Raw genomic sequence first — 72,089 nt, 5'->3', positions numbered from 1 at the left:
AGTAGAGATTTCTGTAGATAATAGTTATATTTCTATTTTTTTATTATTATTATTATTATTTTTAGGTGTGTGAGGCGAGTAGGCTACCTTTTATGCTGAGTTTCGGTTCATGGATGATAGCTTAATCTCCAGTTCAGGCGCTGGCTGCTATATTTAATTTTTAGGCTATTTATTAAATCCAGGAAATTGGATAATGAAATACTGATTAAAATTAAGATACAATTAATTCAAAACGAAATTCGTTTTAAAGAAAGGCTTTGTGCTTTCTGTTTGAGGTCTCTGTGAAAGTTTTAAAGCAGTCTTTTAGTGCCGCTTTCATAACGGTCGCGTCCGTAATGTCACATAACATTGTTTTTTCCTCATAAATGCGAACACGAAAAATAAACGACTTTTTTAAAAAAGACAACCATCCACAACTTTATAACACTCCAGCAAAGTAGCCTACCTCTTTTTGGTCAACATCCTCCTTTTTGTAGACGAAATAGGCTAGTCCCAAATAGCTGATTTTGACTTTTTTTGCGGCGGATCCTCTTCGTCGCGCATTTGTGAATGTTGGCTGTGAGCGGTGAGCGCGGCACAGCGAACCAGTCACTGTGCAGGCACGCGGAACGCGTATGTCACCCCAGCAAAAAGCCATACAACAATCTCGTGTTTATTGTGTGCTACTAACGTTACCCTTCACATCGCATGTTCCGGCGATGTGACTATCGCTCATTCGCACATCGCGATGTCGATGTTAAAACAGAATATCGTTCAGCCCTAATGTACAGTATACCCAGCTCTGATTTGACCTTTGACCTTAATATAAATGGCCTCATATCTTTGTGTGTCAGGGTGAATGATGCCCCAGTGAGAGGCTATGAGGAGGATGTGGGGAACAAGACCACTTTGCGTCTGTTTTATCCCGAATCCGCCTCCTTTAATCCGAATATCCACAATGACCCGGACACTCTGCTAGTCCTGGTTCCTTTCAAACAACAGGACCTCCGCTGGCTCAAAGAGATCCTATATGACGAGAAGAGGGTCAGTCCGTCTCACTTGTTTTTTTTTTTGTTTTTTTAAACCTGTGCCAGATTTCCCCCCGATTTCCCAGTAATCACGAGGAGCTGTTTTCTCTCTGTGCCTGATTTAGGTTCGAAAGGGTTTCTGGAAGCCTCCTCCCCAGATCTGGCTTGGCCGGACCAGTCAGATCCGTGTCCTGGACCCATATTTCCTTCGCCTAACAGCCAGCAAGCTTCTGCAAATTCCTTTGCAACCACGCCGACAACAGGTGAGGTCTGCACACATGGCCCGGCTCCAGGGAATGTTAAACACTCTTATCACTATGGAAACGCTCTTACTTTGGCAGAACAGATCTGGATATAATTTCAGATATGGAAATTGTGCCACTTGCATATTTGATAGTAATGAAACGATTGTAATGTGACTCAACAAACTTTAATGCATCATATATGGATTCTTGACATTAAGGTTACCCAAGGCAGAATTGCATGTGCCATGCTAATGAAAATATTAGATCGAGAGGGTCCAGTCGGTTGACATTTGGTGTATCCTGATACTTCGAAGTCTCCATTAGTGAGCAGAACACCAGCTCCCCTCTTATCTCATTTGTGAGAAAGAGGGCGTTTTTTCCCACATGGATTCACTCCCTTGAATAATGGGACATGTTACATGTGGAGTGTACTGTATGTAATGTTCATGAAGGGAGAATTGTAACACTTTTTTGTAACTGATGATTTTTGAAAGAAGTCTCTTATGCTGCATTTATTTCTTCAGAAAACGTGAAACATTACAATTGTCTGCCTTAAAGGGGTCATGCTCTGAGAAATCAGGTTTTGACATATAAGAGGTCATCATATTATAAGAATATCATGAAAGTTTCAGAACTGAAAACTTCCTTGTTATTCCAAAATCAGCTTTTATTGTTACCAGGCCCAGCGAACGACTCGTTCATGAATGCGCCTCTTTTTGACGTAATAAGGTAGTGAAAGACCAACTCTGCAGAAGAAAATCAACTTAGCCCAATGTGAATTGAAATCACAACAATGTGAATGTCTCAGTTGAACATTATTTATTCGTATTCGGTACATTTCACTGGATTTTTTGGTAAATCAGTCCCCAAAAAAGCGCAGGCTTTTACGATATGGACTCGACAGTATTGCCACAAGATGCGAGTAACCCTGTTCATTCTGATCTGTGACCAGTGATTTCTGATGTAATGATTCATGTAGATACAGTCAGATGTTCTTTATCCTGTCAGTAAATCAAACCAGTGACTAAACGGTCAACTTCACATTGTTTTTCTTAGTAGGGTGTAGGGGTGTCGCAATATACCGGTGTTGACGATAATCGTGATATTCAAAGCATGAAATATCGACATCGTGTTAATTTAGAGTGTGACAATATACCGGTATTGGCGATAACCACAATGTTTAAAATGAACAGGACTCTTATGATAACATGACACGCAAATACTCCAGCGCCAGTACCTGGCTGACCTCTCAGGTGGCTGTATTGCACCCGCTGACACCTATCAAATAAGAACGAAGTCGACGCAGCGCGCCCGCGCAGCTAATCTGAGAAGAATGTCGTCTGAGCGAGAGAGTGAAACACTCTGTCCACACCCGAAAAAATTAAGCTCACAACATCTCCTAAAGAAAAAATTCTCCTTAAAGGGGGTCGCAGACCGGACGAGAAGCGCACGTCTTTAAAATTCGAACGCATTATTCTCTATGAGTGTAGGCTACACACACCGGCGGCTCAAAATCCGTCCGCGACCATTTTCAGGTGAGATTCTCAATTCATTCAATTAACGGATGCTCTGAGGTAAAGTGTTCAGATCGCAGACTCAGCAACTATTGTATTTAATTGTACAGTACAGTCATAACATAGTAGGCTACAGACAGACATTATCTTCATTTCATAATGTCCTTAAACGTAACAATATTGCTGGCCATAAACTGAGAAAGTGCGCATCCGGTGTGCGATACTTCGAGTTGTCCTAGACGCGGCGCGGCGCTTCTCGTCCGGTGTGCCGCGTGTGCGATCCCCATAAACTCAATCTGCAGAATACCAACCTTTTTACCCATCTCCATGTCCATCACTCTGCGGATTATGCCATTTTACAGAGAGTAAATTGCGATTATTTTACTAGTCATGGAATGGGAAACGTGACATTAACCTGTTAACAGTTTCTGTGATCATATATCCCATTTCTCTACTCATTTTATTTTTGCATTTGTATTTGCACTTGATTTTTTTTGTTCAAATCTGCTATATGCATGACTTTGCGCCAGCGCAACATGTTTAAGAGCTTTTCAGTTCTTCAGGAAACATTCAGACAGTGTTTCGCTTCAGTTTGAAACCAGAAAAACTTCACATGCTTCCTTCACAAAAATTTGCCATAGATTGAGTATACAAGAAGTAATGCATGTGCCTTGTGTTTATCAGTATCCTTATGTTTGTTGTGTAAAAAAGAAAAACTATAATCAAAGTAAAAATAAAAGATTCTATAGATATCGCGATATATCGATATCGTGAAATCTTTTGGCCACAATAACCGTGGTGTGAAAAATCCAACATCGTGACAGCCCTAGTAGGGTGTAAATAATCTGTTATTATATATCTGTTAATATTATATATCTGTTAATAATCTCCGTTTACAATAGCTGTAGCTGTCAATCAAACAGCTCGTGTTTGTCACTGAGTTCTGGACTCGCGTCAAAACTCCCGTATTAATCAACAAATCTCTTATTTACATTGTGTTTGCACTGTTAGTTATGATGAAAGCATTCGTTAGAGTGCAGAAATCGAGTTGCGATGACGAGATCGCTGCATATATGTCTGTGATCGACTATGCTCATCACTGCAACCTTTCATGCCACAATCTAAATATAATGCCGTAGATCTAATTGAAATGCTATAATTATCACTTTTCTCGAGTAGTTAACATTGAGAGCTGTTGCAGTAAGAACGTGCTAAAAGGTTTCGAGAGAGTTCCAAATGTAATACTAGCAATTAGCCTTTCGCTGAGCCCCGCCCCCCTTAGTTACTGTTGCTACGTCCGACAAACAAATGGTCAAACACGACCAGCGCGACAGATTGCCATGACGGGAAGAGGTATATCCGTGCGTGTCAGTGACCATTTTTGGAGCAATACCTCCGCGATATCCTCCAGATCGAAGCAAAAAGGGTTACAGTATGCAGTGGAGGGATATATTCAAAATACAAAAATACGCAATGAAGGAGACACGACTACTACGTCTCTATCGAGGCTAATGCTTACCCGGTATTCATACACATCATTTGTGATATGACAAAGAACAAGGAAACAAGTGTTTAAAAGCATTGAAAGACACTCACTGTTGTGTTTTTGTGTGAAAGAAAAAACTGTCTCTGAAAATAAAAGTGCTGTCAGGATAGTTTTTCAGATCAGAAAAAAACAACAAAAAAAACCTTTAAGTAGCCATCGATACAACAGCCAGCAAGACGTATTTATGCTTCGTAATGTTCGACACATTTAACTGGGAGTGGGGCCGTCCACATTGTTTTATCCATTGTAGGCACCGCTCACGTTGTGTTTTCGGCTTTGGGAATGGAAAGAACACAACTCCTCCAGACAATCTCTCGGGGTATCTAGTGTCCGATTTACAAACGCCGTGGGCGCACGCTTCACCATCTTGCTAATGTTTGTCGGACCTGCTCACATAGTAACGGTTGCTATGATGTGTGATTGGACAATGGCCGTTTTGGGGGAGGGGCCAGCGAAAGGTCAATTTCATATGCAGAGCTGTTAGCCAATCACAGCAGTGGGCGTTTACACTGAAGCCTCACTGCAGACACGCCCCTTCAAACAGAGGGCTAGAATCAGGCTAGGAAAAATGGCTTTTATTTCTAAATTATGACAATATTTGATGTAAAAATCATACTAACATTATAAGTGCACCCCAGGAAACATTATGAAACAATAAAACAATGCAGTTCATGACACCTTTAACTCTTTCCCTGCCATTGACGCACATTTCTGGCTTTCCGTGTTTCCACTGTTATACGGTAGGGGGCGCTGTTAGTAACTAAAGGGGGCGGGTCTTTGCGAACGGTCAAATTGGCAAACGTTTACCTCACCAAAGCCAAGTTTCACTCAATGTGTGTTAATTTTGGATTCTGCTTGTTTCTTTTTGAGAGCCAAGATATTTGTTATGAAATGTGTGTATGGTCAGTTATCTGTGGTCGGAGACCTCAAGTATCCTGGTACATTTGTGTCTGTTTATTTCTGGTACATGTTATCAAAGTCTAGTGACAGCAGGGAAATACAAAAAACAAGCTCAGTGCTTTGCACCTCGTCCCAACCAAACTCTCTCTCTCTCTTTCGCTCTCTCTCTCTTTCTCTCTTTCGCTCTCTCTCTCTCTCTGTCTTTTTTTCGCTCTCTCGCTCTCTCTCTCTCTCTCTCTCTCTCTCTCTTTCGCTCTCTCTCTCTCTCTCTCTCTCTCTCGCTCTCTCTCTCTCTCTCGCTCTCTCGCTCTCTCTCTCTCTCTGTCTTTTTTTCGCTCTCTCTCTCTCTCTCTCTTTCGCTCTCTCTCTCTCTCTCTCTCTCGCTCTCTCTTGCTCTCTCTCTCTCTCTCTCTCTTTCGCTCTCTCTCTCTCTCTAAACACGTAGATCCTCTTTCCTCTCTGTGTACTTTTGTATTTTTTGGAGGCACACCCCTCTACATATGTCTGTCAGGCGGCCATTTATTGAGCTTGTTTGGAGGGCTGTGATCGGCCAGACACCGCAGACACACGTGCAACAGATGTACTTCTTTACGTTCCTCGGGCTGCTTAAGAAGGTTGTCCTCCCGTGATCCTCGCTGACAGGGACCCCCGCTAACTCTGGGCCGACAGCCAGAATCACAGAGACATCATGCTTGAGAGGGTGGCAAACAGAGCCGTACTGTCAATAAACATGGGGGAAACACACGTGCACATCCACGCTCGCTTCAGAAACAGAGAGTGATGTTTTTAGTCAAACATCAACATACTGCTGGCCAAACTAGTTCTTAACCTGGACACTTACTGTACTACCAACACACCGCAGTCTACAGACTCTCATCCTTGTGTCGAGACAGAGAGAGCTTTCAGCAGGAAATGTTAGCAGAACCGCTGACTTCTAAATTTAGAAGCAGAACAAGAAAATGGAAAATAACTATAACTAAATCATTAAGCTAGTCTGTTACTTTGTTACATGTGTTGTTTATTCAGGGTTCACAGTCATAGAAAACCATGCAAATACCAGTGCATTTATAAAAAATAGGCATTTATTGATAAAATCTTTAAAGGGTCAATTTAGTTTTTGTTGTTGTTTATTTTATGTTTAATAAAAAAATAAAAAAAATAAAAAATATCTAGAATCACAATAGAAGACAATCTAGCCCTGTTATTATTATTAATATTATAATTCAATCCATTGTCCAAACCACTAATCCTCTGTAGGGTCGTGGGTATTATTATTATTATTATTTATTATTATTATTATTATTATTACCATTTACAGGCACACAAATTATTTTTTACAGGGCACAAAAACAGTATATGGACATTAAAAAAAAAAAAAAATAATAATTTAAAATATAACCGAGTGATGCTAGTCCTGATTCTAATTTAATTCCAATTCTAATCCTAATTCATTTTTCTGAGCCATTTTGACTTTTAATCAACTGTTGTTTTGGTAATATATAGTAGATGTATGAAGTCAGTTCTTCTACAGTTATAGTTCATGAAGGTATTTCATCTGTGAACATATTCTACCATTTGACAAGCAATATTCTGTCTTTAATGTTGAATACATATATTGTTTTATCATTTAAATCTTATCAAGCTTGATATTTGTGAATGTTGTACATGAGTAACACAGAGCAAATGTTTACAGCCCCACTTGGAAAGGAAAGACCATTAACAAGAAGACGAAACTAGGAAGTCTCTTGTTTTAATTTGAACATGATGTGAAAATGGTGGCTGTTGTTGAAATGGAGGCTGAGATTTGCATCTTGAGGAGGAGATGTATACAAGCGTTTAGAGAGGATAATTTGTGTGGGACTGAACGGATCAGTAGCTACGGAAATCATGGAGCAATGCGGAAAAGCTAATGGCTTGGAAAAAGAGAGATAGATGCAACTTAAGCAGTCAGGGCTGGAAAAAGCCGAGATGCATTACTTTTCCACGTTCCACTAAGCAGAAATTTTCCAACATACAAAATGTGATTTCTGGCAAAAAAATTCACAGCAAATACATTTTAAGTGGTTTATTGCATTGTTCTTATTGCAGTATAGGTGTGTGTTTAACGTTTTTTACAATGCTTACAAAATGACGAGAAGTTTAAAACCTCATACGTTGACATACGTATGTCCTATTAAGGTTTGTGCAGGACACATCACAGAGCTCATTCTATTTTCAAAAATAGCCATTATGTCAGGTTTCTTGCTGGATGGTTGCAGGTGGACCTTAGTGGAGAGAGAGCATTTGATTGGACTCATTTGCATAGAAAAAATGGCTAAAATCGGTTATAGATTCACATAGATGACTTGGGCTAAAATCCAAGTGTTGAAGCATTCATAGGAAAGTTAAAGCTGTGTTCAGCCGCCCCCTGCAGGAGGACAAACACTATTAAACAGACATTATCTAAACAGCACTTCCTCTGTTTCTCCATCAGAAACCAATCCATCCCACCACTGGTATTCTGGCAATATTTGTGGCATTGAACTACTGTGACGTTGTGCACGTCGCTGGATTCGGATACCCAGAGTCCCGAAACCAGAAACAGCCCATCCACTATTATGGAAAAGAAACAATGAAGTCCATGAAGGTTGGTTCTTTTAAATAAAAAAAAAACTGGGCTTTATTTTGATAGTCCACTTCAGACATCCCACTACATGTCAACTAACTCTCACTAGAGTATTAATAGACTCTCTGCTTAATATCTGCTAACACTTTATTTTCATGCTCCTCAACAGACTATAAGTCACTTTGCAACTACATGTCAACTTGTTAGAGTATTAGTAGACTGTTAGGGTTCAGGTTAGTAGAATAAGTTGACATGTAGTTGCTAAGTTAACTATAGTCAGTAGAATATCTGTTGAGGAGCATCAAAATAAAGTGTTAAGGTGATGATACACAGGGAAACTTTTTGAGCGATGTTGCTGGGCAATCTTGCCGGTCGATTGTTTCTTGGGCACTTTCCCATTGAAAATGGGCAATAAATTTCCATCTGGATAATTTAGATCGGTCGTGGGCCCTGTGTCTCGTCTGGTTGCCCGTTGACGGCAACATTGCTCAAAAAGTTGCCCTATGTATCATCACCTTTAGAAGATATTAAGCATCAGTCTACTAATACTCTAATGACTGCTAGTTGACATGTAGTTGCAGAGTTGTGAAGTGGACTATCGAAAAAAAGTGTTACCAATTAATTAAAACAAATTGATGAATTAAAACTAATTCTATAAAAAAACATTGCTTTGCTTTACTGGATGTCCTTGTTGTTTCAGAATTCCTACCATGATCTCAGCCAAGAGGGTCAAGTTCTTAAGAGACTGGAAGACCAGGGGGCCATTTTATATCTTCATCCTCATTCTTGACACCCAACATGATGTATATGTTCACACGTAAGAACATACATGAGTGCATGTAAATACAACGCTACAAACAATATCTTCATCTTCGGACTTCACACAAGCCTGAATTATATCCAGCTCTCACCATGTGATTTCCACATTTTTGTCTGATTTTTTGAACAATGTTTTTTTTCTTTCGGGATTTTTTTTTCTTTCTTTTTTTTATATCACCACTAGATATTTTGTTAACCTCAAAAGTATTTAATAAAGTATTTTTCATTGGCAAGATTTAACGAAGAACAAATGGAGACTTGTGCTTATATCTCCTGCTTCTTGGATGTTTCTCCTTAGAAAAAGATCCTAGTGATCTCACATGCGTCTCCTATACGGCCTTCTTCTTCACATTCAATATCCGCAAAGGACAAGGTCAGATGAAGAACAGCAACCTTGGTTTCAGATAACCAAATCTGCACTTTGTACAGAAAGTCAATGGAGTTTGCAAGCTAATTTTTTTTACAGAATTTAGTGCAGTTTCAAAGTTAAATCGAACACTTATGAACTCGCTTAGAAGGGTGGATATCAGCTAAACTTTTAAAGTGAGTCTCTTTAATTTTGTGATTAATCGGATATTTCAATTTAGAGATTCTATATTTAAGATACAATTTTTAGTAACACTTTATTTTACAGTGACCTTGTTACATATGTTACTTACCACAGTAATAACAGCAAATTATGCATAATTACATGCAACTAACCCTCAACCAAACCCTAATCCTATAGTAAGTAAATGTAGTTAATTAATATTACACTGTAACAATGACACCTTAAAATAAAGTGTCACCCAATTTTCCTCTGAGCATAAGTGATTGTGAAGTCATCACCAGAAGATCTGTAGCAAAACCTCGCACGGCCTGAAGAGGGCGATTCATCTACGTGACAGTGTGAGCGAGGTCTGTTTACAGGGAGAGTGAAACAGGAGTCTGAATGCTTGCACTGAAGCACATCACATGTACATGATGGCCGTATGTTCACTTTCTGCTTTATGGATATTGTTTCTATTTGAAGTGAAGGGAGCTGCCTTTTTGTTTGAGTCGTATTCATTACTCAGAGCTTCACAGAGGAAGGAACATCTGGAGATTTGTCAGTGCTGAATACACAGACTGCAATGCCTCGTTTGGACTCGGCAGCCCAATACAGCAAACAATACCTAGTGAGAGGTGAACTTTTGGTGTCATTCAAATGAATGACGCAAACCACACACCATCGGCTTTCATAAATCAGACCCATAATTGGAGGTTGCATATGAAGGCATCACATGTACACACCAGAAACAAAGACTGTTCTAGAAGTTAAGACACTTACCTGTTATTTGCTGACAGGCAATCTCACAAGTCACAATAGTTCCATGGATAAATGCATCCAAAATGGCGGACAAATGGGAGAATAATGATTAATATACTATTTCATTCAATGTTGTATAGACAAAGAAATAGTCAGTACAATAATAAAGATGATATTTATACAAAATATGTGTGTGTGATGTTTGCTTTTATGCTTCTTAGAACTACACCGTTAGCTTAGCAACATGCTAACATGTCCAAACGGGAGCATGTCTATGTTCCCACAGCCCTATGTTCCCACAAATGGCCTACCCCTGACCCCACCCCTAAACCTACCCGTAACTGGGGTTTAGACAATTCGTAAAAAAAAAAAAAATCTTAGAAATGTGGGAACATAGGGCCGTGGGAACATAGGGCTGACCCCGTCCAAGCAATGTCCATTTGTTCTGAAATCATTCGAATCAGATCTGTTCAATCACAGATATGTATGTAGCCCAGCCCCTTTTTAGCACTGCGCTTGTTGTGTTCTGTCTTCTGTTTTGTATTTCCACAGCATGAAGGTAAGATCTTACGGATTTCTGAATGAACCGCTTGTTTTATAAACTTCACAGTCTACTGACATTTATTATGACATCTGCTTTAAACATTACAATGCTCATGATAACTTTTAGAAACTCTTCAATAAGTAAATCCACCATTCACCATGCAGCTAAATGCTCTTCGGCATAGAAATATACAGAGCGACCGCAAAAATGGAAGTTCAGAGACAATATTTCTTAACATGGCTGATCGCTTGTTTCTCTGGCACATTAGGTCCATGGGTAGATGCTACATTCGACCGCTTCAGACACGTCGACGGTCAGCATGTCGTCACTCACAGTATGGCTGTGTCTGAAATCGTCCCCTATACCTTTAAACGGCACTATTTGAGGGAACAGCCATTTGCAGTGGTGTCTGAAACCATAGTGGATGTTACCAAGTGCACTCAATCAATCCCACAATGCAAAGCAATAACAAGTTTACAATCGTATGTTCAGCGGCTAGAGAATACCCATAATGCACTGTGAGAGTCGCATGCTAAATTAATTCCTGCGTCTGAACAGAAGATGGCGCCTGCAGCTGAATCATGCATCCATTCATTTTCCAAACCGCTGGTCTACAGCGTAATATCATACAGGTATAAATTCCTTTTTTAACCGATTATTCAATTGCTTAATTGAGGTTTATACATAGATTCCATGCCAGAGTTATTAATCTTTTAATCTTACTACTGGAGCTGCCAGTTTGCTAAGTTTTCAATTATTATTTATTACCCAGACTGCAACGTCGGCCCACATCTGGATTCCATGTGTACCAGATGTGGGCCGGATCTGGGCCGACACTGTGTTGCTGTCTGGGTAAACAGTAAACACAGACTATGCAAAAGCGGCAGCACTTCATGCGCACTCAGCATCAGAATTCACTCACTTGTTTTCATTCACTCCTTCAAGTGGATTATATTAGTGGACTAATGAAGGGAATAGGGAATGAGAGTATAGCAGGTGATTTCGAACACAGCATAAGACTCGATTCCACAACATTGCGCAGCTTGGTTGTGAACCCGCCTGTGATTTAAAGCTACACTGTGTAGAATTTTCTCCCATCTAATGATGAAATTGTTTATGACTACCAACTGAATATTACTTTCTAGCCCCTCCCATTCCGAGGGCGTTTTAACTCCTACGGTGGCCGTATTATTTCAAATCTGCCGGCAGTCGCGAGTAATCTCCCCCTCGCATTCGTCACGGTGCCACTGAGTGTAAAAGCGTGAAAGGAGAAGCTTGAATTTCCAGGTATGTCCCTCTTTGGCGAATGTATTTTCAAGATGGAGGCGCAACATGGCTGCCGCCATTCGAGTGGCTCGCTCGTATGTATTATAAATGGCAGATTTTACGCTTACGAGAATACTTTATTAGTTGGTGGAAGTAATTACACATGAATGAGCACATATACTTTTAATAGAACAAAGTGCTTTTTGCTAAGAATCAACTTAAAAAGTTACACAGTGTAGCTTTAAATTCCCGAAGAAATGGGATAACCTTTCACAGGTGAGAATGTGTTGGTTTGTGTTTTTATGTATTAACTCAATACAACTACGGTTTATACTATGGTGCTTTTTAATGTTTTCACTTTTACTACAGTAACTGTTTAATGTTGTGTTAGCTGACGGTTAAGTCTTCTGTAGATGTAGATATTCATACATGTGTCTAAGTGTGGTTGTAGATGCTCAGTCAACTTGCTCTCGAAATGTTCACGGACCGGCTTTGACTGTTCCAGCATGGCGGACGGCTTAATGAATAGCGGCCCATAGAAACCGCTAATGAGGCTAGATGTATCTATGTGTTAAATTAATCTAGTAAAAACATTGGAACTATTAGTTTACACACTAGACTAAATTATACATTTACAAATCAGGCTTTTTTTTTTTGTAACTTTTGTACTTCAAATCTTAAAAGTATATTTATATAATACTAGGCAACAGTGGGTATAAAAAGTCTACACACCTCTGTTAAAATGTTAGAATGTCAAGTTCTTGTGATGTAAAAGAATGAGACAAAGATAAATCATGTCAGAACTTTTTTCACTTTTAATGTGACCTATAATGTGAACAATTCAATTGAAAAACAAACTGAAATCTTTGTTTTTACTAAAAATAAAAACCTTAAATGACCTGGTTATATAAGTGTGCACAGCCTCTTATAACTGGGGATGTGGCTGTGTTCAGAATTAACCAATCACATTCAAACTCATGTTAAATAGAAGTCATTACACACCTGCCATTATTTAAAGTGACTCTGATTAATCACAAATAAAGTTCAGCTGTTCAAGTAGGATTTTTTCTGACATTTCTTAGTTGCATCTCAGAGCAAAAGTCATGATCCGCAGAGAGCGTCCAAAGCATCAGAGGGATCTCACTGTTGAAAGATAAGAGTCAGGAGAAGGGTACACAATAATTTTCAAAGCATTAGGTATACCATGGATCACAGTGAAGACAGTCATCATCAAGTGGAGAAACATTACCAAGAACTGGTCATCCCTCCAAAATTGAGGAAAAGACGAGAAGAAAACTGGTCATGGAGGCTTCCAAGAGGCCTACAGCAACATTAAAGGAAGCGCAGGAGTTTCTGGCAAGTGCTGGCTGTGTGCTACATGTGACAACAGTCTCCTGTATTTTTCATATGAATGGGCTATGGGGTGGGGTGGCAAGACGGAAGCATTTTCTTACAAAGGAAAACATCCAAGCCCGGCTGAAGTTTGCAGAAACAAACATCAAGTCCCCCAAAAGCATGTGGGAAAATGTGTTATGGTCTGATGAAACCAAGGTTGAACTTTTTTTTTCTTTTCTCTCTTTGACCTAGCATTCACATAATACATTATAGACTTCTATAACTCAGTGTTAGGCTGCATAGATCAGGTCAGCTGGAACCGGGAACACTTCCCATAAATCCTGATGTACTCGTTACATCATGAGAAGAATGGCATCTATGCTAATTTTAGTGTCTTTGTTTTTCCCGAGGTTTTCCCGCAGCCTGCCGGATCCAGGCCGTATCCAGAGCTGATGAAGGACCTTCGCCTGGACCCGATGACAATGCAGTGCTGAAGTGCCAACTAGTCTCTCCCTATGGAGGATCCCTCTACCACTCTACAGATAAAGCGTTGTCGGGAAAATTCGTTTCGCGTACCTACCCCGAAGTGACAAAATAAAATTCTGTATCAAAATTTATAAGAAAAGACCAGTACTTTGTTTAGGCTTGGTTTGTAGGGAATTCCAAACCTGCGCACATATATTCAAACGCACATAATTATAGAACCAATTCTTAATGCGCATGTGAACGCCATCAGCGTTTCTCACAGGATCGCGTTTAAAGTCTGTGTAGAGAGAACGGTGTCGTCTTAGCGGCCCCTAATTTAATAACAATTGATCATTGTGACGGAAGCGAATCAATCAAAACTAACTTTAGATGGAAAATAACTTTATTAAAGAACCGCTATAAAGCCAAAACAATCTCTGTTACCTTAAATTATACGTTTATCTCTGTAAAGCTGCTTTGAAACAATCTACATTGTTAAAAGCACTATATAAATGAAGATGACTTAACTTGACTTGACTTGACTTTTTGGCCATAATTCCAAAAGATGTGTTTGGTGCAAAACCTTCAGGCGTCCGTTAGAAAGCTTAAGAGGAAGTTCACCTTTCAGCACGACAACGACCCAAAGCACACATCCAAATCCACAAAAGCATGGCTTCACCAGAAGAAGGTTAACGTTTTGAAATGTTCCAGCCAGAGCCCAGACCTGAATCCAGCTGAACATCTGTGGGGTGGTCTGAAGAGGGCAGTGCACAGGAGATGTCCTCGCAATCTGACAGAGTTGGAGTGATTTTACAAAGAAGAGTGGGCAAATATTGCCACGTCAAGATGTGCCATGCTAACAGACTCCTGCCCAAAAAGACTGAGTGTTGTAATGAAATCAAAAGGTGCTGCAACAAAGTATTAGTTTAAGAATGTGCACACTTATGCAACCAGGTTATTGTGAGTTTTTTATTTTTTATTCATGATCCGCAGAGAGCTTCCAAAGCATCAGAGGAATCTCATTGTTGAAAGATAAGAGTCAGGAGAAGGGTACAAAATAATTTTCAAAGCATTAGGTATACCATGGATCACAGTGAAGACAGTCATCATCAAGTGGAGAAACATTACCAAGAACTGGTCATCCCTCCAAAATTGATGAAAAGACGAGAAGAAAACTGGTCATGGAGGCTTCCAAGAGGCCTACAGCAACATTAAAGGAAGCGCAGGAGTTTCTGGCAAGTGCTGGCTGTGTGCTACATGTGACAACAGTCTCCTGTATTTTTCATATGAATGGGCTATGGGGTGGGGTGGCAAGACGGAAGCATTTTCTTACAAAGGAAAACATCCAAGCCCGGCTGAAGTTTGCAAAAACAAACATCAAGTCCCCCAAAAGCATGTGGGAAAATGTGTTATGGTCTGATGAAACCAAGGTTGAACTTTTTGGCCATAATTCCAAAAGGTGTGTTTGGCGCAAAAACAACACTGCACATCACCCAACGAACACCGCACCCACAGTGAAGCATGGTGGTGGCAGCATCATGCTCTGGGGCGGTTTTTCTTCAGCTGGAACCGGGGCATTAGTCAGGGTGGAGGGAATTATGAATGGTTCCAAACACCAGGCAATTTTGGCACAAAACCTTCAGGCGTCCGTTAGAAAGCTGAAGAGGAAGTTCACCTTTCAGCACGACAATGACCCAAAGCACACATCCAAATCCACAAAAGCATGGCTTCACCAGAAGAAGGTTAACGTTTTGAAATGTTCCAGCCAGAGCCCAGACCTGAATCCAGCTGAACATCTGTGGGGTGGTCTGAAGAGGGCAGTGCACAGGAGATGTCCTCGCAATCCGACAGAGTTGAAGCGATTTTACAAAGAAGAGTGGGCAAATATTGCCATGTCAGGATGAGTGTTGTAATGAAATCAAAAGGTGCTGCAACTAAGTATTAGTGTAAGAGTGTGCACACTTATGCAACCAGGTTATTGTGAGTTTTATTTTTCAATTGAATTGTTCACGTTATAGGTCACATTAAAGGTGGAACAAGTTCTGACATGATTTATCTTTGTCTCATTATTTTACATCACAAGAACCTGGCAATTTAACAGGGCTGTGTAGACTTTTTATATCAACTGTACTTGCATTTATTACAAGATTACTGTAAATAAAAAGGTAGGCCTACACTTTAACCATATTTCAAAGACAATATAATTACGAAATTACTGTACATGTAAAGTTCTAAAAACACAATTTTCTTTTCATTGTAAATGACACTCAATTAAGAATTTCCGAATACTTTCAGTTTATAATTAAGTATATAATTTCCTTATAAGTCCTCTTTTTAAAAGTATGATTATGATTATAGAAGGTGTGCCATCTCTTCTGGACGAGTCTGATTCGTGATGAGCAGTGAGACACTATGTTTTGGAGCAGAGCTAGTGTGCAATTGTAAGGACTATTAAGATGCACATGTTATTCTTCAGCCCTTTTGTCATCAAGTTCTTCTCCACATTCTCCTATATTTTAGTTCCACGTCTGTGCAGACACAAATTGCAGCTTCAGTTTCTCTCTGTAGGGAAGGATGGCCACTTGTGATTGTGAAGTAGTTAAGGGCACAACAGAGTCATTCAAGTGCGTCACTGGCCCTCTTCTTCACAGGCTGGAGTGTCTGAACAGCGGCGGATTCATTTCCCCTGCAGAATCAGTGCAGAACCACGATGCATTGCTTTGTCACACCTGATTGGTCATCCTAGTGTGTGTTATGCAACACGCAGTTACATAATCAAAGAATATCTGTTTATATGACAACCAAAAACAAGGTCAGTGCAAGTTATCCATGGGACACCTTGTCCAAACATGCCTGTAGGTGTGGGTATACGCATGTTTGTGTCAAAGATCTGACATAAAGATTGCAAGCTTGATGCCTCCATCAACGCTTACGATAAGAGTAGTTAGTAGCATATTTTCCCATTTAAAATTCAGGTAGAAATGACCCATCAGCTGGTAAATGGCAGATTTGTGTGGTATTTAAATGCGCCAGTAATCACTGTTGGTGCCTTGCATGAAAAGTGTATGCAAATGATAGTGGAGCTGGCGAAGTGGTTGCTCTTAAATCATTTTCTCCTGCAGTTTGATGCTGCATCATCGTGATGCTTGCGTGTAATTCTTGGCTCAGATAAGAGCTGCTGCTTTTTTCCATAATTGCAATGGCAAAATCAGCTCTCTTTACACACTTGAACTGTTTTCATGTGCCAACAAATCTGTTGCTTTTTTTGTTTGCCGACAGCGTTTGAATTCTGAAACTATTCTCTGAAAGCTAAGATATTATTGAGCACTGATAATGTGAACGCTGTGTTGTGCTCAGCGCACCCACACTCTCTTAAAAATTGTGCCAATCCTGAACTGGTCTTTCCTTCCCACACACTGTGAAGTGCAGGTAAGAGCGCACACACACTGATCGCACGCCACATTTTGGAGAAGAGGTAGCCTAGATATGGGGCGCTCTTTTTGTGCACATTCTGCTTCTGTTTGTTTTGATGTCTAAAGATGGAGACAACCATTTTTATAGCCTAGCTTAAGGTCAGATTAGTTGCAAATGCATTTACATTTAGTCATTTAACAGATTGGTTTATCCAAAGTGATTACAAATGAGCAATTGCCTTAACCATCATTTTCTATTCGATATCTGAGGGACCCCAGGGCCTTTTAATAGCTCAAAAACATCTGAAGCAATGTTTTGAAACTCCGGATATAATAGCCTAATATATCTTAATCTTAAACATATATATTTTTAAACTGTATACTTTCAGATAATATATGAAATAAAAGGCCACTTAAGTGTACTTGAAGAGAGTGCAGTTTCATGACTGTGTTTCTTAACACACTTAAGTACACTCACAAAAAGCACTTGCATTGTTAATAATGTCAAATTAAAAGTTTTAAAACGTTTTACAGCATTTTAAATCATTGTGTCTTTTGCTTTAAAGAACTAAAGCACATAAATTACTTGTTTGAGTTATGAAATTACATATAAAGATGTACTTAAGTCCTACATAAATGGGTCTAAAGTTGTTCAGATAACATACTATTTTGAGTCTCTGTTGATTAAACCAATCTATTCAATGTACTAAAAATGTTATGTGAAAGAGGTAAAAAAAAAAAAACTCATTTTTTTTTTCAAACATGTTACTTATCTTTGGAAGGCTGAGATACTCGTGATTCGACACTTTAAGATACAATCAACACAGCGTGTACAATCGGTGTCTTTGTCAGACTACCTACATCAAAATAAACGACCACAAAACGGAAGAAACTCACCTATGAAGCCTCCTGTTAGTCCACTGACCCATTACACTAACAGTGTAACAAAAATGGTTTAGTTACACTGTAAAGGCTCCAGACAATCCAATTCAGTGAAGTATTTAGTCCATAACACATTTATATATCAGTAAACATCCACGGAATGTAGTAGTAGCATTTCAAGTTAGCCGACAGAGCTTCAACCTTGACACATTCTGTGGTGAAGCTTCTTTGTAAAAACACTTCACATGTAAAAACACAAACATTTTATTTTTTTTTATTTTTTTTACAATTGTAATTAATATAAATTAACACTATAATTATTTTTTCGTCATGTATTTTAATTTAATTGTACATAACATGCATGTATAACTTTTCATTTAATTGTACATAACTGAACACATTTTTCAGTTATTTTAAAGTATATTATTCCGTATGAATACTCTTTTTAAAAGTATGTTAAAGTGTACTAATTTTTTTCACAAGGGGATTGTGTGGTTGTAGTGCTGGGAACAATCTTATTCAGTGTCCAAGTTCGCATTTAAATTAGGCTACATGGAATTCTGATATTTTCCTCCCATATGGCTCAGATCGGAAATGACCCGAACGTGTAAAGCACATGAATTCTGATATTCTCAGATCAGTTTCAGGCCTCATTTAGGGCTGCATGATATATCGTTTTACAGTAGCATCGATTTTGCTATGTGTTATATTGCAGGATAAGCGATGTCAAGTAAGGGGCCGTAGTTGATTCATCTATTTGAGCTTGAACTGACATGGCTTACGTGAACATAAACAACCAAGAAAACAGATGCATATCATTAAACTGGGGGAAAAAATGTGATCCGTGCATTAGCTCTTAAAGTGACAGCAGCCTAATATACCCGCTGCCGTCTGAGTCATTAATGTGAATCAAACAACAAAATACAAAAAGAAAATCTCGTTTGTAGCTTTAATTAACAAATTGTATTTAATTTATACAGTGAAGACGATGTAGTTTTTTTTTTTTTTTTTTACATTTTATGATTCAATATCTGTACCTGAATACTGTTAGACTTACCTTATTTAATTTGTATTCTATTATATTTATCTACAGTATGCTTGTATTGTTTATTACTTTCTGTGCAGATTCACTAATACAAAATCAACCCAATCATGATTCATTCTTTCCAAATCGAGCTATTCATCTGGTGAAACGCTTTTCATATCGCAGTCGCAGAAAAACAAAATATTGCAATGTCAGGTTTTTTCCAATATCGTGCAGCCCTAGCCTCATTCATAGGTCGTGCATTTGCATCTGTCATGTAAGCGGACATATTGGATATTTCCCTGTCAATGTGAGTCGTACGTCATTGAAAAAGCGACAGTGGCGGATGGCGTCAACTTAGGTGCATTACCAATGTTTTGCTGACCTTTAAAGATGGTGTGGAAAGCAAAAGCTTGTATTATCATTTCATCTGCGCCCATTTCAAATCGCACCATTTTACTTCCTACCTTGGGTTGTTTCGCCAAATGTAGCCTAATGCAAATGCTGGATATGGGTCACTTTTAAAGCAAGATGTAAGAGAAAAAAAAAAAAAAAAAAAATAGAAGAAAGAAAGAAAGACAATGAATATAGTCACCAGATCGGATTTTGGTATCAAGACCTGCATTTTTGTAAAACGGCAGAGAATTGCTATAACAGCACTTTTAATTGTCTGTCACTTGCACTGCGTAGCCTATACGACTCATGTTTGAAACTCATGTTACGACCCTGATGCTGGTAGGTTTCCCTGCTCCATAAACTACCCGATGACAATCTTTGTCTACATGTCAACACACCTGTCTATAGAGATCTGAATCTCATATCGTAGGTTTACGCAACTGCACGAGTGTCCTCAGCAACCGGATTTTGAAATCAGTGCTTTGATTGGAGTCAGCGGGCATCTCCTCCTCCACACGTCTCCTCTCGGGCCTCGTGGTTTGTTTGTCATTAGTTGTGTGTCTTCCCTGGCTGTGTTCACTGAGGTGTAGCGCTGTGACACTGAACCCAGCTGTTCAGACGGAATGCCCTCATGTCTTTGTTCAGTACACATCATTTGTATACACCTGAATGAGAATGAGAATGCACAATTACAGAACCGCCACACACACACACACACGTATCTCATGTGCGTGCATGACTTACTGTTAGTGAAAATCATGTTTTCAGTTACCCATGTGAAGTGTGCATAAAAACGTAACCTTAATCATGTTTTTTTTATTTGCATTTATATATTGATGAATTTTACTGATCTTCAGAGAACTGATAATAAATACAATGCTTTAATTAATTTATTTTTTTTTATATAAAAATTTTACATTTATTCGATTATTTTATTTTAACTTGCAAAAAATATGTGCAAAAAAAAATCCTTCGAGAAAATGTTATTGGCTCTAACTATAAAATGAATTTTCACATGCCATTTGTAATATTGTTTTTTGTTGTTTAGATTTTGAATTTGCTTTATTATTATTATTATTATCATTGTATTTTAGGATTAGTCAGTGTTTTTGGTGGGGTCAAATTAGAGCGACACGATTCTGGATAAATTGCAAATCTTTTTTTAATCTTTTTACGATTCTCCCACGATTCTGAATAGAAAACGAAACAAAATAACGTAAAAAAAGTATTTAATTCATTCGAATTTTTTTAAATCGGTTTGAATGAATGATTCAATGACTCACTCAAATACTTCACTTGTTTTATTAGATGAATCAGCGTTTTTGAACGAATCTCTTGAATGAATGATTCAATGACAAATACATGTTTTACAGTCGTCGACAGTTGTTGATGTATGTATTTGATACAATCTTTATTTGAAGCATCAAGTTACTTTCAAAAGGTGATTTGCACTATTTTGATCGCTACCGTAGACATCAGTGTTTACATCCAAACTTTTATTCCAGTTTTTCAGTGATAATGTGAATAAGTGTCTCACAGAAACACTGATACTGTGTGGCTGAAAGACGGGTTGTCTATACCCACATGACAACTATAGCGCCAACACAGATCTGAATGTTCGCTGTGATCGTAGGCTACTTGTCAAAGGTTTAATAGACAGAGATGAATTGCTGTCATTTAGGAATAAGATCTCGTGGGTGTTTGGATCGAGATTGCAATTCTAACGGTTAATCATGCAGCTCTCGGTCCAATTCATATTGCTTTATTGGATAAAATTCACATTGCTGAAAAGTGCATATCTACTGAATGATGCAACAGATGGGTTAAAGAATTGGGAATTGACTAGGTCAAATGAACAAGAAATTAAGAGGTTATTTTAAAAATGAAGATTTTTTTGCACCTTTATTATTGGGATCTCTGGGGCTCCTACCATAAATACAGTAACAGTAAGTAAAGTGTCTCAAAAGGTCTTCTGCAATTCTCATGCCAAAAAAGGAGAAGCTGATTCTCCTTAAGGAAGTCAGAGATGTAAATACATTCAGTTCTCATAGGCATGTGATCCGTAACATGTTCCTTGAAACTCTTTGTGTGTGGCCAAACACGTTGGCCTGAATGCAATATGTTGACTGTAAATGTATTGGCGCTGCGGATGCCAGGCTCTGTTTCTCAGTCATGGCACCGCATGCCGACGTTCTGCCGCAACACTCGTGATGACGGGTTATCCCATAACAAGACAGATGTCCTATATCTAAACACATGCTGCAGTGAACAAGTGCACGGGAGTTCAAGCAGTGCAAAATAAGGAGTTTTAATAAAACTTTCATTCAAGAGGGGATTACACTTACATTAAAGTGTGATGGAGTGACTGTAATGCTTTACACCAACCCTCAACATAAAGCTCTCACTGTGCATATATCTATATTATTCTAGATTATTTTGTGGCACAAAGTTGTCTTTTCTGTAGCTCAAACAGTAAAGCATGGCACTAACAACACCAAGGTCATGGGTTCGATTCGCAGGGAAAGCAAGAGCTAATAAAATGTGCATCAAGGATGCAATGCAAGTCGCTTTGAATAAAAGCATCTGCCAAATGCATAAATGTAAATGTTTTTGCATGTCCAGTATTTATCTAAAGTTTTCATGTGGATTCCACGCGTGCCAGATGTGGGGCGGATCTGGGCCGACACTATGTTGCTGTCTGGGGTCACTCATATTACTTTGTGTTTGCGAGGTTTGGGGAAATTGTAACATAAGTTAGGGGAAAAAATCTTTAAAATACGTAATGAACATTATTTCATTCAATTGTGTTGAATCAAATACATTAAAGTTAAATTGTGAATACCTGAAGAATGTTGTTTACTTATGGACATTATTTTTATTCTCATTTCAAATGTACGTCAAATTAATCACATCAACATACTAACCCAATCTCTGAAAAGGTCAGAGGTTCAGCTGACTTGTATTAATCTTATATGAAATGATCTCATAATCTATAGTGAAAAAGTGTAAATTGACACTCAGAATTTTGTGACAGCTCACATTTCATAGTTTTTTATTTTAAATCAAAATAACTCTTTCCCCCCCTATCATTTATATACATTAGGGTTTCATGTTACATCTTATGTTGTTGTATAATGTTTGTTGCATTATTGCAGTGTCATGTGTGTGACCATGATGGTGTTTTGTACGTGTTTATAACAGGATTCATCATGATGTGAATCATGCCTAAGAAGATACACAATGGTAAAATACGGCACATTGTACTATTAATCAGAATTTTTTTTCACTGGTGTTTTTGCATTTATTTTGTGTTTCGCATTGCATTGTGTTGTGTTAAATGAAATATCTGTAAACTTAATAGATAATGTCCTGGCAGAAAATTACCAGCACTTTTTTAGGGGCCGAGCACTGAATGTTCTGTAGCCCCTTTTGTTTCTTTTGGTTTTCTTTATTATTATTCCTCCACAATGGGATTCAAAGGCAGCCCTATAGGAACCGTACCTTCAAAAATACTGAAATTTGGCACACTTATAGTAGTGGTCGTGAATAGTAATCTGACCAAATGTGGGGTCTCTGGGACCAACTCTATAGCTCCACCACAAGTTCAAAAAATCACTTTTTACAATGGTTGTTATAACTTTTAAACCCCTTGTCTGAGAAACAAATTTATTTATTTAATTGAATTATTGATACCTGATTACTCTCCTCATTTTGATCACATTCAATATCTTACATGAAGACTCAATATTTAAAAATGTACTGTATTAAATTTTTTTGCCACTCCTCCTTCAGTTTGCCGTGTTCATTGCTTGGCCCTGATTTGCAGCTATATTTTTCTTCTTCTGATTTTTTTCCCTTATATTTTGTGTTTTTAAGGTGGTTGTTATAGTATATACAAGTGGTAGTTGGTATATTAACATTAGAGCAGTTAATCAAGAAAAAAAAAAAAATTATAAAGCAGAAAATCTAAAAATGTTGCTACTGTATTTTTTTTTACGGTACAGTTCGATAACCACAGCTGACATTTTTTGATCAGTGTCTCAGAGACCCCAGGCATTAAACATGAATTATCTATCTGTCTATTTATCCGATGTACCTCAGAAGGACAGATTGAATTATTCATCTTTTGTACCTTTACTCCTCTTTTCCTCTCTCCCGTGGCTGGAGTTCCAGGAATATGAGCCCAAGAGGTTTCCAATACACTGAAAAGGAGAGAGCGAGAGAGAGAGTCTCTGAGGACATGATGATTATCCTGAGGGAAGAGACACAGAGATACAGCTGCAGGACAGAAGTCCCTGAGCTCCTGGACTAATTTACACACACAAAATCCACACCCAACGGCATTCATTGTGAAAATCCAGCTCTTACTGATGCATTTCAGGCTATTGATTATAAACGTAAACGGTTTCATCCTATTGAATTCCACTCCATTACAACTCTTTGCAGGTCATGGAGGACTCATCCATTCTGAATACTGAATAATAACTGACACATCCAATCTGCTTTAACGTGTTCTGCCATCGCAGCCTCCGAATATAAAGACCGCTCTGCGATCCCATGGGATAGTCATTATCATCACTTTGTTATTCTGTTTATTTTCTGGGAAAGGAATGCAAGTTGAAGAGCAGGAACATGAATCACACTGAGAACTTGTTACACTGTGTCACACTGTGGACTTGTTAGCTATACTGTCAAAAAAAAAAAAAAAATATATATATATTTCAAAGTTGTGAATAAAATAAAGATTATTGGAGTACAGTCTTTCTACTTCTACATCTAATTCAAGTTGTTACTTGCCATTTCTTTGTAATTATTTGTGTTTTACTAACAATTACTCACTCTTAGAAGAAAAGGTTACACTTTATTTCGATAGTCCACTTTAGACATTCTACTAACTATAAGTAACAACTACATGTCAATTAACTCTAATTAGAGTATCAGTAGACTTTCTGCTTAATATCTGTTTATTTTTATGCTCCTCAACAGACATTCTGACTAGTAACTTTGCAAGTACATGTCAACTTATTCTACTAACCCAAACCCTAATCTAACAGTCTACTAATACTCTAATGAGAGTTCTTAGTAATAAAAGTTAAGTATAGTAATGAAGCACGAGGAGTGTAATGTGGAGGAGTGGAGACTCATATAGCAGCTTGGTTTGGAGTTCTGACGTAATCATGAAGGTCCCAGAACAACCGTCCAGTACCTGTTGACCCTTGTGTTTGATGTGTCAGGAGAAATATTGGATTTTCTGCAAGCTGTTCCTCACAGAGGGATGTCGACAGTTTGAAGTATTTGGCTCCGGGCTACCTGTGTTCCTCTCCTACTCATTCGACAGCTCCACCTAACGTGTGTGCAAAATGAATGGGAAAAGTACTTCTGGAATCAAGACTGCTGAAAAAGTGTACAGCACTTTTGGACTCTATACTTCAACTCAATGGCTCTTAACTGTACTAGGCTTACTAGATCTGCTAGAATAAAATTTCAATAATTCTTCTTTTTACCATTATAATAGGTTTTGTTTTATATTTTATTGCATTCTATTTTATTTTATTGTGAAATATATAAAACATTTATAAAAAAAATGTGTAACACTCCCATGTCATTTTGGCACTTTTTAAACTTGGTACAAAAAACACATTTCATTTTTCATGAGCTTGATAAAAAAGTGATGCATTTCATCATTGACACAGAAAAGATTCTTCTCACTTTCAAAATCCTCAGTAAGGGAATTACTCAGCAGAGACAGAGAAAGAAATGGAAAAAAGGATGGATGTGGAAAAACAGAACAATGTGGATCAGCAGCTGTTTTTGGGCTTGTGTGTTCCTCTGCAGACTCTGGCTAGAAAGGGATCGTCCCAGTGTGTGACAGCTTCATTTCCCTCTAAAGACACAGTTGATCTCATCCAATCATCAGCAGCCTGTGAACAGCAATGAGATTCTGCTGTTTTCTGTGAGGAGTCTCAAAGTCTCTTCTGAAAAACCTAAAAGTTCCTGAGGTATATTTTTATATTCATTTTTAATTATTTATTTATTTTTTATTTTATTTTATTTATTTGTTTGTTTTATTTTATAGGGCAAGTAACTCTTTTCATCTTTAAAAGTTCAGGGGACATTGAATTTCTTATTATAATAACCTTTTTTACTTTTTTAATTCTATTTAATTCTATTATATTTTGGGTCAATTTGAGATAAAAGTTCAGAGAAAATAAATTGAATTTCAATTTGGCATTTTGTTGAAAATACAACAAGTAAAATTGTATAACAAACACCTTGGTTACACTTTATTTTAAGGTGTCATTGTTACAGTGTAATTATATATTTAAGTGCTGAGTAATATTAAGCAACTACATGTACTTACTATAGGGTTAGGGTAGGATTAGGATTTGGTTGAGGGTTAGTTGCATGTAATTATGCATAATTTACTGTTATTACTATGGTAAGTACATGTAACATATGTAACAAGGACACTGTAAAATAAAGTGTTACCAAAACCCTCCTTTACAATGGCTTCTCCTGGCAGGAGTAAAGGAATGTTACAGGGAGAACACTGGAGTGGGCCCACATCCATCTATTGATGCTGTAATTAAACTTTAACTTGCCTCAGTTTGACTGCTGAGTGAAAGATTTCATTTGCGAGAAGGGGAAAAGGGAAAAAGACAGATTGAAAGACAATCTCTCTCTCTCTTGCTCTCTCACTCCCTCTTTCGTTTTCTCTTTCTGACAGTGACACTCATTCTAACTCCAGTCCTGTCGAAATGTAATAAAGTTATTAGATCTACGGTTCTGGTTGGGGTCACGATAAGTTTGAGATGAGTTTCGTGACTGCTTACAGTAGTTGCTTTTCAGCAGAACCATGTTTTTATGAAGAGGCTCTTCTAAAAAAACTGACAGTATATTGTCTACTCTGTCATTTAGGTCCTACAGATGATCTCAAACTAGGACAAACCACCCCACAGAAACACAGTGACTTCAAGAGGGAAAGTAAACAGTTTTTATTGAATCATAATTGAAATAAGTAAAAATAAATGGTATTCTTTTGCACTTTATCTGCTTTCATATTTCTCTTCTCTATGTAACTGTGACTCTTTGGGGGATTGAAGCAGCAGATGCTGAAACAAGCTAATATCTTCAGAATAAACAGGCCCAGGGCATTGTTTCTGAGAGAGAGAACAGAGGATGGTGTGTGTGTGTGTGTGTGTGTGAGAGAGAGAAAGAGAGATATTTGAGGTTTAATAAAACCTTATATTGTGATCACATATATATTACATTAACTTAGCTTTGGAATGTACATTGCAATCAGTGTATGTATGTTATCGGTTCATGCATTCCATGAAAATCAAACCCAGGACCTTGCATTGTTAGAATCATGTTTTGAGCATACAATTTTGAATGCAGAAATATAAATCACACTTTTAAATATGAAACTAAAACCACCAGTAGGTGGCGGCAAGAGACTGTTTAAATGAGTGAGTAACTGAATCATTCATTCACCCTATTCATTCAGTAATAAAGCAAGTGACTGTCTTTAAGTGTGTATGACTTGAAGCTGCGCAGACCGTTTGGCAAGAGTTGCCGCCTGCAAATGAAAACGAATCCATCAAGTCGGACACTTTCTGCTTCCCGTAGTGACGCTTGCACTGTTTGCATACTTTATCTCAGACAAAGTGGATTAGGTGCAATTTTTTTCGAATACACATGCACTGCTTAATTCAGCGCCATCTGCACAAGAATAAAGTTAACTCTTGTGAATAGGTCATTGAATCATTCACTCAAACGATTCATTAAAAAATGTGGATTAATGTAGTGACCAAACACCACTAAACTCGAAAACACACAACTGTTTTGGGGTGTGCTTCCCGTGCAACGATGTAACTCGCTGCTTAACTACCAGTACAATGCATCATTGAAGAAATCAACTAGCTAGTCACGACTGTTTCCCGAAAGCTATAAATTACAGACATGACATCTGAGGACTATTTCTCATTTTTCTCAGTTATTTTGCTTTATTTCCAGATTCAGTCATAGGCTCGTTCTTACGCACTAGAGCACTAGTTGCGCACTCTTCAAAAATGATGATTTAAATCTCTTGACAAACTAAAAGACGTAAATGACATTTGTATGAATTCTAAATAAAAGACACAGGTTGCACTGAATGTCAGCTTGCTTATTTGGCTCAAGATCAGGATTTGAGTCCACATGTCTTGAAAACAAGAAACTTCTTCTAACCACAGGTCGAGAGCTGTCGTTACACACACACAATTCTGCGATGCTGTTTGCGAATGTTCGGCAACCATAGTCGGCAAACGATGCTTTTGGGAAATGCACCCCTGCTGTGCTTAGTTAAAAAAAAAACTATTTTATTTGGTGAAAACAGTGTAAAAAAAACTGGACAGTTCTCTTACTCTCTAGATCCGGGATATTCTCATCATTTCAGTTCAGTGATTACGGTGAATGTAGGAATGGCTTATGTTCCATAATCACTGTCTTGGATAAGGCATATGGCATTGCATAACTCAGAAGCCACAGAAGAGATTAGATCACTCTATAAAAACTGTGAAAACAAAGAAACCGAGACTAAAGGGCTGGCAGCACAACAAATCAGTCTAGGTCTCTTTCGTTTCCTTTTCTTTGTTCATTCATCCCCAAAAGAGTCCATTACCACAAATAAGTGACCTCTACTGTGTTTTAAAAATAACTGTGATCTGTGGATCCATCTGAAGAGCTGAAGGAAGGATAGTAAGTGTGGAGCGCAGATTTTACACACTAAACCCCGACAATGAAGATCTCAGCTGAATTTAATTACCTTCCTGACAATGAATAGGTAATGTCTGTGAGACCGAGGTCAAAGATAGCCATACAGTAGGTGAAGAACATTTATGGTTTTTAAGAGTCTAACAAGGCGATTCTGATGTGACAGGAGGAACTAAGTCTCTAAGGACTTTACAGAAATACAACAGCAATGTGAGATCTTAGGAAACATAAATTGCAGCTGTACATTTCTTGGTGGAGTGAATTTTTCAGAAATCTCTCACAGCTGTAGTCTGAACTATTTTAGTTGTGTAGAGTATGTCTTCCAGGGAACCAATTAAAAAAGCCATATGTGATTTTCTTTTTCATTTTGAGAGTTAATTCTGCACATCTTTTAATTAGATTTTTGAGCCATATAGCCTATGCAATATAACATGGCCTTATTTCACTTTTATTGTATAATCGTGTATAATAATTAATGTCATGACATTTTTTACCCACCCAAACCTATATTTTTCTTCTGTTGAACACGAAATCTGCTTAGACTGTGCTGTTTGCTTCAAAAAAGGACACAAAAGCACCATTAAAGTAATACAATTGGTCCATTCACTATATTCTAAGTCTTCTGAAGCCATTCAATTCAGTATTCTTGTGAGAAACAGATCGAAATGTAATTGGTCACTTGTTTTGGGACATTTTCCCCTGCAATGTGTTGTTAACCACCGTGACTGAATGACTGAGTCTGTGAGGTAAAATCGAGATCCAGATAAACAAATCGATCAGACCAGATTTGAACCAAATAAAGTGATTCACTGAAAAGATCCAACTCAAAAGAATGATTCATTTATGAACCTCAAACCTGTTCTTCTCTGATGAACTCTCATAAATAATGAGAGTTAGGGCAGCTCCCAAATTCGATTTTGGTAAATTTGTCCAAAATAGACCAAATCATCCTATTAAGATACAGGTGGGTGGATAGTACATTAATAAATGATAGAATCATAGATAGAATCAATAATCTTAAATAAAAATGTGAACTATTCCTTTAACTTGTTCTGGAAACATATTTACACTTCAGAAGAATTAATTTGTAAATTGTAATGAAAATCCGGTTACACTTTATTTGAAGGTGTCATTGTTACAGAGTAATTATATATTTAAGTACTGAGTAATATTACGCATGTACTTACTATAGGGTTAGGGTTTGGTTTAGGGTTAGTTGCATGCAATTATGAATAATTTACTGCTATGGTAAGTATATGTAACATATGTAACAAGGACACAGTAAAATAAAGTGTTACCGAAAATAATTAATATGCGATATTCAGGATTCTTCTGAAATCTGTAAGATTTCCCTTTAGTGTACAGTTGCATGGTTTACGCAATGCTTTCTAATGCAAGAAAACGTAACCGTGTGAGAATGATTATTTGTAAATGTCACTCTGCTCCTCTGAGATTCAGCCTTTTCATGGATACTTATATATAGATGGTGAGGAAACGAGGGACCCACTCGACGAGAGAGGCCTTTTAGAGAGATATTTTTATTCATAAATAAGGCTCTTAGTCCCTTTAGCCGAGCTGTAGAGGTCTGCCTAACCCACTCCCACATACAGTATACTCCAAAACAACTTTCATAATACACTACACACACACACACACACACACACACACACACACACACACACACACACACACACACACACACCACACACACACACACTTATAAACAGTCTGACTCATGCTCTCTGGGCCCAAACTGCATCTGGCGGTCCACAACTTTTGTGTTTATAATAGCCCTACACACACACACACACACACACACACACACACACACACACACACACACTCAGAATACACTCATGTTTCTAAGCCATGTTCTGAACCATCCTGCAATATATATAATAATAACAAATAAATAATAGAAACAAAAACGTGTAAAACACACAAAGTCTGATGCTTGAAATATATTTGAGAGAACAAAATGAAATAGGTCTGAAATAAATGTATGAAGGAAGGAAGAACGAAAGAACGAAAGAAAGAAAGAAAGAAAGAAAGAAAGAAAGAAAGAAAGAAAGACAGAAAGAAAGAAAGAAAGAAAGAAAGAAAGAAAGAAAGAACCTTGCACCCACACACACACACAATATGATTATCAGGACAGAAATAATCTTGACAATTTTGACATGTTATGGCCCTAAAAAAAAAAAAGATGTATTTTTGAATAAAGATCCAGATTGGGCTTATTATAGTTAAAGGTTTACGTTATAAAACTAAAAAAAAAAAAAAAACACAAAACAACTTTTAGTTACTTGAAATATGTTTTAGTTAGTTAAAAATGTTAACAGAAAAAGAAAAACTATGCCAAAATTGTTTAGTTTTATGTTAATAAAAATGAATAAAAGTGACAAAAACACACAACAAAATGACTAAATCTTAAACTTAAATTAAAACGAAAAAGGGAAACATAAAATTAAAAATTCAATAATACTAAAATAAAATCCTTCAGATGAATACTCATCTCATCAGATTCTCTCTCTCTCTCTCTCTCTCTCTCTCTCTCTCTCTCTCTCTCTCTCTCTCTCCGCAGCTCTGCATGGATCCTGGACTCTGTTTGGGCTCAGGGCTCTGATCTTTCATCCATAGCTAGTTTTCTCTCTCACCCCTTCCAGCCATCAGCTCTTTCTAAACACGTCCTTCCCCTCACATTGTTTTGGAGAAAACTCATGAAGTCCATACCAGCAAACACAAGGAGGTAGACTCAAACCCCCTGCTCATCCTCTCTTATCGCTCTGCTTTCTTCTGAGAGATTATTGCCGCACTATTGATGGAGGTTTTCCTTCTCAGCTCAGCCATATGTTCTTGTTCCAAGATTGATGGAGCTGCAAGAGAAACCCTGAAAATCATCCGCATTTTCTGTTTAGTGCAGCCATTTTCCACAGATGCTTTTGTCCTCTGCACAGTGTGAAAACCATCTCTGCGACGGATCAACTCATGGATGGAAATGTTGCATAATTCTGTGGTGCTTGAAATCCATCAATTTTGGCAGTCAGATTTAAGAGTACCTGTCTCTTTCAACACTCAATTAACCATAATGGATGTTCAAATGAGCACAGTCTTTATTTCAATGGTTCAGGATTTTAATCCAGTCAATCTGTGCTCTGTTATATAAACTGTGTTGTTTGCATCAAGCATGTTTTTAATGCTATCAGAACAGACCTGAGACCTATTTTGGGGCTGCAACCAGAGAAGGAGCACCAGATCTCTGTTAGCAGCTTTTCTGTACAGATGTGGCCTTAAAAATGCATGTTTTTCGTGATAAGACTGAGAAATCATGTTCCAGCAGAAAACTGCTGTGGGTGTCAGATTACTTTCACTCAGTAGATAAACTTATAAATGCTCATCCATAACAAACACATCCTCACTGCATCATGTATTTGAGATTCACCAACAATAAGTCTAATAAAAAATGTAATGCGAATAAGTGAAATAGAGTGAAATGAATGGAAAAGGAAAATATTTAATATTTAATATTTAAAGGAGAATATTTAAATTGGAAAAGGAAGAAAAAGAGTTGTCTCGTGTCGGAGGTAGGGATGGCGTCTCACACGAGTGTCGCTCCGGCATGGGATCAGGTGTGCGAGTCAGTAGCCGCGTTTCCATTACCCTTCAAATTGCGCAAATTGAAATTGCGAATTGAAAATACGCTTAATGGAAACTTTCGCAAAAACTCCCATTTATCGCAAAAAAGTTTTTACGCTCGCATGAGGAGGTTTTTCAGGCAATTCGAAAAATAAATATTTCACAAAACTGCAATGGAAACAGTTTTTGTGCATTTATAGGTCAGCTGACGTAGATGACGAGGTGTGTTTGGACAGAATACGAGACATGAGTTCTTTATTAAATTCATATAAGACAAAATAATTACAGAAATAATGGATTCTAAACCTATAAAATAAATGCCACAATCAAGACCTCGAAGCAGATATGAGGGAGAAACACCCAGAAACTCCTCATATGTGCCGCTCACAAGTATAATAAGGGTCGTTCCTTACCATTAATGCTTGGAAAACACAAATAGGCCTACATCTCCTTCGATTAATAATAATGGCTAGTGCAGTGGCTGGGATTAGTAGGCTACTACATAAACCTGTCCGTTGCCATGGTTTTTGGAATGACTTTACTTATCGCAAGAGGGAAAAAATTAAGTTTTAGTCGCATAACATCGGTTAATGGAAACGCCGCCATTTCGCAATAGTTTTTTGTCGACATTTAGAAAGTTGTGCGCAAATCTGTAATGGAAACGCGCCTGTGACCCGAGCAGGTGTGCCTGTAGAAGACGTGTTTAAGCCTTGAACACACCAAGCCGACGCCGACGAACTAGCGCTGATAAAAGCCGACTGTGTTCTCGCCTCGCGTCGGGGTAAAAAGCTGCACTTGAACACACAGAGACTGCCGACTGTCAGCTAGAATGCGCGTTCTGCGCCTGCGTGTGAATGAGACAACTGTCTATTTCTGCAGATATATTCGTCTATATTCTTCATTCAAAAAGGGAAACCGACGCTGCCGGCTGCAGAAACACAAACCGTAAACAAAGCAGCGCGTGCTTACCGTTTTGAATATCAATCCTGCTAAACACTTATTTATTCCACTTCATGTTAATATTGAAATATTCGCCAAGGAACACTCAGGTAAGATGACGTTTTGACTTATTTGCTCGCTGTTTTGCTATTATTCTCGTGCACTGACTCGTTCACTAAGCTGAACAGCCAATCAGAGTTCCCTCGTTCTTTTCACCGACGGCCCGACGCCGATTCAACATGGCGCATCATCTCGGCGTCTCGGATGAACAAGGCCATAGTGGTATTTTTGAAGGAAGAAAATCTGGTTAATAGTTTGATCGAGAGCAGGATTTCGGTAAGTGCCACATTTGTTCCTGTTCAACCATTAGTTTCAATCATGACGAAGGTGACTGTTTCTAACGTTCCAACTTTTATTCCTCCTGATGCCGACAATGAACAAGAGCTTTCTTGTTTTGGAAAACTTGCCAGTGGAATTAGCAGTTTCAGTTGGTTGTAGGCTAAACATGCCGCTTTAAAACATGTTTTGTCGTTTAGGCGACAGGTGTACACACAGGGCCGTAGCTAGAGTATTCGGGGCCCCCTGAAAAAATATTGATGTGGGCCCCCACCACCCTCCACCAATATCATATACTGTACAATAGATGAGCATGGAGGCCCACATTTAACAGAAGGTGATGTTGTTGTAAAACCTTTATTTTAAAATTACAACTTAAAAAAAAAAAAAAAAAAAAAAAATTGCAACTAATAAAAAGAAATTGTTAAATAATAATAAAAACAATTTAAAAAAAGTAACAACAAAATAATGTTTTTCCCCCATCAGGGAAACAGTCTGTTATAATTCATAAATCAAAAATTAAATATTTATAAATTGACAAGAATGCAGTCAAATTTAAAAAATAAACTCATTGTCTTATTTTTTAATAAAGATGATATTATTAAATAAAGCTAAAATGTATTCATTCAAGTGCATTCGTGTTTTATTGATGACGTAATAAATGCATAATCAGCCGGCAGGTTAGGTGCATAATGCAATGCGTCGTGACTCGTGTCAATTTTTTAACTCTATTTACAGTAGTGTAAAAAGACAGGGATTTTGAACACGTAATCATTCGGTCGACTGTGGTGCGCGCCACAATTGTCACCACCTTTCACCCCACTAGCGACTGCCCTGTGTGTACATGTTTCTAAATGAACCAATGCTGAGTATCCCCTTTCGCTGTGTTTTGTGTTTTTCAACTTGCCAGTGGAATTAACAGTTTCACTTGGTTGTAAACATGCCGCTTTAAAACATGTATTGTCGTTTAGTCGACAGGTGTACATGTTTCTAAATGAACCAATGTTGAGTATCCCCTTTTGCTGTGTTTTTGAGGGCAAGTCGTACATGATGTATGCGAGCACTATTGGACATGTGAGGCTGTCTTGTCCTCATAGAGCTGAATCTGAGAATGACGCAGGCCCTAGCAATACTTCAGATAAGAGTAAGGAAAACGATGTGCAAAAGAGTAATGTATCAAATGAAGCAGCAATGGTGAATAATGAGGATCAGAATGTGGATTCACATTTGAAGGAAGGAATGATGATAAAAGATTCGTCCCCTAATAATGAAAAAGATACCGAGGAAGTTTCTGGTAGTGAGACAAAACAGGGAAAAATGAATAAAGTTAATGTTGGACTGATGTGAGTGTTGAGAGAAGCACTGTGGCACAGGGGTCTGAGCAGGGTGATGCCGTGGAGAGGTCAGAGAATATAGGCCAGAAGAATGAGGATGCGAACAGTTTGAAAGGTGAAGTTTTGGAAGGAGGAAGGATAGTAACTTCGATTAAGAAGGTGCAATCAGAAATGGATGATGACGACGATGATGATGATGATGATAATGGTGGTGGATTGTCTGATTTCTCAGATGTGTCAGATGTTTCCCAAATAAGCTGTGAGCAGGTTTATTAACTAGATGAAATAAATCAATTCTTGGATGAAACCTTTGGAAAATCTGTTGATGTGCAGAATTATTTTTCTGATCTGAAGAGGTTTGAGACTTCTCTTCGTTACTGGCAGAGGAAGGTTGGAGAAGATGAACTCAGTCAGAGAAAAAGATTTAGTTTAAAAAAGTTTCATGCAAAACTGCGAAGGGATAAAACCCCTATAAAAAGTAAATTCAAATAATTGAATCTATGTTTTACATATCACTCAGGGTGACTTTACTGTACTCTTTATTTCTCTCTGTCTCTCGTTTCTGTCTCTTTATATATTCTATGGAGATGATAAGGGTAGCCTTTTTAAATATTAACGGGGAGAGACGGGAGCAAGGGAGCAAGAGAGCAATGGTGGCAGAATTGATTAATATTAAGAATGTAAAAGTTTATTTTTTTGCAAGAAACACGTACAGATTGTAAAAATGAAGTAGAGTGGTGTAGATGGTGGGAGGGGGAGAGTGTTTTAAGAGTAGCTATTCTCTTTTCAAAGAATTTGAACTTGAAAATTTTGTCAACTGAATAAATAGAAAAGGATAGAGTTCTAATGGTCACAGGAGAAATAAATGAGTTAAAATTTCTTTTCATAAATGTTTATGCTCCAAACAATGGATCAGATCGTGTTGAATTGTTTAGAAAGTTGCAGAGTTCAATAAATAAATGTGATAATGATTCTTGCATAATAATGGGTGGTGATTGGAATTGCATAACACATTTTCTTTTAGATAGGAACAGAGAGGAGTCTCATTCACCATCCAGTAATGCTCTATTATTAAAGAGTTTGAGTTAATGGATGTATGGAGGAATATGGATCAGATAATTAGACAGTATACATGGGTTAAAATACTAGACTCTAATGTAACTGGAGCAAGACTAGATAGAATATAAGTAAAACAAATATGAATATAGTATCCAATGCTAAAAATTTCCCTAATGGTTTTGTTCACTAATCATATTGCAACCATAGATTAAGTAGAACATTACTACTTTAGCACACCCCAGGTTTTATTGCCATTTTAATACTAAATTGCTGCAGGATAGGTCTTTTTGTGAAAAATTTGGTGATTTTTGGAAAATGTGGAAATTTAATAAAGGTAATTTTGAAAAAATGACACAGTGGTGGGAGATGGGGAAAACACAGATAAAAGTTTTTTTGTCAGAATTTTTCCTACAATACTACTGTGTGTGTAAAAAAGAAAATTGAGCAGTTGGAAAAAGGAAATTATAGGCATGGAAAGTGTGATGGATGTAAATGTTTTGGGTGTATCCAATGATTTAAAGAGTAAGAAACTTGAATTAAGATCCATCTTAGAGGAAAGAGCGAAGGACGCTTTAATTAGAGCAAGCAATTCTTCTATCAAGGACATTGACTCTCCCACTTCTTATTTTTTTAATCTGGAGCGTAAAGTTGCACAACATAAGCGTATACTTCACCTGCGCAAGGACAATGGAACAACAACATCAAATCCAAAGGATGTGAAGAAAATGGCAATGAATTTTTATGCTGAATTGTGTGGACATACTGACTGTGACTGAGAATATGGCACAATTATTACAAGGGCTTCCAAAGTTGCAACCTGGGGATTAGAAAAAGCTTGATTCTATGATTAACTTCAATGAACTTTCAGATGCAGTTCAGCAACTTTTCACAGGGCGTGCACCAGGAACAGATGGTTTACCTGCTGAATTTTACAAGACTTGTTGGACTGTTTTAGGTGAAGATTTTTATGGAGTTTGTTGTGAATGTTTTGAAAAAAGGCACGTTACTTACCAACTAGCTGTCAGAGGGCTGTCATCTCTCTTATACCAAAAAGTGGAGGTCTAGGATAACAATTGGCGCCCTGTTTCTTTGATGTGCTCGGACTATAAAATATTGGCAAAAGTTTTAGCCAATAGGTTAAAAAAATATTTACATATTGTGGTCAAAGTAGAGCAAACATATTGTATTCCGGGTCGCACAATCATGGACAATTTGTTTTTAATAAGAGATGTCACTGATGTGTCTATTAATGAAAATTGCAACGTGAGATTTTTATAGATCAGGAGAAAGCTTTTGATCGGGTGGGTCATGAGTACATTTTTAAAGTCCTGGAATCATTTTTTTTATTTCATGGATACATTTGTTGTACAAAGGGGCTTCAATAATGCTTAGGGGAATGGTTTGACTTATCCATCGCCTGTAAAAAGGGGTAATCGACAGGGGTGTCCTCTCTCAGGGCAACTATATAGCCTAGCAATTGTGCCCCTTTTATGCAAATTAAGAAATTAATTAAAGGGTTTTATTGTTCCAGGAGACCCAAAGGAGTCGAGATGTTTTGTGTCGGCTTATGCTGATGATGTAACTGTTTTTGTTACTGGGCAAGAAGATATGCAAATACTATGTGAGAGTTTGGATGTTTACGAGAAAGCGTCTTCGGCTAAAGTCAATTGGGAAAAAAGTAGTGGTTTTATTGTGGGTCAGTGGGAAAATGGTGGGCCACCTCCACTTCCTGGGGGATGAACGAAGAAAAGTGGTTTTGCTAAATTACCTTTTGGGATCAGCCATGATGGTAATTTGGAGGACACGGACACATAAGATCTTGGGTCCTGGTTCAGTCGATGCAGAAAGAGTTCTGAAAGGGATGGTGGCTGCTCGAATTATTATTGAGTTTGCTTATTTCAAATTAGTTCATAATATCATAGATTTTTCTGCAATATGGTCTGTGGGAAGTTTTTTGTGTGAAGTCGGGGAGGATGAAATATTGATTTTAAAGATGTAATGAAAGGACTGTAATCTGTATTGATTTAATGTTTTCTTTTTATGTTTTTGTAGACTTTTGAATGACATATTGGAATGAAATATGATAAATGATAAAATAAACATGTTACACCTCTCTCTCTCTCTATCTATCTATCTATCTATCTATCTATCTATCTATCTATCTATCTATCTATCTATCTCTCTCTCTCTCTCTCTCTCTCTCTCTCTCTATATATATATATATATGGTATGTGTGTGTGTGTGTGTGTGTGTGCGTGTGTATAGAGTCTTACTACATGAATAAACCTTGCATTTATATAAAGAGTGAAACAGAATAAAAAAAATCAATTCTAAATCATTTTTTATTTATTTTTTGCTTGCCTTTCTACTCTCGACAACAAATGCCATTCAAGAAAAAATCTTTTAAATTACATTTTCATTTTTGACACTTGAGCAAATAGTGGATGATCAGTTTTGATCTTTGTCTATAATAATTGGCTAAAATCTCTTGAATGCCCTGTTTTCTGAGCTCTTCATGGAAAACAATGGTAGCTTTAAGGCTTGTTGTGTGATTCAGTTGAAGGAGTCTTGTTTTCTAGTCTGTTTTCTAGACTCTTAAATAGATTGCAGCATCAGAAATGTCTGGAGGACTGCAGAAGAAACTTTTCAATGTGGGAGGGTTAGACTTGACCAAGGGATTTGATCTAGGACTGTTGTATAAGTCTAACACATGATTATTTGATGCATACTAGACTGATCCTGCACATCTCTGATAGAGAAACCAATCGGGTTCAATTCTCAGGGAACTCCAATGCTGATAAAAATCCTGATTAAAAGCACTGTCAATTATTTTGGATAAAAATGTCTCCCAAATGCATGAATGTAATTGCAGCTGAGATGTATAATTAAAATTGTGTTGAAACAGACAACGGAACTCAAAATGTTTGCTAAGACCTTTATAGTCTTCTCTTTTATGTCAGAATTAAATCAGATACAAAAGCTACTCACATATAGGCCCATTACTTGCACATCTCTGTATGATTAAGAAAAACACATTAGCATCTACTTCAGATGTGGACAGAATCCATCCATGACCATCACCGAATGTGTTTTAGTAATGTGTCTTTTATACCGTATCTGACTTTTACTGAGGTCAAGTGCCATTTGACTGTGATCCAATCATTGTAAATGCATGTTAACTGCAGGTGTAAAGAAGCCCAAGTCGTGTATAGCTGACTTTGTAATGATCCCATATATTTCTCTCTCAATCCGATGCAGAATCACTGGCTCTCGGTGGTGCATTTCTCTCCCTTGCCAACTTAAATTTGCACAAACAAACAGCAATAACAAGTCTGTTCTCTGCGTTTCATTGCATTTCTTAATAGTGCATGACTTCTTGACAACACCGCAGTCTGTGCTCTTTCTTTTCATTTGAATCCTCTTAGAAAAGAAATTTCAAAGTGTTGCATGTTAGGAATTTACTAGGAAAATATAATTTCTATTGGACATAATGTTTTGACTGTTATATTGCTAATTTTATAATCAGTTGAATGAATATTCTGTATGTTATTCAGCAGTATTCATTATCCGTTTCTCATTGCCAAATATGGTAATGAACTGGGAATCGGGAACAGCCCTAGTCACTGGTCTGATATTTGTTTTTGAAACAATGAGAATAGAAAGGAAGACCAACTTATTGATTGTATAAATACGTACATCCTGATATCATTGGACCACATGTTTTCATATAAATATATACCTCTGAAAACCAGTGGACATATGTGGTGGCCCTGTTCACAGTCTAGGTGGAGTATATAGGCCTATTTGTTGGGTGAACATCACTTCCAGAAGACTCTATGTCTCCAAAAGCTATTTACACACTTAAGTCACATTTAAAAATGTATGCATTATATAACAAAATGTCAAACCATCTGATTTATTTTAAAGAAAGATAAGTATTCCACACACAAAAAAAGTTAGGCTTGAATTGATCAAACAAATGATAAAGGCCTGTTGGATGCCGCTTGAGTTAAAGAGGTGTAAAGAGGTGCTTGAGGTGTATAACAGCTTTGACAACTGTAACCAGCAGGCTAATAAAATATAAAACTGCGTATTATAGTATTAAAGTGTTTATAGTGATTATTATTAATAATACATTTTATCCAGGGATGTCCCGAACAGGGTTTTTTTTGTGCCCCTGAGTCATTTAGTATTGAATATCTGCCTATATTGAGTCCTGATCCGATATATGCTTGGTTCACACTTTTTGTATTTTATATGTTGAATAAACAGAATAACTGAAACAAAAAGAGAAAAAAAAGTGGAGATAAGGTTAGAAAGCTTGAAGCTTGTGGTGCCAAAATGCCAGTCTGTCAGTCCGAAGCCAGACACAACCCATAGTAATGTGTTATGGCATTGCCACGTTTAGCAAATTTGATCTACACCTTTATAACGAATCGCTCGAAAATAATTTATTTATGTTTATTTTCAACTGCAATCAGACTTTCATAGCGCATTGCTTTGACCTTCTATTCCTTTTAATGGCGGTTTGGCAAACCCACTCCACACTGCCACCTACTGGACGACACCCGCGTGACAGCCAGGGTTAACTGTTGACGAATAATTGTCATTTCTTTTAAAAAATCACTGATGAAAACGAGACGATAACTAAATAAAAAAAATGTTGATTGACGAACGCTATAATGAAAATCTATTGACATTTTTGACACTATTGATAAAAATGTAAAGGAGAGATGGTTTGGGAAGAGATCCAGTCAGAGCTGATGTCTGGAAGATGATGCACACATTTGAATTGTAACGTGCTTATCTATCCGACAGGACATAAGTTGCCACAAACTTGCTGCATGTCTCATAAAACGTTCAAAAATGTAAACGTCTGGGAGAAAGAGAAGAGTGGACATTTGGATAAATCTGAAAAAGTGTGACGATGCGAAAGAGAGCTCAATTCAGTCTGGTTTTCTGTGCGGCGACAGAAAGACGTCACGAGTACTGACTTGAGCTCTTTCGTGTCTTTATGCGCTTGACTGGAATCAAAATGTCAGTTTTGGCCAGTATTCACGTAAACACAGTCGGTTATGTCATAAGTGAACGTAAACATTTGGGAGGATGTGTATTAGTTTATCGGTCTATTGGATCTGTGTATTTGACCTTAAAGTGACAGTAGTCTAATAAACCGGCTGCTGCTGTCCGTCATTAATGTTAATCAAACAACAAAAGAGAAAATCACTCAATGCTCTTGACTGGATAACTTTAATAAGGATTAAAATATATTTAACATATACAAAAATATATATCTGCTTGAAAGAAAGATTGTTGTATGCGAGTTGCCATAAAGAATGCATATATAATTAATTAAAAAGAAGACCATGTTCTTGTTTCTGTGTGAGAAGTGGTTTTATTTAACTTTAAGATAAAGACATGTTATATGTCACAGCAGTTAAAATCTGAGTCTGTAAAAATATCATTTATATTAACAGGTTAATGGATGTTTTCTCCAGGAGTATATTATGAGTTCAGACATTTTAGAGAAATGCTTAATTGATACTTTACAATTGAACTAAACCAATTAGATTTTAGTCAACTAAAACAATTTAGATGACTAGTCAAAAGATTATGACTAAAACTAAATTAAAATTTGCTCTCAAAATGAACACTGGTGACAGCTGATGGAAAATAAAGAATCAGGCTAAGGATAGCCAATACCGATCAGTTAAAAAATGCTTAAACATCCCCGATACCATCCTTTGACCGGCTCAGGACATCCCTATACCTGTTTAATAGACATGGGTGTCTTTAATCATATTGCTGTGGCCACATTCTATAAACACAACCCTTGTGGACATGTATTAAAGAAATATCATAGTCTGGAGGATTTTAGGCTTTCTTACAATGGTAAAATCATTGTAACGCAAAGATGCATTTTACTGAGGGATTACGCTGCTTATTTGAGTTTCACAGGCAATATCGCTTGTATTGTGCAAAGAAATGAAATATCACCCTATTTTCGACGCAATGTGACAAAACTGTAAGCCGCCTGGCATTTGAACCGTTGCATATTGTTCTTATTAAACCATTTTATTTGTCGTTAAGCAACTTTCAGGGAGCATGAAGACGGATGATGAGGAACATGCCCTAGTAAGCATCAGTTAAACTCAGAGGTATTATGAATTGATGTGTGTTCCCAACGCAGTCAGCTGTGTCAGGCACACTAGGGCTTTTTCCTCATCAGAACTTGATGTGTGATACATTTAGAGAAATGTAAGTAACTTTTATGTGACCCAATTTCTGCAGATAACTAATTTCCTCTCATCTTTGAATAATGCATATGTACGTGGGCAGAAGGAGCACCGGCTCGCAACATATGGCTAGAACAAAGCATATTGTTAAAGATAATTAAGGGAACAAAACTTCTCAGAGACAAGCAGAAAAACTCTCAGCATCTGCTACTGTAAAATAAAAAAAGAAGAATGTCCTGAATCCGTTACACAAACAAACAAACAAGAAACTACGCAAGCAGTAATAAGTTAGTAATAAAAAATAAATAAATAAATGAAACAAAAAGTGATTAGCACAAATGCCCTGACATTTGAAACCTTCAAGTAAATGTATTCAGATAATCTACACTTGAGTTTAACTTGCAACAAAAGGCGGGAAATGATATAAAAACAAACAGCACAAAGAACCTAAATGTGTGTCCTGTTCGATGATATGGAAGAAAAAAGCCACTTGTTTATTCAACGATATTCTCGCCTATAAATCATCATCATCATTAATCAGCTGCCCTAAAAGAGTAACCACACACATTGCATCTTGCAATGGGGGAATTTAGTTTATTCCCCATGTACAAACAACAAAACCAGTATTCAATTATACGTTTCTTTATTCATTTTATTTATGTAAATTGCCTGCATATAATATTATTCAGTGAAAATGACTTGTCATTGGTGAGATCCCTCTAAACTGCAGATAAACTCTCAGCAGGGGGTGAAGTCTTCTTTAAAGTCTCTTATCCTCTCACCTTCATCCATAATTTAGTTGTACAGTTTTTGTAGAAAGCATTTGTGTTTTTGAAGTCTGCATGCCTTATAGAAAATACCCTGTTCAGAAAGTGTATAGAACTTGCGTTAGGGTTCATGCTTTAAAGCAGTTCTTCGGACCGCTTGGAAATAGGACTGACAGTCTCACGCGCGTGGCCTCAAACTTGCACACAAATCAAATGTGATAGAGACAAAATATGAGTCCAGGAGTGCGGACAGGGCAAGACTGAACTCAGCAGGTCAACCAATCTTTCACAGAGACAATGCATGTGCAATTTTTCCATTCTTCGCCGTTATTTGAGTGTGCTGCAGGTTTACATACTGTGCGTCTCCCCCTGCAGCGGTTGTGCTTATGTCTGGTGCACCAGCAAACGTCTTCCAGCCTTCAAATTGTCTCAAATTCAAGCCGAAACACATGCAATAATGCACTTCAATAAGAGTCAAGGCCCGTTCACACCAAAGACGATAACTATTATAAAAAATATCATTGGAATTAGGGCTGGGCGATATGGCCAAAATTTCATATCCCGATATAGCTCATTTGATATCCCGAAAACGATATACATAACGATATAGCAATTTTTCTGTTAATTCAGTTCATGAATAGTCTATATAAAATTGCAATGTGGAAATGCAGTTTGAAATGATATACAAAACAAATAAAAGGTAGTAGGGACGAAATATTTATTTTATTTATTTATTTATTGCAGCGTCTGTGTCTGGAGTTTGTTTTGAGGGCTTACGTCACCACTCGACGCTGCTTTTGCTCGTTGACTTTCTCTGTATTATTTTTCGTGGTTCTTGCGCAGGTGATAAAATAAATTAGTATTGTTGGAGTCCGTTGTTGGCACTGGGAGCTGGCAAACTTTACAAACAACTGTTGTCTGGTCCACGTCGGTCTTCTTATATCCAAACCACATCCATGCGACAGAAGTCGCCCCTCTTTTAGGTACAAGCTCCTCGGTTTGGGTTGGCTGGTCATCTTGTTGAGAATTACCCTGGTCTGAACCGCGTCTACTACCGTCTTCCTCCATGTTTGTTTATGTATTGCAGCGTGCATGGGCATGCCGTGAGGTGCATCTTGACGTAAAATTCTGCCGTAAAACGCCTTATCGTGGCGTAAACGATAGAGCCTTATATAAAACGATAGACATTTTCTATCGTCCAGACGATATATTTCGTCATATCGCCCAGCCCTAATTGGAATCACTCTTAGAAGGATTTATTTTTTTCCAGGTAATGAATGATAAAGTCATTGACAGCCAATCAGAATCCACTTGAGTTTAGAGGGCTCACGCTTTTAAGGCAGCAAACAACACAACTGCATGTGCGTGGATGCCAATATAGTTATCATTATAGTTATTCGTCTTGGTGTGAACGGGCCTTCGGGGGAAATTGATCATTATAATGCGTAATTATAATGCAGATAAAACATACAATAGAATAGCTTAAAGAAACCGACACCGCGGGCCTTCGCCGTGGTTAAATACACAAGCGTTGCGTTTGGCTTCATATTTCTCGTAAGAGTCTTTGCATCGGGATTCTATTAAAGCTGCTTTTCTGTTACGGTTCGATTAAGAGGTTTGACCTCCGGGTCGTTCATTTGCGGTGGGACTGATGTGTACAATATATGGCTACTATTTCGTCCTTGAGGTACAGGGCGTTGATCGATACCATGAAAATCTGCACGACAAAGTTTATAAAGCTAAAATAGAGTATGTGTAGGCGTCAATAACGTGTGCGGTATAAATATACGGATTCTCATCTGTTTGTGCGTCTAACCTTGATCTACACATCAGCTCGGCTCTCTAGAGGGTCGTATTGCATGGATTTTGCAAGGATGTCTCTCCATGCAAGGGGAAAGAAGCTTGCCAGTCACTACAAAGTCCTTGAGTCTGTTCAGAGCAGGGTTTCCCTCAAGGGTTCTCCTCTAAACGGTTGGCGGAGCCATTGTTTGTCTCCGCCGGCTTCTCGCCGTCCTTCTCCGTGTCGTCCCGTGAGGTTTGGGTGGAGAAGGGGTCTGGCGTGTGTTGCCTGAGGTCGGGGCTGAGGAGAGGCAGGTGAGGGAGGAGTGGGCTCTCTTTTAATCGAGCGGACAGTTCTTTAGCGCTACAGGTGGGGGTGTTGGTCTCGTATATGTCGTGAAAGTTGTTGTAGTCGACTTCGTAGAAGCCCTTTTCCAGGGAAAGCACCGGGGTGAAGCGGTAACCCCACAGCACTTCCGAGTCCAGGTAGGAGCTGCGCGCCTGACACGTCATGCCTGGATACATGGAGGGAAATATGGGCGCAGACACGCACACATGCAGGTACATACAAAGACACATGAACACGTGCGCATGGTTATGTATACACACACACACACGCACAGAGGAAAGAAAAAGGGGAGAGAGGGAGAGAAATCAATTATTTATGAGACAGGCTCTCAATGTTTACAGTAGCTGTACCGGTCAGATGATATTGGAGTTACAAGCTTTTGCGGTGAGATATGGGCCGTATCAGTTCGTGAGCTGCATTTCACATTACGTTCCCATTAAGAGCCAAGAAAAGAAAAGAGCTCAGAAGGTCCATAATGTCTATCACATCACAACAATGTCTTTCAATCAATTTTATTTCAATGACACAATGTTCTCTTCTTTCTGTGATAAAATCGAATCGAATTCCATCGACGTATTGGCATGGGGTAAGATGTGCCACTTTTTACTTGCTTTATGTTGTCTTCTGGGCAACAGGAAATGGTGGTAAGAATAATTAAATCCAATTAATCTCAGTTATATTTCAGGATGTTTGTGATATTTGTTAACTTTATTTTTATTACTTTATTTTAAAAACACGCATCCTGAAATATAATTGAAACTTTGCTGCATGGTTTATGAAAATGCAAATAAAAAGCAGCAAAATTGAACAGGGTAATTGGATTGTTAATTATTAGATTTTTTTTTTGTTTTGTTCAAATTTATTGATTCTTGTATAACAAGCAAAAAAAGAATGACATTCCACTGCGAAATAAAACGTAATTCAATATACGTATAAATGGGTCGATGAATGAGTAATTTTGCACAGGAGTGTTGCGCTTCTCAGACTCGTCACCAATTGTGGGTTTGTGCCCAAGGGAAGTGAAGTTGGCTTGTAAAGCGGATTGTTTTACATTTCCTTTCCTGAAAGGTTTTGGGTGTGAAATAATGTAGCATGAGCTGGAAGCCAAAGGCATTACAGTGATCAAACGGCATATTTCATTTACTATTTGGTGCAGTGTGTGTCTTCAGTTACGGTTATTTGAAAACAGCTTGAAACAGAATTGTTGGCCCATATCGCTAAGTTGTCATGTAAACCTGAGTTAATGTGCTGTGTGCTTCCCACTTCCATATCCATCACGTCCATTTTTCATACACAGAAGACAGGATGCAAAACACAAAAAACAAAACCTCAAGATGATCATTATCCTTTCACGTGACCTCATGCACACCCTCTAAAACAGGATAAAAGGAAATTCCCTAAATTTGTATGTATGTCTTGCATCACCTCAGCAATTTATGTTTTGCCTTAATGGGATCAGAAACTCAAAATCATGCAGTACTTTTAGTGTAGACCTGTAATTACGGAAAAAGTCCAAGTTGTTAATCACTGCCTTTATGTTTTTGCAAAACATTAAGAATAATACTAGACTAAAACCTCATGATTACAGGTATAAGACTCAGTGATGTCGTATATCATAGATAAAACTGTAATTACAGATTATAGAGAATTAAAGCACACCAGCATATAAAGCCAACAGTGTCACAATCTACGTCAGTGGTTCTCAACTGGTGCGTCAAAACCCAAAAATGGTTTGCAGGCCCGTTCTGAAAAGACCACTGAATGCTAATTGGAAAAAGAAATCAGCAATTAATAATATAATCATGCATTGGTAAAAAAATAAAAAGGTACTTTTAAAAGATTTCATTTCTAAGAAATACAAGTAAATTTTTACCTACTTTTGCATAAACAAACTTAGTACTGTGTTGAGTCTCCACTTGATGTAAAATCTGGCTCCTGAAGCAAAACCAATTGAAAACCACTGATCTACAATGTTGCATTGATTGAAACGTAAATGAACGTAACGCTCTGAGAGTCTCTGACTCCCCCTGCTTTTACTTCACATGTTTTAGAGCAGCAAGAGTGTGTGGGAGTGGGTGTAACTCATTTAGCATTGTAGTTTACTCTCTTTTTTCTCTGTGCGTGTGTGTGTTTGAGTGAATGAGAAAGACATGGCGAGGGTGTGTTGATCTCAGTAACCTAACAAAGGCCGGTTTCATGCACGAAGATGCTTTTCAAATCTATAAATAAGGGCACAGCAGCACCTCAAGGCCAGGAGTTCCTATGCCTATTTGTGGAGAACAACGGTGACACTGAAAGCTACTGACACATATGAGTACTATCATTTCTCCTCTGATAAGAAGCACCAATATAGGAGCTGCTGTTGTCTTTGCCATTTTCATCATTTCACTTTAACATACTACATTATGAATTATATTATGATTCTTTTTCTCTGTGTGCTTGGATTACTAAAAGAAATGTAACTCACCTGGGTAATTAAACAAATCTGTATTCACTTATCTTATTGTTCATGAGTGGCAAAGACATGAGAAGTGAAAATCACCGCCTTCAGAGGACGCCAGAATTCTCCACAGGTTTGTCTGAGCTTTAAATGAAAATCCAGCACTAATAGTCAGCGTTCAAATTTAAACTGTTCAAGCACACATCAATAACCTTTAAACTGCCTCCGCAGTTCCTCCCTTAATCAACACAACACCTCATAAAGTCAGCCTTTAAAAATCGATATTAGTTATAGAACATTAATTCAAAGCAAGTTCTTTTCTGTGGGTTTGAGACTCATTAATAGCAAAATGAATGGAAAGTTAATGGGCTCTACTTAAAACTCAGAGAGGCCTATATCTTAATGCCATCAGACATATTTAGTAGATGCTGGCTGGTTATGAGCACTCAATGGGCTGCTGTGTTTTAGGCATTTATTATGCTGATGAGAAGACAAGCATTCAATGGCAGGTTATTTTTCTCTAATAGGTAATAATCCCGATTGATTTTAAATCCATATTGTTAGACATTTGTGATCTGCTTCTAAACTTTAAGTGTTAATTGTACTGCATAATAGCCAGTTCAGAAGCTATACCAATGACCAATTTTAAATGCCCTATCTAGGCATCAAGTACTAATACGTAGCACTCCTCACATGAAGCGCACCAGAGCGCATTTATTTATTTGAAAAGAGTTTGGCTTAAGGATGTTGCTAAAATATCATAGCAAGCACATGTGGTAGAACAGTCAGTTTGAACTATTTGCTTTTTTTCTGAAGAATTGTTTTGATGATTAACATTTCATAACATGTCTTCTCAGCAAATAATGTATGCAATGCTTCTAAAAGAAGACATCTTTAAGAGGTAGCATAATCAAAAGGTAGCAAATTAAGCTTTTAAAGGATTACTTCAGAATTAAAATTTCCTGATAATTTACTCACCCCCACGTCATCCAAGATGATTATGTCTTTCTTTCTTCAGTCGAAAATAAATTAAGGTTTTTGAGGAAAACATTTCAGGATTTTTCTACATATAGTGGACTTCAATGGGAACCAACTGGTTGAAGGTCCAAATGTGAGTTTCAGTGCAGCTTCAAAGTCTCGACACGATCCCAGCCGAGGAGTAAGGGTCTTATCTAGACAAACCATCGAAAACACACACATTTATATACTTTTGAGCCACAAATGCTCGTCTCGCACTAGCTGTGATGAGCCACACATTATGTAATCACGTTGAAAGGTCAAGCGTGACATAGGCGGAAGTACAGACCTAGTTTTTACAAAGCGAATGTGCAAAGACTACGTCAAATGCCTTTTACAAAATAAAATACTACATAAAAGGTAAAACGATGACGGACGATTTTGAATTTGGAGGAGAAAATGAGATGGAGTTTTTCGCCCTACCCTACATTTTCCGTCAGGTTGTGGACGTGCAAGAAGAGCATTTGTGGTTAAAAAGTATATAGATTTTAATTTTTTTTAGAAAATGAGCAATGGTTTGTCTAGGTAAGACTCTTATTCCTCAGCTGCAGAGCCTTTGAAGCTGCGTTGAAACTGCAATTTGGACCTTCAGGTCCACTATATGGGCAAAAATCGTGGAATGTTTTACTCAAAAACCTTAATTTCTTTTCGACTGAAGAATGAAAGACATCAACGTCTTGGATGACATGGGAGTGAGTAAATCATCAGTAAATTTTTATTCTGAAATGAACTAATCCTTTAAACTGCTGCCTATGTAGTCAGCTCACAATAGCTTTTGGAACAGAGTGTCTCAAATATGTTTGCATGTCTTGTTCTGCAGTGTGATGAATCTTTCATCAGGGAAAAGCTGTTGTTCCCGATCGTATCGTTCAGGATCAAGCACATTTCTAAAATGAAAACTGCTTATGTAGCAACAATTATATGATGCAAATTACATCTGACTAACCATCATTACAGTCTTGTCACGTTCATGCAAATTGCAAGCAGTACTCGAGAGACTCACTATAGAACTCCTGACCCTCACTACTGGAAAAATAATAGACTAGACCAAAGCGGCTATCCATCATCTCTGGCACATGCCAGGGCTGAATTAAAGCATTGCTAAATTTGACAAATCAGACACCTGGTTGTTTGTGACCTTATTACACTCACCAGGTCATTAGCTCTCTGTACTGCACATCTAAAGGAAGCCATCATCCCTCATTAGCAATGACTTCGATCTGGTCAGCGAGCCTATTTGTATAAGCTTATCCTGGCCAACAGCACCCTGATCTATACCTGGTGATCTGTCAAAGGTGTAATTTACACATACTTCTGTAGATCAAAGGCATCATAGCACATCACTATTGACATGTGCTTACGTAGGCACATCTCTACAGGGGAAAGTGGAAAACATTTCAAAGTGACAGGAAGGTTGAGGAGACTGCTGATATGTCATATGGCGTCTAGGGCCCAGAGCAAGGTTAGTGTAAGATTAAATTCCTCCCATTAGATCCTTGGATAAATCAATCAATAAGAATTGCATGTTTGTGGTATAAAAACCTCCAAACATGCAAATTTTTGCATTATGAATGCATGAAATCATACAATGCTTTTCACCTTTTCTTTGCTGAATCCTCATTGGTATTCACTGCAAAACAAGCAAAAAAAATTGGATGCCTTCACGGGGAAGCATGTATAATGAATTGGATTTAGATTAGCAGTGTAAGTTCTTTTTGGACAAAGGCCCAATAAGTAATTTGAATTGCAAACATTCACCTGATATATCTGATAAACCATGGGAAATGTTTCAGCCTGGGAATGAATCTGCAATTAGACAATACAGGCCTCTTTATTCCCCAAACAGCTCCAAGAATAAAGAAATCTTCTCAAATCAATATTGCACACAGTGTTCTGCAAGGTTAACGAAGTATCTGAGAATGAGATCTCTAGATAAATCCATCCACTTTCATATATTCAGATGGCATATGTTTGCTGCTAAAGCCCAGGTATTAAACTGGTATTGCTTAACCTAGTAAAGACTGTTCCTAAATAATATTACATTGATTTGCGTTAAGCAGACTATGACACATTTTTTAAGTAATGGACTGAAAATGAGATGGCCCTGAAAACTGAACAAACTGTCTCAGGACTGCTACAGTAACTCCCCATTAATAGCATTATTAATAATCAATCTGAATGCCACAACACCCTGGGCTCTTTGTTGTGTAATGTGTATTAGGCTACGTGCACACTGCAAACCTTAATGCTCAGTACTGATTTATTGTTCAGATCAGATTTTTGTTTTGTTTGTTTGGCTGTTCACATTATCTTTTAAATGTGGCCAATATCAGATTCGAGTGTTAAAGCAACGCTAAATAACTTTTTTTACCTTAAAATAATGTTTCCAAAATCGTACCAGTGGTTAATCAAGTCGTAACAGGATGAAAGGCACTTCTCGATTCGCTTTGCAGCCCTATATCTGCTATAACCGCACTATGCAAGTTTGCCAGATCGGGTCGCGTTTCTGTACAAATTTGACTTGCTTTACGGCAAGCGTTACAAGTCATTATTTTGTTTTTCTTCGTTTCTGATGTCGCAATACATCATACTTTCATAAAATCATGCACATTACTCTACCTTGTCTGTGGACATCATTCATTCTAAAGCTGGATAAACAGCGAGCGTGCGTGCGACAGTAGGCTGCGGGCGGGGAAATTATTTACGACAGCGGTAATGGACAATTCCGCTTACAACCTGTAGGGGGACCGAAGAGGAAAAGTTCTTTAGTGTTGCTTTAATTGGTTACGGTCCTGAACTGACCCGCATGCACACAAGAACGATAACGGCACGCAGCACACTGTCATACGGAAGTAAACACAGAGGTTACTGAAGCCAGCATTTACGTGTTTATTTATATATAGGTGATGTGCCGCAAAAGCCAGCGAATTTGTGCGCAGGCGATAAGGAGGACGCAGACGAGGATGAGCAGAAAGACAGCATTGAGCAACTTTCTTCTCGAACAGTCTCAAGTTTTGCTTGTATAGAGCTGTCACCGTGATCATTATGAGTATAACAGCTCACCATCCCATCAGCACAGAATTGTGATGAATGTCGATCTAGAGTGGCGTAAAAGTCGCATGAATTCCGATATGACTGTTCAGACCGAGGTCGCATTGCAAAACATCCGACCTACATCTGATTTAGGACCCAACCCAATCTCATGAAATGTGTCTCTATAGCACGCATTGTATTTATCGTGCAATGTATTTTTTACGTGCATATGATATGCACTGTAAACCCCTTCGGTAGGATTAATGGTGTGGGGTATGTGCGTATTACACGCTATAAAGTGCGTTTCATATGCACAGGAAAACTGCTTATCATGCACGTAAAATCTCATTTTCGCTTATAAATTGCATGATACTGTAAATACAATGTGTGCTATAGAGAGCGCATTTCATGAGATCATGCTGTAGGACCACATGTAGAAGTGGCCCAAATCAGAATCGAAAAGATCATATTCCACAAGGTTTGCGCTGTTATCACCGTTATAAAAAAAAAATCTGATCTGTGCAACAAAATCGGATTTGGGCCACTTTTGCCTGCAGTCTGAGTGTAGCCTACTGATGTCTTAAGGTATAATACTGTGCTCTCAAAGACATTTTAAAAGCAGTTTCCTCATTGAACTGCCTGACCGTTATTGAGTTTCACTGACCTAAGAACTGGAACAATGTTAATTAAAATGAAGAGTGGAAAAAGAAACTTTTTTTGCTCCAATAAGCTTTCCAAAGGATCCCCTCCAGCAGAGTGGAACATACCCGGAGTACTTTCATCACCTTTCACCTCTTTCCACAACTCCAGCCTGGACAGGTTTGCAAGGACATGGCAAGCCAGACCACAAGAGGCTCTCAGATCCAACCCATCTCATGTGTAGGAAATACAGCATCAATATCAAAACATTTATCTTCTTGTCAGTTTTTGAACGTTATTTTGTGTAGTCAGCATGCTTATGGAAGGGATGACTCAGCACTGTCAGCAAATGAATAATGCCGGAGCAGTTTTGTATATTTAAATGACTGACCTTTAAGTTTCTCGCTTACCACAAACAAAATCATGGAAAATTCATTGAGGTCAACTGCTCTACAGAGCTTGGCAGTTAATGCACAACTTGCTCCTTGAAGCCATTCCAAATGACTGATAGTATAGAGGGTTAATGTAAAGCTTTATTTATGTCATTTCTTACTCATGGAGACTATGACACTTACAGGTCAAGAGCTGAATTGCTTGATGTCAAGGAGAACATACCTGTAGCTTCGACCATGCCCTCCAAGATGACGACAATCTCAAACTCTTCCTTTTCTATCTGTGCCCGGGACATCTCCCAGAAAGGACTCTTCTCATTGATCTCGTGTGAGATAATGAGAGGCGACACCAGGAAGAGGCGATCGTCTCCTGTGTCAAAGCCAATGTTGATATCCGTCTGGTTGAGCGGAATGAACTCGCCCTCCTTGGTCTGCTGCGAACGAATGAGTTTGGCACGGATCGACGCTTCCACAATGTGGGAATTCCTCAGGTCGCCCACTCTAAACATCAGGCACATCTTGTTGTCCCTCACAGATATCACGGCCTTGTGGGAGAACATCAGCGTCTCCGCTCGGTTCTTGGGTTGCGAGATCTTTACGAACATGCAGCCCACCATCATGGCGTTGACAATGGACCCCAAGATGGCCTGTATCAGTAGAAGTATGATCCCTTCTGGGCACTTCTCCGTGATGACACGGTAGCCGTAGCCAATGGTGGTCTCAGTTTCAATGGAAAAGAGGAAAGCCGAGACAAAGCTGTTGAGGTTTTCCACACATGGGGTCCAGCCCTCCTCATCGCCGTGTAGGAGATCTCCTCGTATGAGCGCAATAAGCCACCACAAAAACCCAAAGAAGAGCCAGTTGACCACATAGACCAAGGTGAAAATAAAGAAACTGAGGCGCCAACGTAAGTCAACCAGTGTTGTGAAGAGGTCGCTGAGATAGCGATATGTCTCTTGAACGTTTCCATGATGGACATTGCACTTGCCGTCTTTCTGTACATAGCGCTGGCGGGGTTTCTTAACAGGATCTGAGATGAGGTGGGTGCGATCCGTAGGGATTTGTGATTCCCTCAGGTGCTTGGGGAGTTTCTTCACCTGCTGCAAGAGAGAGAAAAGTAACAAATTCATTCTTGGGTAACATGATCAATGTGACATAGAAATCTTTGCTGAGCTTTTCCTTCCAGGGTAAGGAACTGATTCAAAATAATGATGATGATGATAAATGGGGCTAGTCAAGTCAAGTCAAGTCAAGTCAAGTCATCTTCATTTATATAGCGCTTTTAACAATGTAGATTGTCTCAAAGCAGCTTTACAGAGATAAATGTATAATTTAAGGTAAGATTGTTTTGGCTTTATAGCGGTTCTTTAATAAAGTTATTTTCCAGCTAAAGTTAATTTTGATTGATTCGCTTCCGTCGCAACGATCATTTGTTATTAAATTAGTTATTAAATTATCCTGTTAGAAACGCTGATGGCGTTCAGATGCGCATTAAGAACGGGTTCAATAGTTATGTGCGTTTGAATATATGTGCACAGGTTTGGAAATCCCTACAAACCAAGCCTAAACAAATTACTGGTGTTTCCTTATAGTTTTGATTCAGAATTTTATTTTATTTAATCAAATCGGAGTATATACGCGAATTGAGTTTCCCGACGACGCAATAGGAGTTTTCCTGTCTCTACAATATCAGCAAGTCTGAACCTGTAGACTTATATTAAGCATCACTGTAAGGGAGTTCTAGGGAGACCGTTGGTTTGTTGAGGAATAATACATGCAGGATGTGATGCTTCCAACACATGGTGTTGCAATCTAGTCCCATCAGAATCATATAGCGTATTTTGCATGCCAGGTCAACAGCTCCCATATGCCTCAGTCCTATCTCTTCACTTAGCTGCTATAAGCCAGGCAATGACAGCCATGGATCACATAGTTGCCAACATCAAGCAGAGGTACGTTCCCGCTGTTCCTTCCTAACAACGTAAGTGCTCTGATCTTTGCTACTGTCATGACATTTTCACAGTACGCTCGGCACACACATCACATGCAGATTACTGCAACATTGTAAAAGCACTGGTGGCTTTTTTTTTTTCTTTTTTTTACTATTGCTGCTCTTTTTATCCCCATGACTCTCTTTCGCTCTTTATCATTGGCCCCAGTCCATTTTTTTTTTTTTTTTTTTTTTTTTTTGTTCTATGACAGCTCAATGGGACACTTCCCCCATTGCCTTCCTCTTCCCTATGGGACACTGGCAAGCCCGGATAAGAATCCTTGCCCCCCCTCCCAATTCAACAGCACAGTGTCCTCCACATGAGACAAGGACGCTTTGGCACATTGTCTCTCCATTTGTGGAAGATTGTACTTGGTTGTTAATTGAAACCTGGTATCATGTTAAGGTGGTGGCAGCCAATTATAGGCAAGCCTTAAAGTGCTTATGAAAAAACTGGCACAAACAGAGACCTCATGCTGCACACACACCTGCGTCCCTCTATTTTCTATAAAACAAAGCCAGATCTTGGGCAAAAAATAAAAAAATAAATAAAACAGACACTTTTTGTAAACATCGCAAAATATCTACAACAAGAGCCAATTTTCAGTATTTGGTGTGCCTCCAACTTTGTACTTCAAGATAGATATTACATCCAGTATTAATTATTATACATGATACATGATATGCATTAATTATTATATATTAAATACACTTAAACCAATTATTTGAATTCATAACATGTACAATATTCACACAACATACATAACTTTATAAAAAATATAAAATATTTATATATTTAGATTTTTACACAGATCTCTGAATACTCTGAATGTGTAACCAGCTATTTTATTTAATAACCGTAACATAATATAATGACCATTATACAATGACCTGACAATGATAATGTAAGAACAGCACACAATGCAGATTATTGACAATTGTTGCCTGCATTTTATAGTTAATTACGTTTCTTACCCATTATTTAGTTCCCAGAGTTTTTCAGCCTCCCACATTATTAATAAAAAATAAATAAAATTTGATTTTGATTTATTAATGATTAAAATATACTGAAAACATAAATAAATAAACATTCCTCTTATTTTTATTGTATAATATGCATATAGTTGCATGGTTTGCATGCAGGTAGGCTGGGTGATCTACTACTGAAGCTGACAGTGATATGGGGCCGGCTGACCTCTCTCGGAGTCACTCCTATCTCCATGTCGTGGTCCATGTGGACGCGAGAATCTCCTGCCATCCTCAGCTTCGACTGCAAACCTGAAACAGAGAGAGATAACTCAAAAGAATAAAACAACATAATCGCCCATTCTTATTGCTTAGGAAATAACCAATGCACACTAGGATATTAAACATGTTTTCTTGTGTGTAAAACTTTTAAATAGAGGAAAACAATATTGAGTAGACCTTTAATGAATAGTCAATGAACTTAGAGATTTACTAGTCTAAGCATGAGCTAAACCTTGATACATTACCATTATTGCTTTTGGATGGACAAATGTCATTACATGGATTTATTGTGTCCTATGGGAATATGGGAATGGTTGGTTTTAGGATTACCACTGTTTACAGATTAACATGAGCAAACAAGGCTCATTCAAAATCAGGGTTAATCTGATCAGCTAATATCTCACTCACTGTCTCACCCTCTCTCAATGAGGTGAGTAAACAGATTTATCATGTCAAACACCTCGGGAGAAGCTGTTCAACCATGGCTGTTTGACTCTCTAATGGGCAAACAGAATAACTTAACCTGACTGCTCAGGTTCTCACATTAAATAGAGTGTTTTTTTTAAATGTGACATGACATGACTGTAAGACGGAACAAGACGCACACACACACGGACACCTTTGGGAGAACATCTTCGATGGTAACTTGAAGGATTAAATCAAAGCTCACAAGGGAGATGTACTTTCTGAGTGTGCGGATTGAGTTTAATTTGTGCCTAAAACAGGCTGGCAGTCTCAGCTGTTCCCTGCTCCCTAAAGACCGACTGCATCAGCACCGTCACGCCATGAAAGCTGCTGCTGTCTCCATCATCCAGTCAAGCTCTCCGTCACACTAACACACAGAAGTTACGCCAACCTGGGTGAGCACCTCTGCGTACTCCTCGCTCCTGGCAGCTCGCTATCTCTATTCTGACACTTTTAGTGTTCACCTGTCAAATATATTGAGCTACACTCTGAGCTGATACGGCCTGAACAGAAAGTGCTGCTGTAGTGTAGGACAAAAAGATGATATCCCGAATCCTTTTGATCAATCTTTTTTTAAAGGTGCTCTAAGCGATGTTGGGTGACGTCACTTCTTGTTGACGTTCGAAGTATTGTCAAACAAAACGGAGGCTAGCTCAACCCTCCCTCCTCCTCATCCCGTCCCCTCCCCCTCCCTTCCGTGCTTCCTGAAACAGTCATGAACCATTTAGAAAAACTAAACTGGATTTACCCTGTCCAGCAAAAACAGAGCTACCTGAATTTCAGATTGGAAGCCCTTCTGCCGGCGAACGCTTTTGAACGCTTTTCCGATGTAAATTCGGGACTTTGCGTGTTCCTTTTCCTTTTCCCTATTCTTTGTTATTTGTTCATCGTCTCTTTGGTCGTGTGTCGGCCATATCAATGCTCTCAAGAATATACATTTTTAACGTTAGTCGTTGTCTCCTCTAGCTAACTTCCCTCTTCATGCTTCTCTCTCCTCCACTCCCCACACCCCCCTTCATGTGCACGCGCACTAACCCCCCCAACCCCATCCCCAACCCCAACCCCAACCCCAACCCACACCCCAACCCACACCCCAACCCACACCCCAACCCACACCCCAACCCACCCCCAAATCATTCTTGTCAGAACACTGTTTGTTATGTTTCGTTGTCCAGGCTGGGCCAGTTTGTTTTTGTTGCCGTTTTGTGGAGCCTGGGCTGTCTACAGAGGCCGCATTTTTTTACAGTGTGTTCAGGGGACAGGCAGCGAGCGGAAAGTGAGGAGATGTTTGCTGGATGTGACTAAAAATGTTTTGGCCTAAAAAACGTGTGACATCGCTTAGAGCACCTTTAAATGAGCCAATGTATTGAGACTTTTCTGTAGTTAGAAAATCTTAACAATAAAATAAAATAAAATAAAATAATCTGGACATAATTAATAAGTAAAAATTAAATTAGAAAAACAGTTTTAGCAAATGTAGTGCCTATGATCTGGACATAATGAATAAAATAAAATAAAATAGTTAAAGCAAATGGAGTGTCTATGATCTGGATATAATGAATAATAATAATAATAATAAAAAAAACATATTATAATAAAAAAAGAGTAAAATATAATACAAAAGTTTAAGCAAATGTAGTGCCTATGATTTGGACATACTGAATTAAATAAAATAAAATAGTTAAAGCAAATGGAGTGTCTATGATCTGGGTATAATGATAATAATAATAAAAACATATAATAATAATAAAATTGTAAAATAGAATAAGAAAGTTTAAGCAAATAGGGTGTCTATGATCCGGACAGAAAAAAAAAAAAAAAAAAAAAAAAAAAAATAGTTTAAGCAAATGTAGTGTCTACGATGCACTGTGATTTTGCCAAGTAAGATGTGTTCCTGGATCAACATATTTCTGTCCGAAAATTTAGTCCTAATCCTATCCCTACCCCTAAACCTAACCCTGGCCATAACTCATCCCTAACATCAGTGGGATGTTACACTGATGTAGAAACATCTAACCCTGGTTGTAAGCCAAACTCAGGTCGATTGGAATGTTAATTTATTCACTCTATTTATTTTTATTTTTTTGTTGTTCCAGGATCAGCCTGCGTTAACACAGGGGCGTCCGATCCTGCTCCTGGAGGACCACTGTCCTGTGAGGTTTGGACACCCCTGCCTACATTCACCAGGTTTTGGAGTAAGTTTTACGTTACATCTTACAGTACTGTTTTGTTTCCATTAATGGGTCATTGTTATGGAAAACTGGATTTCTGTTAGTTTAACTTCTAGTTCAGATGTAATGACATGGTGCATTAAGCAATCATTCAGCTCCAGATCCTGGTCACTCCCACACTGCACCTGTGCTCCCGTCGGTAATGTCACGCAGCGTCGTCTATGCTAATCGCTTACATAAGGTGACTAATGACAGCAAAAAATTGATCCCCGGCAGCATATCTGCAAGTCATGCTAGTCATGTTCACTCGCTAAGTGATCTTGAAGCTGTTTAGGATATTAGTTAAGTAATGGCATATATATTTTCCTCTGAAACACAGTGTAAAAAAGGAAGAGAGAGAGAACCAGAGAGAGAGAATACACTCTATTTAGGGGGATAGTTTTCAAATCCCCCATTGCTTAAAAAAAAGACCTTAAAATAGGTATTGATCATCTAGGAGAGTAAATCAATGTAGAGTAATCAGGTGAACCGATGAACCCCGGGAGCAAATTACCACAAAATGCTAGTGCATATTTTTCTTCCATGGCTTGTAATGGCCACACACACAGCTTGAGCTCGGAGAAAATAACCCTCACAGTCGGGAATGAGATAATCAGCACCGTGTAGAGCTAAACACACAAAACCTGGTGTTATATGCATTGGCCAACAGCTGATCTCTGACTAATTAGTGCACCCTAGATAGAAAGCCTCTCGTAATTCAATTTGTACATTTACACACAATTTGTACTTTTACAGGAATTTGAAGGCCGGCCTCACTGGAGATTCAAGTCCTTTGTTTGACCCTTGTTCTTATTTGTCTAATTCCACTCCACCGCAGTTACATCACTCATCTCTATTTGCTCGGCCCTGCTTGCGCGCAGATGGCACGTCAGAGCTGCCATCCACTCAGGAATACAGTGTTGACTGACAGGTCTGCAGTGAAAGGGCACACTGACGTGACCCGCATCCGAATGCACATGGAGAATACATCACAGACAGACGGCAGGCCTCCACAACATTCTGTCCTCTGCCATTTCCACATTTCATGACAAAACGGTCCCTGTGCAGCTCCATGATGGTTGCAGGCCGGTGAAGTGAGCCAGAGCAGAGACTGTTCCCTCCTGCTTATCTGGCTGTTCTGAGGAGGTAACAAGCTCCTTATCGAGCTCTTAGAGGAGCAATGCTTTTTGTGATTTTGGAGTCTGGTTGCAAGCCAGATGAGAGAGAGAGAGAGAGAGAGAGAGAGAGAGAGACGCGAGAGAGAGAGAGAGAGAGAGAGATGGGCAAAGACGAGAGAGAGAGAGAGAGAGAGAGAGAGAGAGAGAGAGAGATGGACAAAGACACGAGAGAGAGAGAGAGAGAGAGAGAGATGGACAAAGACGAGAGAGAGAGAGAGAGAGAGAGAAATGGACAAAGACACAAGCTCACGTTGCAAGCAAATCACTCCGCAGAAGTAGCAGTGCTTCGCCTTCTGAGAATATAGTTCCCAGTATGTATACGGTTAGAAGATGGCTGTGTCTCATGTGACCTTGGTATTTGAACACACTGTGACTATAGAAATCACAACATGTAAATAGGAAAATGTTGGTGTTATTTTGTCACTTATTGGGAGCAGTATGCTAGCTGGAGCCATTTACCTCCAGTCTTTGTGCTAAGCTAGGCTAGCGGTGGGTGCGTCAGACAGAGTTACGGCACGCACGGAGATGAGAAGGGTATGTGTGGACTTATCTAACTCTGGGGGATACGGTGAATAAGCTAAAGTCCCAAAAAGTCGGCGTGTTCCTTCAAGTACAACACATTTGTGTGCTGTGGGCCTGTGTATTTGATAAATTCATACTAAAAAGTAGCGAACTCATAAGAGTCACTGATTCATGAATCGGCACTGGGCGGTATGTTTTTGATTCACTGAAAAGAACTGATTCATAAGAGTCATTTGTCAAAGAATCAGACTACACTGTATGCGTTTGATTCACCAAACAGAACTGTTTTATCAGAGTCATATGTTCGGGAATAGGACTACACTGGTTGTGCTGTGTGTTTCTGAATAATTCAAATCAACCGAATGAATCATTCGTTCAGGAATCGTACTTTAAGCGTATTCTAATTCAAAGTTCTGTCTGCATCACTGGATCGAAACACATGCGACATCTGTTCATGGAAACTTATTCTGGTGAGATATTTGTATGGTGGAGAATGCAGGCTTTTAAAAAAAATGTCAGCTCTCGAATGCTCTATTACTTTCAGACCGGCATCAACATCTCTAAGTGGCTGAAATGATGTTTGTACAGCAACAGTTTTGGCTGTCAGACTGCTTTAATTGCACTGGAAAAAAAGCCGCCGCATAATTTGTCGACATCAGCTTCTTTTCAGTCTGAAAGGTGATCTCTGTCCCGTGAGTGAGACACTCCAGGCGTGCACTTGTATCAATACTAATTAGTGTTTGAATGGCAGGGTTTAGTGGGAGGATTCTCACACACGCTCTCACCCCTTCATCATTGCCTCTTAGAGGAGATCAGCGCAACACGCTGGGAAACACTTCATGCGCTAGACCTGCAGATTCGTCATCAGACTGCAGGGCTGTTAAAACCTCCCTAAACAAATAGGACCAGCTGCTTTATCGCAAAGAGAGACATTTCCTGCAATGTCTGGGGAATGACCCACGTGTTTTTGTCAACAACACACTGCAGTCCCAGAGATGTCCAACAACCCGATCTACTCAAACACATGGGACAGCAATGACTGCTGGAGGAGGAATCGAGCTCACGCTGCGGCGGAGCGTTTTACTACTCAGAGATGAGTTCATTCATCCATGTCCTGCAGTGAGGGGTTGCGCTTTTTGCTCTCTTCCCTTTTTATTTCGCAGGAGTAAGCAATTCTGAAGAGTCATCAAAACAAACAGCGTAGAGCTTCCTCTTTCGACTCTTCAACATAGCATTTCTGTAGCAGTGTTACAATCCACACAGTCCCTGTGCAAATCACTGCTGCCTACACACTTCTAAAGGCCTTTTGTAGAAGATGAAAGTTAAAAATTCATTTGAATGCCCTGAAACATCACATGCATTAAAAAAAAAAAATTCTATAATTTTTTTCAGTGTTTGATAACCTATGGTCATAATAATGGCACTAAAAGTAACTAAATGTGAATTAGTTGAAGCAACATAAAAACCCATGCTGGATCAAAAGAATTCCCCCAAATGTTGCCCCAACTAGTCAAACACAGTTGCCTGAACAAATAATTTCATAATGAACAAATATTAAGCTGTCAAGCTTTAAAGGAGAGCCATGGAATTATGAAAGTCGTACATTTGACTTGTGTGCTGTATTCCAAGTTTTCAGAAACCATATGATGATTATGTGGAAAAGGCATTATCAAAAAATGTCAAATATAGTTTGTCATCACGGAAAAATTTTATGATACTTATGCATCCTTTTTTGATTAAAAGCTATAGTCTATGGTGAGCGGGAGGGGACATGTTCGGTTCACTTTTGTCGTGGCCACGAGATATTAATTTGTGGGAACGTGATAATAAGTCGTGGCCACGGGATGTAAAGTTGTGGCCTTGAGATCCTATGATGAGAGAACAACATATTTTTCATTTTTCATGTGTTGAAGGAACGAAATCTATATCTCGTAGCCATGAGTTAAATACGTAAACAACCTGGGTGACCATAGCAACCTGGAATTATTAGAAATGGATATAGGCCTATAATAAGATTTATTTTTGATTAAGAAAAAGTGCGGAATTAAGAAATTATTATATTAACATGTTGCCTATTATATTACGCCCGATGTTGCCTATATACTACAGGCATTAATATATTAATATAATCATTTCTTAATTCCGTCCTTGTTTTGTCATTCTTAATTAAAAATAAATCTTATTATAGGCCTATCCATTTCTGATAATTCCAGGTTGCTATGGTCACCCAGGTTGTTTACGCATTTAACTCGTGGACACGAGAAATAGATTTTGTTCCCTCAACATATGAAGTCGTGGCCACGAGAAAGATATGTCGTTCCTTTAGGATTTCAAGACCACAACTTTACATCGCGTGGCCACGACATAAAGATGACGTTACCTCCAAAAAATGATCTCGTAACCATGACTTATGATCACGTTCCCATGAGTTAATGTGACGTTCATACGAATTGATATCTCGTGGCCACGACAAAACTAAGTGAACAGAACATGTCCCCTCCCGCTCACCGTACTAGTCCTCTTGAAATTCAGAAATTCATTTAGATTTGCGATGACTTGAGGGTGAGTAAATTATGATAAAAAAAGTAGATTTTCGGATGAACCATCCCTTTAAAAAAAAGGTTTTCCCAAACTGGAGGGATCTTCAGGGGGTTATATTTTAAATCCTAAAATATAAAGCTGAAATGATTTAAGTTGAAATAATACACTTAATAGAAAACAAATAGTTTATTTGATGACCTGCATATAATGAGAACCACAAGCATGCAAATGTGTCGTAACTTCAGGTCAGCGGGACCTAAAAAACAAAGTCTACTTTATGAGAGATTGGAACATACCCTGCGTTCGGACACTTCGTCAATGTCCTCGTTGCAGCGTCGTCTTTGGTGTGAGTGCGAATGTGTTTGAACGTGCATGCACACACACACAGCGCATGATGGCTCGGCTGTCTATATCTGAAACTGTTATGACACTTTGAGGTTAGTCGGGGCAGATGAGTTAAAATGCCCCTGGAACGAACAGCATCCAGCGCGGCTCGCTGCCAGCTCCACATTCACTCGCCTGCGAGTGTGTGTTCAGCCGTGCAAGTGTGTATTAGTGTCCCTATCGCTCTGAATGACACCAAGCCTTCAAGAAGACATCCTGTCCACACTAAGGACAATTAGCCTAATGAAAGGAGTGCGTCTCGGAGAGAGCGTCCTATCAGTGACAGGAATAGCAGTGGCTGAAACTAAGCCGGCACTGGCGCCATGACAGCGACCTTCCTCGCCGTCCCACACCAACACAAGTGATGCTTCGGGAAGTTCACATCGGCGGCCAAATCACACCCACTCCAAAAGGCTTTATAGGGTGTGCATGAATGCATACATCCCTGGTCCAATGACACTCACTCAAGAGTGCTAACAAGGCCGTGCTCTCTAGGCGGTCCTGACTGGATGTGTACGTGCGTGTTTGCTGGGGGTGGGTTGTGTTAAGTAGAGAACAGGCTCTTCAACACTCTCTCCCGTGTTTATCAGATGGCCTGTCAGCTCCCTGAAGTGATTTGCAGCACCGGGTCTGCCAAAGTGAGCGCCGTGTCCAACTGCCCTAATTAGCATTCCTCGATCACTGAATCACAGCCTCAACAAGGCCACTTAAACACCTTAAGTCTGTCAATAAAGTGGTGCGCAAACAGAAAATGCTAAAACCTTTTCTTTTGGGAACACTTGTAATCCAGTGATAATGGACTGGGATCTCTGGGGAATCTCTGGGAAATATTCAAAATGTCAGCACACGTGAAATGATTGGTGCAGCGCATTCACTCGCCGGCAGATCCTCCCGAAGACAGACCATCTGTTCTGCACAAACACACTGTACATCAGAGTTCACTGTACTGGAAATCAAAGCTCTTATTCTCTACACTGAGCAGGCTGGATACCTATATGATGCAATCTGTTTGGATTTCCATTCACGGTTCAATAACAGTATTGCGAAAAAGGAAAAAAACATATACATTTTTAGAAATATATGCCGCATTATACACAAAGGGCCAGATTTACTAAACAGGGCAAATTAGCTTGAGAGCGCAATTCCATTAAAGCGTCAATGGGGGTGGAAGGTTCTGCGCTTGATTTACTGACGTAAATGAAAGTTTACGTAATGACCAATGCACTCTATCAAGAGCAGCGTAAATTAGCGTCTGGTTTAAGACGTGCTTTTTTGGCCGGTAAATAACCAGTAAATTGACTATAGCGCAAATCACCTTGCGTGATTCATTTAAATACTTCATATAAATTTTGCGTCTGAAAGGGAAACTCCTACAAATGCATATGCAACAAGATCAGACGTAAAAATAAAGCCTTTTCAGTGCTAATGTTTCACTGCATGTCTTTAGTAAATCTAAACCGTATTTTTTTAATGCCAAAATCGGGTTACAAGCTGTTAGTAAATCTGGCCCTGAAGGATGTATTCAGTTTAAATATATATTTTCTTGGTAAAGTAAAAAAAAAAAAAAAAAAAGTGCGAAAATAAATTTATTTTACAAAAATAAATTATTCCTCAACCTTATCTTGTAACAAAAAGGTGATATTTTTGGCGGGTAAAATCCAGTCATCTCAACTAGGAATTCACACGACTCAAGCTGGTCCTCACAAAGATAACTATACAAGTACACACACACGTACACACTGCAGTCTTTCACGGCCAGAGATGTCCTATTTATTGCAGAGATTGGATGCAGCTAAAATAAAGCGTCTGGCAAACTTTTGATTGTGTTTGTTGTAATATTTCTCCAAGCACATCTTTTCATGCTTATAAATCAATACCTGCTATATTTAGCGAAGGCTTGAGCTTGTTTTCTTTCAGATAGACATCAGATGTTGTGATGCATCTCTGATTTGTTTGCGTAAGTGTGTCGGCAGCATCGTGTGCGATGCAGAAACCAGGCCTGAATGTAACTATAAATCTGCCGTTTAGCCACACCTTTTGTTCCTTCACCTTGCCTTTTCATTATCTGTTATGTCTGCTTTTATTGCACGCTGTCAGTTTCACACAGGCACACACAACCGTGAGGCCTGCCGTGTTTATGAGGCAGAAGGTGAAGGAACGATTCTCTGTTACGGCACGGAGCGGATCGTCTGTTTTACGAGTGCCGATACTTCCCACTGTGTTGCTCACGTCAGCTCTATAAGTCACAGAACTGCGGTGACAGGCTGGAGTGTAAAAAGAAGATCTACATTCAAATGTGATGCTGCTTTCACATATCTGAGAATTACCATAACGTCTACGCTGAGCTGTTCGCATCCTCAGACTCAGAAATGACTCGTTTCTATGGCAACACTCACAACACCGAAAGAGCTTCAAAGTACCTAATCACTCAATTAACTCAATTCGCTGCAATTCATACCTACATAATCTCTTGCAATAAAAGTGGAGGGACAAAAGTAAAAGTGCTTATAATATAATATAATAATGTTGGAGTCGTTCGGGTGTTTTTACATGAGGTCACGTGCAGGAGAAGCTCAAGCTTTCATTAAAGTCCAACTTGATATGTCTGACAAAGATGGGAATGGTTAACTATTTCTCATTTGAACAAAGTTACTTGCACAGTTTCATGTCTTTTATTTTGTTATGTCTTAAAGGCCTAGTTTCTGTCTTTTATTTCTTGGTTTCCTTGTGTATTCTAGTCTTTCGTTGGTTTATTAAGTCTTGTCTGATTTATTCAGGTTGAATAGACTTGTTAGCTCGTTATTTTCTATGTATATGCATAATTTGTTATAATTTTATGTATTGTCAAGAGAGTTTATTTTTATCACAATATCATGAGGTAGAACTAAATAACACATAAGAGAAAATATATTTCACTCGTATGTTGCCATTTGTTTTTACCAATTTATTTCCCAATATTTGCTAAAATTCTAAGAAAAACAGGTGTTTCTTCCCTTGTTACTTTCTATAATCAAAATGTTGTATGCAAAACACTGTTTTGACAATGTTGTTGGTATAATACGAATGCATTTTTGTTATCAATCTAAAGGATATTTTGTCTTCAATATCAATTTCCATCCTTAAAATCCTTTGTAATATCTCTTTAACAAAAGTTATTTCATCAATGACATCATCTGCCAGGAAGTGACATCAGTTGATGTGAAAACAACCGCCAGAACAAACATCAGTACGTTCAATGGATTCGGTGATATTCCCTGTAACTAATAACTGCAAAACACTGTATTCTGTTTGATATCAGCATTTTGACCATTGACTTCAGCTCTTTATTTCCATCCTGTTTATTTTCTCTTAATAACTAAGCTGGAATTAATAAAGTTGAATTACCTGAGCAAAGTTGAAAAAGTACAGCATAAGATGAATGACCCACCATAAGATTTAATCTAAAGACCTGTCCTTTAAACCGCTAGCCTTTCAGAGCATACGGATCAATGCAGCAGGAAATACAATTCCTCTCAAACTGCAGCAGACGCGAAGATACTCTGAATGTATTAGACAGAAGTTTGATCTAATTATGAACAAGGAGATGGATTGCGCTTGAGGACTTTTCTGCTCGGATCTCACCTAACACAATACAAATGGAGCACGGACTTTGGGAGCAAATGAGGTGCAACTAACTAGTTGATGCACGTCCACACACACACATCAACACAAACACAGTTACGCTGTGTGTGTGCAAAGTCGGTTTCTTTCAAGGTAGCTCAGTGACAGTTGGGACTTCCACAAATGTGAAGTGTAGGATCACTCAACAATTAGCCTGACCGTGACTTCAGAGAACCGTATTTCTGCTGCATGGTCAGGATTGCAAGTGTTTTCTGTGCTCACTTTGCTGAATATGTTATGCCCAGCTCTGAATTGAAATGATGCCATTATGCACTCATCCTCATGCCATTCCAGATCTGTGGCTTCTCTCATGGAACACCACATTAAACAAAAATAATAAATAAAGCTCAAATCTATATGACTTATTTTTTATGGAACAACAAGTGAAACAGCTTGCTGAGGCATTCAAGCTTCAAAAAGAACACAAACGCATTATACAAAATATTCCATGTGACATGCACTTTATTCTGAAGCCATAACATAGGTCTGTGTGAGGAACATCAATTTTGAAAACAAATTTCTTCCTTTGCAATTCACAGACAAATTAAAGTCATTCTAGTTTGAGTCAGTAAATAATTCTCCCTTTAGTAATTCACACTGGCAGTAAAAGTGTAGAAGGTAATTGAGTAAGGCCTTTGGTGTGTGTGACGCAGCTGTTTTGCTCAGAGTTTAGGGAATTCTCATAAAGTCAAAGAGGTCAAAGGTCACTCCATCAGAATTAACTGTGCCATGGCGACCATTGGCTTAAATGATGCGCAAACTCTGGCAAACACTGACAATCCTGCAAATGGATTAGGCTGAAAAGTCCAGTACTGCATTTATGTGCTTAGGTGTGTGTGTGTGTGTGTGTGTGTTGATCAGGCTTTGCCTACAATGTAGGGAACACATATCCCCATGAGGATAGTAAAAACTAAAATCACTCCCATTTATGAGCAACAGCCAACAATCCCCACGGGGAAAACTGCTTAGTAAACATACTAAATAATGTCTTAAGGAAGAGTGAGAGTTAAGTTTAAGCGTAAGGTTAGAGGATACAAAATTTGCATAATGTTTGTGTTTCTAGTAACTCCATGTATATTTAAACATGACATGAGTGAAGCAAAAGTGAAACAGCACATTTTACACATTAGCGAGGCAAGCTGCAAGCAAACTATGAAAAATTCACAATCTCGCACTCATTCCCTCTCCTTGAAGCCACGATGGAGCTGGCTTTAATAATCTTCCCCTTTATCGAGCAGCCCCCGCTTTGTTCCCTGCTTTTCGAGCTGAGTTATCTGGAGACCCTTAAGTGTGACAGGACCAGAGAGGCTAGACGGAGGAAAATCTCAGTTTGTATTCGCAGCCCCAGGCGAGAGGACTAATACCCCTGTAACCAAGAATCAGAGAGAATCGATATGACTCCCGCCGACAGACATTCACTCGGTTCTCCTCTAGAAAGTGTGCGATCGCCGCAACACACACGCACGTAAACGCACACGTGCATGCACTCACATGCAAGTTCTCCTGCAATGCAACTGACAAGGCTTGCGAAACTCCTGCAATGCACTAAAACACGTGCTCACTCTCTAACCCGGGAATGCTGGGGAAACACACAACCTCGCGTGCTGGAAGGCACTTAAGATCCATGGCATTGTGGATTGGCGTCTCAATGGGACAGGGGTCGGCGATGGGGTAATCCTGTGATCCCCGCCGGCTCTCTGTTCCTCTCAGCATGCAGATCCTCCTCAAGAGGCACGATGGCATCGAGACCTCATTCAACGGTGACACAATCGGACTCTATTCTCTCCCTCCTCTCAGACTTACCTTCATCGGAGCGCAGAGGTATCTGTGCGGTGTCATGTTAGGGCATCTGCGCTCGGTTCTGACTCCAGCTCTGATGTGCTCATCTCAACAGCCTCACTGACTCGACACACACACAGCGCTCCACCACCTCCTTACCTCGCTCTCCTGGAGGATGCGAGCGAGGGAGCGAGAGAGAGAGAGAGTGAGAGAGAGGGAGGGAGGGATGTGAAAGTGAGCATGAGAGGATGTTTCCTCCCCCACATCCCCCTGTTCCTCCGTCCCCCCTCGCAGGATTTGTCCTTTCGTACTCGCGTGCGTGTGTGTGTGTGTGTGTGTGTGTGGAAGCATCCTAGTGCGTGATGAGTTGGATTCTGCAGGCTGAGGTTTACGCAACTGCGTGAAAACGAGACGAGGGAGAGAAGGAATCGTGCTAGATGTGCCGGATAATCAATTCCTCTCTTTTTTTTTTTGCTTAAGAACAGCCTGAGGGTGAGATTCACCACAGCGCAGTTCTGGAAGATACTGTATGAACAGAAGCCGAGAGGAGGGGCAGGACTGATTGAGAGTGTGTTGCGAGAGATAAAGTTGGACGTTTACTCTGCAAGGTCGTCAGATCGAGGTGAGCAGATGTTTCGGGATGGCAGGGAGCACTACAGCAAGGTTAAACATGAGGCCGTCTCCCCACGCACTTCCAACATGCGAATGGACTCTGATTTATGACTCTGCAGTCTCACACAAACACATGCAGTCACACACACGACATCATGTCCTGTCTCCGCCCAACGCCAGTAAATTCTGCAGCTTCTGTTGGAAGTAAAACTGCGCACGCATGTGTTTCATTGCAGGCACCAGCGGGATGCCCTTTAATCCACTGGCCACCGTGATCCAATACTGGACTCGATGGTTTTACATTCCCAGCCAACTTTCATGGTGTAGACACACTATGGTCTTACGGTTTGGGCCCCTAATAGGATTTATTCAGAATGGGTCAACATGGAACAAACCCATTTGGGGCCAAAACCGTGAGCCTAAACACACACACTGCAAACCTGTGCCTACATCGCTTCCACTTTGAAATGTTGGCTGGGAATGTAAAACCAATCAGTCCAGTATTGGATCATAGTGGCCATTGGTGTAAAGGGCATCACGCTGGTGTAGGCGAGTCCCGCAATTTGTGCGTGGGGCCCTTTTGACGTTATAATGTGGTTAATTTGTGCAAATTATTCTGCATAGAAGCGGCACATATTGTTTTGACACTTCTAAATGCTGCACATAGTCGCATAAATGCATTTACACAGGATTCCAATTCTTCTTCTTACACAGGAATCCAGGAATCCAATCCAAAGCTTGAATGTTGTTTATTGATTCGTGTGCACAGAGGACTGAATATACAGTGTGCACCGACTGACATGACGCAGTGGCAGAATAAAGGAGCCTGTGATGTGAAGGAACATTATGTCCCTTGTGAAAAAGAAGTACACTTTAAAAAAAGAATTGAAATTAATATAATAATTGCAAACTGAATGTCTTTGGACATTTACAATGTTTTTGGACATACATTTTTCATAAACTTTTAAGATTTAAAGTACAGTATAAGTGCACATTCAGTATAATAAGCACACTTTTTTCACAAGGGATGCAATGTTTAAAATGATTCAGTCTATTTCTTTTTGGTCACTGTGAGCTGCCATGTCTTGTTAAATTGTCAATTAGAGTTGTATGCTTTTACAAGCAAGCAAGCAAGCAAACAAACATACAAACAAATAAGTAAGTAAACAAATTAATAAATAAGTGAGTGAGTGAGTGAATGAATGAATGAATGAATGAAATGAATGGTAAAAAGTAGGTTGCACACATTTGGCTGCCTGAGACGAATGGGAATGTTAACAGACAGTTATAGGCAGTTAAAGTTTTGGGATGCACAAAACAAACTGAGAAATGTTTTGATATCACACTAGTCATATTGGTTACACTTATAGTTGTCTATGTTCGATGTTATGGGAAGAAGGAGGCGGGAACTTCCGAACAATTAACAGATTTTAATAAATAAATAAACAAATAGAAAACGAAAGTAAAGGCGGCAGCCCCTCACGAACGACTGCTGTCACATAAAACAGAAACAAAACATCTAATAAAATCCAGGCCTGGTCCTCTCTCATCCTTCACTGTCGTCGCTCCTCCGTGAGAGATACGAGACCGGTGCGTCTCACAGGTGTCGCTCATTATCAATCACGCCACCGGCCTCGTCCTGCTCGCCACTTCTGGATATTTAGCAGATTTTAAGTTCTTAAGTAAGCCGACTTACATTATATTGTGCCTGGATCACTTTTAAGAGACTTCTAAACTCAAAATAGTAGTCTGTTTTGATCAGTATTATGCTTCGAGAACAAACTGTGAAAGAAGAAACACTACAGCACTTAATTTGCTCTCTTTTTAATGTGTGATAAAGCATTATGCGATGCTGCATCAGTCAACCGACCCTGTAATTGCAAAATCAATAAACATTTTCAATGGGTTATCAATCCTCTAAGTGTAATCAAGGTCTTGGTCCTTCATTACTCCTAGCTTGTAATTTATTTATTTATTTATTCACTGGATCACTAGAGTCTTGAGAGGAAGGTTATATAGACGTGAGGCCAGTGGAAGGAAAGGAAAGACAGTATGTCAATGCAGTATGTCTTAAATCTTTCATTTTTTAATTTAATCTGGTTAGATGAGGCCAGCTGTAATCAATGCAATGTGTATCAGTGTGTAAATTATGTTTAAATAAAGTCGAACCATTCCGTAATATGTAGAGTTGAACGTGTTTAGCAGATAATATTCAAGACTGTCCCAGCATTTATTTTATTTCACATTCTGACCTGTTTCTCTCTCATTGTTCTCTGGTATAAATCTGAATAGATGATGGAGACAGAATGAAAGGGAGAATGAAAAAAAAAAGCATTGTCGTGTAGCAGTCTGTCAGTAATTTGCTTTGCTGTGATCGTTGAATGAGAAAAAAAGTCTATGAATATTTGTTTTCAGAGGATATCTTTATTTAGCACAACTTTTTTGCCTTTTCATTTTTATATTCATACATTTAAAACCCTAAGAAAACAGCTAAATCACCACCCCTACCCAGTAAATCTGATTACACTTCCCATTGGGGACAGCCAATTATTATTATTATTATTATTATTATTATTATTATTATTATTATTATTATTATCATTGTTATTATTATTATTATTATTATTATTATCATTGTTATTATTATTATTATTATTATTATTATTATAAAAAAAAACAATAAGTGTCAGTGGTACAGATAAGGCAAATTGCAGTAAATTGCTTTAATTACTGTTTCTTTGTATATGTCTAAACAAGCACATGATATTACCTAAAAATAATAAATATTTATTTATAATTTTATTTATATATATATATATATATATATATATATATATATATATATATATATACATACATATATATTACTGGCCACGGGGGTCCAACCCGGCATAGTTAATGAATTCATGGAATGTGCAAAGAGAGAAAAATAAAAACAAATGCACATATGCATTTTATAGGGTTAATAGTGTGTCACTGTGGGGATTTGGCTCCAGGTGTTCAATTAGCTGTGAACATAAGGTGACGATTGAAACAGGAGAATGGAAACGGTTGAAGATCTCCTGCTGGGGTTACGGTGGCGTTGAGGCGTCATCGGTTAGACCGTGTCATTTGTTGTTGGAGGTTGTACTGTTTGTTCATTTGCACTTCAGGAATGTTAACAGTGCGGAGACGAAAAAGCCCAGAGAATGATTGGCTGATGCTGAAGTGTCTTCATAGTATATAGTGAAGAGCACTATATAGGCTGGATGCTGAGAGGGAATGATATTGTTCACAGTGCTGATGATGTGAAGTAGAAAATGTGGATGAAACTAGTTCTTTGGCCAGTGCCATGGGGTCAGTTAACTATACTCGGGTGCAATGGTAGTGAATCACAGCATTGGTTGGAATGCCTGATTTTATTTCATTTTGTAGTCTCAGGGCTCTGAGGAAGAGATGAAGTGCACAGCATGTGTATGGTGCCATCAATATTTCTGATGTTAAAGGTCTATTTTAGTGCTTTTTAAATCTAAATAAATCAATTGCAGCTACTTCTGACAAATGC

At 38.6% G+C, this 72,089-nt stretch overlaps 2 protein-coding genes across 10 annotated transcripts in view; one reads left to right on the top strand and one right to left on the bottom strand.

Annotated features, from left to right (window-relative positions):
• st3gal4 (ST3 beta-galactoside alpha-2,3-sialyltransferase 4) overlaps positions 1-10,280 on the top strand; it is a 55,374-nt gene extending 45,094 nt beyond the window's left edge. For all 9 annotated transcript variants that reach the window (XM_079873390.1, XM_079873393.1, XM_079873388.1 and 6 more), the window contains 4 exons: positions 834-1,023; positions 1,133-1,270; positions 7,686-7,838; positions 8,518-10,280. In XM_079873390.1, the coding sequence (XP_079729516.1) occupies positions 834-1,023; positions 1,133-1,270; positions 7,686-7,838; positions 8,518-8,607 (571 nt within the window). In that variant the 3' untranslated portion in view covers positions 8,608-10,280. The remainder of the gene's footprint in view (positions 1-833; positions 1,024-1,132; positions 1,271-7,685; positions 7,839-8,517) is intronic.
• Positions 10,281-42,168: 31,888 nt separating this feature from the next.
• On the bottom strand, positions 42,169-68,213 carry kcnj5 (potassium inwardly rectifying channel subfamily J member 5). The gene is made up of 4 exons (XM_079874887.1): positions 67,958-68,213; positions 55,142-55,224; positions 52,180-53,056; positions 42,169-44,601 (listed from the first exon to the last, which is right to left on the bottom strand). The coding sequence occupies exons 2-4, from the start codon at positions 55,202-55,204 to the stop codon at positions 44,258-44,260; spliced, it is 1,284 nt and encodes a 427-aa protein (XP_079731013.1). The 5' UTR covers positions 55,205-55,224; positions 67,958-68,213; the 3' UTR covers positions 42,169-44,257.
• Positions 68,214-72,089: the final 3,876 nt, after the last annotated feature.

This window comes from Squalius cephalus (assembly GCF_949319135.1).
Source record: "Squalius cephalus genome assembly, chromosome: 6".
NCBI classification, from domain to species: Eukaryota; Metazoa; Chordata; class Actinopteri; order Cypriniformes; family Leuciscidae; genus Squalius; species Squalius cephalus.
The sequence above is the reverse complement of the archived record's forward strand: the minus strand, read 5'-3'. Positions and strand labels throughout refer to the sequence as shown.

Coding starts and splice junctions, on each gene's coding strand:
- kcnj5 (XM_079874887.1), bottom strand. CDS start 55,204: ATGGCAGGAGATTCTCGCGTCCACATGGACCACGACATGGAGATAGGA. Junction 53,057..55,141: donor TAGGAGTGACTCCGAGAGAG/GTCAGCCGGCCC, acceptor TCTCTCTTGCAG/CAGGTGAAGAAACTCCCCAA. Junction 44,602..52,179: donor GGGCATGGTCGAAGCTACAG/GTATGTTCTCCT, acceptor CCATGTATCCAG/GCATGACGTGTCAGGCGCGC.